At 45.0% G+C, this 60,948-nt stretch overlaps 1 protein-coding gene across 3 annotated transcripts; it reads right to left on the bottom strand.

Annotated features, from left to right (window-relative positions):
- Positions 1-337: 337 nt before the first annotated feature.
- On the bottom strand, positions 338-33,767 carry IL1RL1 (interleukin 1 receptor like 1). Of its 3 annotated transcripts, XM_065580906.1 has the most exons (12): positions 33,536-33,765; positions 32,398-32,495; positions 26,881-26,951; positions 24,379-24,577; positions 23,892-24,066; positions 23,634-23,802; positions 17,791-17,862; positions 16,772-16,904; positions 16,526-16,683; positions 5,772-5,915; positions 3,811-3,969; positions 340-1,125 (listed from the first exon to the last, which is right to left on the bottom strand). In XM_065580906.1, the coding sequence occupies exons 3-12, from the start codon at positions 26,942-26,944 to the stop codon at positions 779-781; spliced, it is 1,620 nt and encodes a 539-aa protein (XP_065436978.1). In that variant the 5' UTR covers positions 26,945-26,951; positions 32,398-32,495; positions 33,536-33,765; the 3' UTR covers positions 340-778. The 3 variants fall into 3 exon arrangements, with proteins under 3 accessions (XP_008165206.2, XP_065436978.1, XP_008165200.2); XM_008166984.4 differs by lacking the exon at positions 32,398-32,495 and having other exon boundaries at positions 338-1,125; positions 17,791-17,859; positions 33,536-33,767; XM_008166978.4 differs by lacking the exon at positions 32,398-32,495 and having other exon boundaries at positions 341-1,125; positions 33,536-33,762.
- Positions 33,768-60,948: the final 27,181 nt, after the last annotated feature.

Below are 60,948 nucleotides of genomic sequence, written 5' to 3'. Positions count from 1 at the left end.
CTGCTGGCGGCGGTGCCTGAAGCAACACACAGCCCCTCCGCCCCCCCTTCCAGCCTCTTCCCAGAGCGGGGCGGGAGCAGGGCAGACAGGCAGGCAGGGAGGGAGCCTGCCCTGCCCCCGGTACGCGCCGGGCCAGGCCCTGCCCCCCGAAGCCCTCCTGCAGCCAAACCCCCTGCCCTGAGCCCCCTGCCGCACCCTACACTCTGACCCCCTGCCATACCCTGCACCCCTCCTGCACCCCGACCCCCTGCCGTACCCTGACCCCTGCCCTGAGCCCCCTGCCACACCCTGCATCCCGACTCCCTGCCCTGAACCCCCTGCCGCACCCCGCACTCCTCTTGCACCCCAATCCACTGCCCTGATCCCCCTGCCGCACCCTGCACCCTGACCCCTTGCTGTACCCCTCACCCCTCCTGCACCCCACACCCCAATTCCCTGCCCTGAGCCCCCACCACACTCCACACCTCTCCTGCACCCCTTGGGGGCAGCGATGGGGTGGGGATTTCGGGGAAGGGGTTGGAATGAGGGCAGGGAAGGGGTGAGAAGAGGCGGGGCAGGGGCGGGGCCTCATGGAAGGGGTGGAGTGGGGGCGGGGCCGAAGGCGGCAGGGGTGGGAGGTGTTAGTAATGCGGCCCTCGGGTCAATGTACTAGTCCTCATGTGGCCCTCATGTTCATTTGAGTTTGAGACCCCTGATCTATATCCTGATATTTACAGAAAGCAAACCAGAGCAGACAATTCAAACAGACAAAGTAACAGTGTTTAAGAAAACTACCTATTTACACTGCATGGTTGAGTTGTGAAGGCTTGTGTCTCAGTGGCATATGGTACCTCACAAGTTTCCAGAATTTAGAGTTGGATGCATGTGGACATTCTTTGTGCTTCTCTTTCCATTTTATGGTACCTTGCTGCTTGATGATGTACCTGAGGGATTCTTGCAAGCCCGCATAGTTCCCAATTGTCTCCATTTCAAGGAGGATCACCTTTATGTTGTTCTGAATGAGGGCACTGTATAAGGCAATCTGATGTTCATAACCAAATTCCTCACACTGAATTAGCTGTGGTGTTAGAATGATTATCAGTCTCCTGCTCTTCTGTATTCTCATTTCTAATGCATTGGCTGCATCTAATAATGTGCAAAAAAAAAAAATCACAAGATTGTGAGATTTCTTTTACAGACTTCTCTCTCCGCTCAATATATATTTTCATTGAAAATAACCTCTGTCTCACTTTAATCTGAATTAGTCTCTCATTATGAACGGAAGCTGAAAAGCATACAATAATCAAGGGTTTTATTTCAAATGTTCTCTTTATTTGAAACCTTCATACACTGAGGATTCTTAACTACTGGTGCCCACTATTTAGAGGGCATTTCTAATTTTGGTGCTTTACATAGTTTTGAAAACCTAAGGTAAAATTCAATGGATAATTGAGAATTATATCAGAGGTTCTCAAACTGATTCTCATGGAGAACTGGCTGGCTATATGCAGTTCTGAACTGCAAAATCAGCTTCTCACATATTTCTTTTCAGGAATGCAGACATATGGTACAGTCAGATTAATAGGATCTCACTCCTTTGCTACTCACTCCTGGGATTCTGGGAATGATACAAGGATGTTGCAGCATTGGATATGTGATCCATATCATACCAGTCATTTCTATACAGAACTCTCCACAATCTATGGGAAATTCTGTTTCAAAACAGATGGAACAATATGATCCAGTTTTATGAAGAAAGAAAAAAAATTGGTAAATGATCCAGTACACACACATAGAGCCATACTTTGCTCCTAATCTGTGTGTGTAATTTCAGTAGAAGTTGTGTACAGAGTTCAAGGACATGGTGTGGGCTTTTGTGAATATTATCAGAATTGGGCTGACAAAATGAACACAGACAAATCCATAGTAGTGCAAGAAGCATGCTGTCTAGTCTACAAACATATGCAAATCCTAAGGAGACATGCAATAGCTGTGTTTTTTATTAACAAAATCACAGCTAAACTACTATAGATCTGAGAGCTGAAATTTCATTTTGGAACATAGGATTTGTCAAACCAGATTTGACCATTGATTCACAAAGTCCAGGATCCTGCTATTATCAGAGATCAATATTTGACATTTCACAGGAAGACAATATTCCCCTATCATCGGCTGGGGTCATCCATGTGTGCCCACAGCTGGCCGAATATGGACCTATTGGTCCAGTCATGACTATACTTCTCTTCAAGTTCTCTTCAATTACTGCACAGAAACCTTTTTTCTGTTAAATAACCCCACTGCTGGTTTACTTATTAACATTAGAGATAACTCAATCCATCATCTTTAAAACAGACCTTTGTCATCTCCTACTTCTCCACACCTACTTCTTCAGCCACTCAATTACCTTTTCTGGGATGCAGTCCTCAGTTTCCTTCCCAACAGTCAACTGGAAATAATGTTCTCCAATCACAGGAGAGGTGTACTCTTCTCCCCCCCGCTCCACATTTGAATCTCTGCCCTCTCTGGGCCTACCTTCTTTCCTGAAGGGTTTTCAAACAGCTCCCCACTGTTCTTTTTCAGGCCCCTTCTTAGAGTTCATCTTTCCATACAGCCTTTTAAAAGGGGCCAGACACCCTGTGGCACTTCCTATGCATTTGACCAATTATGCAACAGTATACTGTACTTGGATAAATAATTTCTTCTCCATACCTACAGAAAATGCCTTATAGAGTGCGATTTTATTGCCCTTATTTTATCAATCATATCTGTCTAAGATTACCAGCCAACAATTATCCAATCCTTGTTTTAAATCTAGTCATGTCATTTGACTTTTCCTATGCAACTGTATTTCAGTGATAGAGAGTGCCAATGATGAAGGGACTGAAATCAACTGGAGTCTTACCTCAAAGTTTTCCAAAGACTTGTGCTTACATCAGTCCTTTATTACATGGCCAATGAGTGTTTGATTAGTGCTTTATAGCCAGATCCTGCTACCCTACTCATGCAAGTTATCCCTCAGGAAACATCAGTGTGCATACAATTATGAGAAAGAGCAGCAGGATTGAATCCTAAACTGTTAGTCTGTGATTTTTCCCTTTTCGGTTTCTTGTAAAGCTGCTCACATTGGATTTAGCTGTGGCTTTGCCACAAGTCCTGAGTCTGCTTGTGAGGCACTGTCCTGTGAACCAGATTGTGCCTTTGGGTATGTCTACACTAGAGCTGGTGGTATAATTTCTGGTTTGGCTGACAAACCCGCACAAGCTGTAATTGAGCTAGAGTGCTAAAAATAGAAGTGTAGCTGCTCTGGCATGAGCACCAGGAGAGGTTAGCCAACACAAGTACAATCCCATCCGAGACCCCCGGTATGCACTCTAGGCAGCTCATCCTGCCACCTGTGCAGCCATGGCTACACTGTTATTTTTAGCACGTTAGCTCAATCAGAACTAGTGTGAGTGTGTCTGCCCAAACTGGAATTATACCTCTAGCTCCAATGTAGACACACCTAAAAGAGTCAAAATCTAGTTCATGGTTCCCCGTTTCTTCAGAAAGGTGGTAAATAATTTGTGCCTCTAATCTGCAGATTACTGTCCCTGGCACACCAGCCAGCAAAAGCTACATCCTGTGGCTCTGCCCATGTGCTCCTCACCCACCTGTGCAGAGGGAGAGTAGCAGCTCCACAGAGGCTACTCTCACACACTGCTGCCCACAATGAGAGTAACCTGCACAAGAGCATAAAGAGACTCCTTACTCCCCAGTGTGGGCTAATAGCTAGGATCACAAACCGCCCCCAAACCACAAGTCGTTCACCGCAAAATGGCTTTTGATCCTTACCTTCCCCAGGCAACATGTCTCGCCCATAAATACACAGTTTATATCCGTGTTTATTTTCTAGAACATCTGGCAAAATCTGGTGAACAAAATATTCCACAAAATTAGCTTCATTAGTGCGATTTTTGGGATAGATAACATATGCATCGTATATCTTCCCATCTGCAAGTTGAAACAAGGGGAAAGCACATTGCTGTTAGTGTGGATGAAAAGTAGTTATTTCAAGAGTTAGAAAAGAAAAAATAATCCTTTGAAATAGATTTAATTAGACCTTTCTGTTAAGCAGAAGCTTGTAAATCAATTTATGGATATTTGTAAACTAAAAAAAATGTGCAGCAATATCGTTGGTGTTTTACCATTATGGATGTCATGATTTAGGCCCTGGTCCTGCAAACATTGATGCACGTGTGGAAATTTACAGCGCAAAAGACTGTCTCCCTAAATTCAACAATCCAGACTAGTCATATAATAAGAATTAAACAAACCAACACATGTCAGCATGAATCCAATATAATTTTCAGCATTTGTTCCTTTGGTGGCATCATAAGCCAGTAACATCCTTTGACATGCTGGGACCAGACAGTACATTTGAAGTCTTTCTGCTTGTGGAAATTACCCCTCACTCCCATGATACCTCATGTATCTGTGTGAAGGTCCTGTTCACGCAAGATATGGTGTCGCAATCACAGCCAAGGCCTACTTCAAATTCTCCATTGTCTCTGTTATGCCAAGGGTGACCAGATGTCCTGATTTTATAGGGACAGTCACGATTTTTGGGTCTTTTTCTTAGATGGGATCCTATTACCCCCCACCCCCTGTCCCGATTTTTCACACTTGCTGTCTGGTCACCCTATGCCCTTCATCTCCTTCAAACATCTCTCCCTTCATCTCCTTCTCCCCTCTAATCTTAGTCATGTTTGGCTTGTTGCCATCTCCTCAATCTGACATCTACTTCCTCTCCTGGACTGGTCTTTCCTCCTTTGACTTCCTCCTAAACAGGGACTCTGTTTCCTCCATTTTCTTTTTTCCATTTTTAAGTCTCCCACCTGTATTTAACTGTAAATGTACTTAATGAACTCTGTATGGTGCTTTGGGATATAAAGGAAGGTGTCATGCAAAAGAAAAGTGAATTGCCTTAAGTAAAATAAAATTAGATAGAAAAGAAGGTGCATGAAATAAATGAAGACTTGCCAGAATTAACTCAGTGCATATTAACAGGTTGGTTTTACACAAATTTTCATTATGTTTTGCCATAGAGCAGCAATGACTATATCCTGAAGTTCTTCACTTACATTACCTGTTAAATAAAAAGTGCCTTCTCAAAGGAACCTTTTAAAAAACAGTTACCTGTCTATTATTTATGTATATATTTTTGCTTTGATTTATAAAAGCTGTTCTTCTATTAACAGGTGCTCATTGTATGCTCTAGGCACACTTACAACAATTAATATTGATAGCCTTATTTATCATATTTGCACTGTCCCTCTAGAGTATTAAACAAGGATTTTCTTTGGGTTGAAATGCTTTTTCTCATACTATACTAATAGTACTTACACAGAGCCCATGAGAACAAAGGGCTTTACACAGGGACTGCAGATGGTTAGGGAGCCTATCTAAATCTAACTGACCTCGAGGTTAGTATTTGTACATCAAAATACACCCCCCCATACTAAATTTAGGAAACAGACTTCATATTTTATAAAGGGCCTGATTCTCTACTGCCTTGCCAATTAGATGGCCTTTCACACTTGTGCAAAGTAAGCATGCAACACTGTGAGATCAGAATGTTACCACTTTACCCTTATGTTGCCTGGGTATAAATGACTTCACACAAGTAATGGAGTGGAGAATCAGGCCCAAAGTACATGGGATGCAATAAACAGTTATGCAATTAAGCTATTTCAGAGCAATTTACCTCTTCCGCTTCCCCCATCCCCCTTATCTTTTGCATAATTCTTACTCACCATCCTGGGTTTTGTAGGGTTTAAATATCCGCTGACACAGCAGGACAATATCAATTCGGAAAAACTGGTAAAGTATGAGCAAGAGGGCTATTATACTTAACAAAACAAGAATCCCTATTGTTGTGTAGGTGCTGTGATTATCTCCTGCCAAGAAAAGAAAAAAGACAGTATTATTAAAGATGCTAGTAGCTGGGCCCTGTCCTCTGCCTCTCACACAGACCCTGGATAGGATGTTAAGGAGTAAAGGGATTAAAAGAACCTCCCCCAGTGAGTGGTATCTGATGCATCCAGAAGACCCCACCTTCAGCTCCATTCCTGGAGGTTATGTCAGGGACTGTGTGGTGGGAGTGTTATAGTCACTGCATTGAGGGGGCTCCCCGCACTGGCCTGCCTCCCATATGCCATTTCAGGGCTGGGTGAGGTTTATAAGCTTTTATCTCCAAGGTATAAAGCAGCTACCACACTAAGAAGGCCCCCAACATTTGCCCTTTCCCATCAGAGGTGAGATCGGGGGTGGGGTGATTGTAGCTGCTTTGCAGAGAGGACCTCACCATCAGCCGCATCCCCGCTCAGGTGACATCAGGGGACATGGGGTGGGGAGTGTGGGATGAGGAGACAGCAGCTGTGCTAAGAGAGATCCTGCCTTAGATTAATGTATTTTTTGCTATATCTCCCCTCAATACAAGCAGAATAACAATGCTGAGCTGCATCTAGCCGGGGTTCTCAAACTTCATTGCACCGCGACCCCCTTCTGACAACAAAAATTACTACACAACCCTGGAGGGGGACTGAAGCCTGAGCCTGCCCGAGCCTCACCGTCCTAGATGCGGAGGGGAACAACGCCAAAGCCCAAGGGCTTCAGCCCCAGGCAAGGGGCCTGTAATCTGAGCCCCACAGGACTGAAGCCCTTGGGTTTGGCTTCAGCCGCGGGCCCCAGCAAGTCTAACGCCAGCCCTGGTGACCCCATTTAAAAGGAATAGGGTTGCCAACCCTCCAGGATTGTCCTGGAGTCTCCAGGAATTAAAGATTAATCTTTAGTTAAAGATAATGTCATGTGATGAAACCTCCAGTAATTCATCCAACCAAAGTTAGCAACCCTAAAAAGCGGTCACAATCCAGTGTGGGGTCCCGACCCACAGTTTGAGAACCACTGATCTATACACTCCATGCATCTGAAGAAGTGAGGTTTTTTTACCCACAAAAGCTTATGCCCAAATAAATCTGTTACTTTAAATTCTATAAACAAAAACTATTTTCTTGCTTTCTCTTTCATGAGCCTATGCTCTTGTGTTACATTTGAAGCTATAGACAAGGCAAATTTAAGTAGAACATCTTAGCCTTCTCCAAGGACATTGAGCTATAACTTAGGCCTTGGCTACACTTACCAGCTAGTTCGACGGCTGGAAATCGAAGTTCTGGGTTCGACTTATTGCGTCTAGTCTGGACGCGATAAGTCGAACCCGGAAGTGCTTGCCGTCGACTGCGGTACTCCAGCTCGGCGAGAGGAGTACCGCGGAGTCGACGGGGGAGCCTGCCTGCCCAGTGTGGACCAAGGTAAGTTCGAACTAAGGTACTTCGACTTCAGCTACGTTATTCACGTAGCTGAAGTTGCGTACCTTAGTTCGAATTAGGGGGGTAGTGTAGACCAAGCCTTAGGATCAAAGGCTTTCCAATCTTAGGCAGCATTCTGATTGCACTGAAAAAGGAGTGCTAGCTCAGTAAAGATTGAAGATTTGGCCCTTGGTATACAAGTTTCCAGCACAGATATATTTCTGCCAAAATAATAATAATAAAACAGACAGAAATTGTTAAACCACCTTCTGGTTCCAAATATTTAAAATAGTTTCCAATGCGATTTATGATCCACCATTTTTCATTATAACAAACATTCACTGGCTAATTTATATCACTGTCAAGTTTTGTTTGTACTTAAATCTAATACCATCCTCATGTAGCAAATTGACCATGTTGTATCTAGCCAGTACTAAGTACCTGATTCTTCAAGAAATTTTGCACAGAGAGAGCACCACAGCAGTCAGTGGGGCTCCATGTGGGCACAGGGATCCATCCACCTTGCGCCATTTGGAGGACTGAGGCTTAGGGATTCACTTTCACCCCACCAGTCTAATGTACATTTTAAAAAATGATGGAAGAAACACTGTCATTTCCCAGGGCACAGTTACAGTTATAGTGAGTTTTGGGGGAGCAAATCTAGCCCCCCGCTTCATGTAGCAGAATTGGCTGTACCTCATCTGCATGTCATGGAGCCCTGGCTCTATGGCAGTGCAAATACAGGAGCCTTATAAAGAGCTGTTGACATCTGTATTTGTGCTGGATACACAAGGATTGTTAAAAAGGTCATAAACTTCCTGTGTTTATGAAGTATATGTATCAGACAGAAATCTCCACATTGGGCTTCCTGGAACTATGGGTTCAATTCTCAACAGGGCTGATTCAGCCTCTTGTCCTTGTGGGAGAGAGAAACTGAGTTACGTGCAATTTCTGGGCAGGGTACTTGTGAAGACCTTGTACAAGACGATTTAGGTGTTTCTCGTTACTGAATTATTACTTTACTTCATCCTGCTAAAAACAGCACATTAATAGGTTTTTGTTGTTGTTGGGCTTTTTTAAGTAACAGCTAAAAGCTGTGGGAACATGGCATTGCTGTCTCTTTACAAAACAACACTAGGAGACAGGAGGTGATAAGAAGACAGATCAGGGGACTGGAGAGGGACAGCATAATGGAAACCAGCCAGAAGATATTTTATAACAGCTTTTGCCTCAAAATTAGAAAGAGATCCAAGTAGCAAAGTTTGGATCCATGTCTGCAATTCACTTCCAAATCTATCTTCCAGAGATAAACCTGAGTGCCAGATTCAGTCCTGAACTTTCCCAAGAATTTGAGAAAAAATGAAGCTGGTGTTCTGGAAGTAGGCCCACTTCCACTCAGCATGATTTTGGTGTCTACAGAAGTAAATATTTTCTATAGCAGAGAGTGCACGGAGGAAAAGATTTTTTTTCCACATTATGAGCCTGTCTGTGAATGAGGATAAGAAGACACCAGATCAAGATGAAGGGAGAAATGGAAGATATCACTGAGGGCTGTCTATGATGGTAAAGCCAGAAATGTCCTGGGTGGAACATCTCAGAATGGGCGTGAGGGACAGAGATGCCAGAGGCAACCAGTCTGTGAAGAGACAGGGCAGAATTAAGAGGTATTCAGGCACCCAATCTGCAAACAGGAAGAGATACTGAGATTGGCCTAACTGTGGAAGAGGAGCAGGAAAAGGGGATTAAGAGATGTGAGGAATAACCTGCCATTGTAGGTGCTCAGAGACCAACACTCCATAAACAGACATATAGACCAGATAAAACATGTCTGTGAATTGACCTCAGAGGACATCAGAGATGGCTTGTCTGGGAATGGGGAGAACATAAGAACGGCCACACTGGGTCAGATCAATCGTCTAGCCCAGTATCCCGTCTTCCGACAGTGGCCAATGCCAGATGCTTCAAAGGGAATGAACAGAACTTTGCAATCACTGAGTGATCCAACCCCTGTCATCCACTCCCAGCTTCTGACAGTCAGATACTGCCAGAGGGAATCCTGAGGATGTGGTGATTGCCCTCTCTGGGACAAAGGAGAGGAAGATAGGAGCATCTGGAGGCAGTGGAGCAGTCTGTTGTTCCTGTGAAAAGGGGTCAGGAGACATCAGGAACGTCTTTTTCATGACCTGGGAGAGGAGGAATCAGAAGATATCAGGGACAAACCGTGAATGTGGAGTATGGGATGAGACTTGGTGTTTGTAGTAGAAGTGTTTGGGCCTGTTGATTCATGAGAAAGGAGTCTGGTGTTTGTGGGGTAAAGGAAGTAGGAGAGAGTGGGATGGAGGAAGGGAGCAATATTCATGTGGGAGAAAGAACAGTGTGAATGGGGTGGATTAGAGATAGTGATGGAAGGGGAAGGCTAGCTTGGGAGGAAGAGTCACTTAGAGGAGTAGTAGTGGTAGAAGATACAGTGTACGCTGGACGAGCCATACCACATAAGTAGAGGCAGATGGTGGTGAAGGCAGGGGGAGGAGGGTAGAGGAGTAGGAGTCAGAGAGGTGGTTGAAGGGACTCGAGATTCCCAGGAGCTCCTCGTTAAAATTCTGGTACTAAAGTGGAAGGACGGTATGGGCAATTTCCCTGCCACTGAAAGAGTTCACCCCCTTCTGGATACTTCCAAATCATCCCAGACAGAGCTGACTGCATGGTTTTATGTCTGTAGTGTTGTTGTAGCTGTGTTGGTCCCAGGATATTAGAGACAAGGTGGGTGGGGTAATATGTTTTACTGGACCAACTTCTGTGTAAGTTCAAAAGATTGTCTCTCGCACCAACAGAAGTTGGTCACCTTGTCTCTCTTACATGATTGTATGGTATTTGTAATACTATTATGTATAGCAGCAGCAGTATGCAAGGATCTTTGGTGACATAAGAGGTGTCTGAAAAGCTGATTTATTGCTTTTGAAGGCACTGGTTTGCACCATGCCACAGGCATTAAACAAACTAAAAAAGAAAAATCTTTGGGACAGACACCCCAGACCCTCCTACAAATTTTCACATACACTTCAAATCTACATACATTGTGTATATTCCAAGGGAAGGAAATGCAAACATTTCCACTGAAATGAACTTAATCTAAGCATAAAGAAGAACAGGAGTACTTGTGGAAGTGGGCTGTAGTCCACGAAAGCTTATGCTCTAATAAATTTGTTAGTCTCTAAGGTGCCACAAGTACTCCTGTTCTTCTTTTTGCGGATACAGACTAACACGGCTGTTACTCTGAAACTTATTCTAGGCATGTTTGCCAAGAGGTGTCAGCTCCTTTCTTGGCAGTGATAATGAGAAAGCACTTCTGTTTTACCTGGGGGGCGGGGGGCAGCTGGAAGAATAGATTTCCCAATCCCTCCCCACTCCTGTTTGTGAGCACAACCCTAATCCCTTTGTCACCCTTCCACTTGCTAATACAAATTAAGGGGGACATTGTATTTAAGGATAGTCTTGTAGTTAAGGCAATTGACTGGGACCCAGGAGATCTGGGCTCAGTTTCAGCTCTGCCACAGACTTCCTGTGTGACTTTGGGCAAGTCACTTAATCCCTCTATACCTCAGTTCTCTTTTTGTAAAATAGCACTTCTTTCCATCTTGTTCTCTGAGGCAGGGACTGTTTCTATGTGTTTGTACAGTGCCTAGCACAATGAGGCTCTAATTCTCCACAGAGTCTCTCAGCACTCCAGTGATACAAATAATAATTATGAAAATGTTGGCAGCACATCACCGGCAGAAGGGGACTGTGCGGATGGGTGGGAAGAGCCACTAACAATGGGGTAGCAGAGGGCACTGGGAGGCCTGTGCAGTGTTGTGGACAGTGGAAGAAAATGGTGAAGGAGGATGATATTGGATTTGTTTAAAAGTCTGCTTGTTTCAGGAAAAAACAACAAGGGAGACATTTTACATGACTTTTATTGCAAGGTTATAATTCATCTGGTATAAGAAATCCCTACTGTATCAATGATTAGATTTAAATGCCAGCTACTGTCATTTCACCATAAATATTGTTGAGCAATATTAGGAAGGGGGGGGCAGCTACAGCAGAGGATAAGCACTCCTGGAGATGGTACCAGCAGTCAAGAATGACAGAAGTAGGGATCTTGGCAATAGCAGCAATAGACAAAGGGGGACAGACATCACACACACTGGCAGCAGCAAAGTGGGCACATTCAAGAGCCTTTCATGAACTATTATTGATGACCTATGGATAAAAACAAAATAGGATTTGTCTACAGCAAGGACCAGATACTTAATGATTACATTGCCCAGAATTCAGAGAGACAAAAATTGTTCTTACACTGAAAGTCAGATACACAGCTAGTCATTGTTTCCTTCATCCAGCTGTATATGAACCACAACAAGAGACATATATTACCATACCTATGGTTAGCAACATTACTGCAGGGGCTGCCCCACTGGCTTTACTTTCCTTTGATTGAAGGTACACACCCACAAGAGGTCAATCCAGTTCATAGCTTAGGAGTGAATTCCTCATTGGCACTAAGCTCACACACAGCAGTATCTCCGAGTAACACTTCCTACCATCTCTGGATGGCTAGGAGATTCCATCCCATCCTGATGGAAGATGGCCTTGCCTCAGTTTCATCACCGTATGTCTTGGCTTCATCACCGTATGTCTTGGACTACCGCAATGCAATATATCTGAGCATGAAGCCATCAGCCCTTTGGAAACGCCAGTGACACTGAAGTACATCTCCTAAGCAACATGGGATATTTGGGCATATCAAACCTGCTTCCCATAGATTATCAAGTCAAGGCCAAGGTCCGATCTCCAAGGCACTCAATGACCTGCGCTTAGCATATCTAAGGGTGTGTCTACACTGCACTCTTCTTCTGGTGGGGTGTAGTGTACATACACGCATAGTCCCCAGAGCACAGGTATAAATAGCAGTGTAGATGGTGAGGCACAGCTTAGGTGAATAAAGACAGACCTGAAGGGTGTGGTTACGTACCTGAATGCATACTCTACACAGCTCTCTACTTATTCAACCCATGTCTCCCCAGCTACACTGCTATTTTTAGCTGTGTAGTGCCCACTGCCTCCCCACTTCTGGAGCCTTTCTCCAACCCAGGAAAATTCTCCAGCAGTGGGTATGGAGTCCAGCAGTGGGGAAAGGCTCCAGCAGTTCCATGCCATGAGGAAAGACTCCAGGCAGCAGGAAAAGTCTCTGACATTCAGGGCCGGCTCCAGGCACCAGCCGACCAAGCACGTGCTTGGGGCAGCACCTTGGGCCGGGGCAGCGCTCAGGTTTTTATTAATTTATTTATTGGGCGGGGGCTGGCGCGGCGCGGCGCTGAGGGGTGGGGGCTGGCGCTCGGAGGAGGGGCGGGGGCTGGCGCGGTGCGGTGCTGGGGGGTGGGGGCTGGCACTCGGGGGAGGGGCGGGGGTTGGCGCGGCGCGGCGCTGGGGGGGCGGGGGCTGGCGCTCGGAGGAGGGGTGGGGGTTGGCGCGGTGCTGGGGGGGCGGAGGCTGGCGCTCGGAGGAGGGGCGGGGGTTGGCGCGGTGCTGGGGGGGCGGGGGCTGGCGCTCGGAGGAGGGGCGTGGCTTGGCGCGGCGTGGCGCTGGGGGGGCGGGGGCTGGCGCTCGGAGGAGGGGCGGGGGTTGGCGCGGCGCTGGGGGGGCGGGGGCTGGCAGGGCGCTGGGGGGGGCGGGGGCTGGCGCTCGGAGGAGGGGCGGGGGTTGGCGTGGCACAGCACTGTGGGGGCGGGGGCTGGCACTCAGAGGAGGGGCGGGGGCTGGCGCGGCGCCGGGGGGGCTGGCGCTTGAAGGAGGGGCGGGGGGTTGGCGCAGCGTGTCGCTGGGGGGGGCGGGGGCTGGCGCTCGGAGGAGGGGCGGGGGTTGGCGCGGCGCGGCGCTGGGGGGAGCGGGGGGCTGGCGCTCGGAGGAGGGGCGGGGGTTGGCGCGGTGCGGCGCTGGGGAGGCGGGGGCTGGCACTCGGAGGAGGGGCGGGGGCTGGTGCGGCGTGGCGCTGGGGGGGGCGGGGGCTGGCGCTCGGAGGAGGGGCAGGCGTTGGCGCAGTGCTCGGAGGGGGCGTGGCTTCGGGCGGCGTGGCGTTCTGGGGGGCGGGGATTCAGGCGGCGTGGTGCTGGGGGGGGCGGGGATTTCGGCGGCACTGGGGGGGGGCGTAGGGTGACCAGACGTCCCGATTTTATCGGGACTGTCCCGATATTTGCTTCTTTGTCCCGCGTCCCGACCGATGTTTGGTCGGGACGCGGGACAAAGAAGAAATTTTCCCTTCCGCTCCGGCTCCGCCCCCTTCTCCCCCCATTGGCTCCCTCCTCAAATCCCCGCCCTGGCCCCGCCTCTTCCCCAGCATTCCTCCTCCCTCCCAGGCTTGCAGCATGGCGGTGCAAGCCTGGAGGGAGGGACTGGCGGCGGCGGTGCCTGGATCCTGGAGCTGGTAAGTCAGCTCCAGCACCCGGGCACCGGGCAGGCAAAGGGGGCCTGGCAAGGGAGGGAGACGGCGGGCTCAGCTGAGAGCCCCCCCGCCGCGCCAGAGGGCTTCTTCCCGCGGGCTGCCTCACCCGGGGCCGGGAGTGCAGCCTGGAGGGGGCAGGCGGTGGGTCCGGGCGGGGGCAGCGCGGTGGGTCCGGGCGGGGGCAGCGCGGAGCGGGCGGGGGGTGGGTGGGTGGCGCGGGCTGAATCCCCGCTGCTGCTGGGGAGCCCCGCGCCTCTCCGTCCCGCTCACGGCCGCGGCTCCTTCCTGGCCGGACGCGCCCCCCCCCCCCGGCTTGCCCCGCGCACATGCGGCGCACATCCAGCTGCTCCTTCCCGGCGGGAGGGAGACTAGGCGCGGGGGACGCGCGCCGCATGTGCCCGGGGCAGCGGGGGGGGCGCGTCGCGTCGGGAGGGAGCCACAGCCGCGAGCGGGAGGGAGAGGCGCGGGGCTCCCTGGCAGCAGCGGGGATTCGGCCCCTGCCACCCACCCGGCTCCTGCCCGCTCCGCGCTGCCCCGCATATGTCCGTGGCGGGCCAGGGGGTGGGAGGCTCCGCGGGGAGGGCAGCGCGCGGGGCCTGCTAATGCCCCAGGCCCCTTAAATTTTTTGGCCCCGCCCCCTTTTTGGCTCCGCCCCCGTCCCGATATTTTACGCTTGTAATCTGGTCACCCTAGGGGGGCGTCACTCTTCTTTTTTGCGTGGGGCGGCAAAAAAGTTAGAGCCGGCCCTGCTGACATTGCCCCGCTGCCGGAGCCTTTGCTCCACCACAGGGAAAAATCCCTGGCAGCAGGGAAAGGCTCTGGTGGGGGGAGGTGCCTCACCGCAGTGAAAAGCTCTTGTAGTGCAGAGTTGGTAAAGGCTTTTCCCACTACCTCCCCTCTACCAGAGCCTTTCACTGACATATGTAGCTACACACCAGAGTGTGGACATGGTGTACTTTTCAATGCGATGTATAGCTACGCACACTCTACGTGTTGCCGCCAGTGATGTGCAATGTAGATGTAGCCTAAAAGACCACCTAAAGCTCTGGAATGGAGACCATAATTAAAAGCTTTGCTCCTCAGGCACAATGGAACTTTCTATTATAAAAGTCAAGCTCACCTGTTTAGGACATAGAACTTTCTTGGGGGTTGGTCTGGGACTGTGGAACAAACTCCCCCAGGAGCTAAGGACCATTCCAAACCTCACTACCTTCTGCTCCAAGTGCATGGTGCACTGCTTCAACCTGCCTTCTCTCACATACACATTTAGCAGCATGTACACGAAAATAACAACAACCCCCAAAGTAGCACCCTACAAAAGCAAACCACTGCACACACAATTCTCCGTTGGGGAGAGAATGCAAGTCACATGGCTTAATTCACTTCTGGAAGGTGTGCAGTTACTAGGGTGATGAGGGTGACATAAGAACCTGACTAGAATAGAAGAGAGGGAAAGGGCAGTCCTTTGTCTCTACAAGAACTGGCAACTCAACCTTCAACTTTTTTTTTTTTTTTTTTAGAGATTTTGTGTTTCCTGACTTTGTCTTGCACTAGCAGCAATCGTTTCTTTTCAAAAAGCGATAGAAAGAGTATTTGAATATTGCTGATAACAGAAACGGAGACTTGTATCAGAGCTATGCCACACACTGATCTATGACTCAGATCTTGATCCTGGGGTCCTTCTGTGGTGAACAGCAGGCTGCACAGGGCTGTTGTGCTCAGCACATGGGCAAGTGGTTGCTTTGCATAGATTCAAGGGAGGTTAATCTTGCCACAAGGAAAGAGTGATTTGGCAGCGACATTCTCATGATGCAGAATTGGATCCCCTGCATGTAGGGTGACCAGACAGCAAGTGTGAAAAATCAGGACAGGGGGTGGGGGGGGAATAGGAGCCTATATAAGAAAAAGACCCAAAATCGGGATTGTCCCTATAAAACCGGGACATCTGGTCACCCTAGCTGCATGTCATTTTGAATCTCTCATTTACACTATACATGCAACACTCCACACTTACACTGAGCAGAATCCTGTCCCTCAGAGCAGTGGTTCTCAACCAGGGGTCCAGGGCCCTCCGGGGGGCCGCAAGCAGGTTTCAGGGGGTCCACCACAGTGTTAGACTCTGGGGACAGTGTTAGACTCACTAGGGTCCAGGGCAGAAAGCCAAAACCCCACTGCATGGGGCTGAAGCCCAGGGCCCTGAGCCCTGCCACCCGGGGCTGAAGCAAAGCCTGAGCAAAGTAGCTTTGTAGGAGGCCCTGTGGCATGGGGCCCCAGGCAATTGGCCTGCTCGTTACCCCCTAATGCCGGCCCTTGCTTTTATATGCAGAAAACCGGTTAGTATGACACAACTGGGCCTTGAGAGTTTTTATAGCATGTGTGTGTGTGGGGGGGGGGGGGGGTGTCAGAAAGAAAAAAGTTGAGAACCCCTGCCTCAGAGCACTAAACTCTGAGGGTGAAATCCTGACCCTAGCAAAGTCAATGGGAATTTTGCCAGGATTTTATCCTAAAGCTTCAAGACCAGATCTCCACAAATCCACCAACAAAACTCTCCATATTATAGTGTGTGTATATATAGTTGTATACTATATATATGTTGTATAGTTTGACAATATGGGGTGGCAGTGGGAGGGATGGTACTTTTTAATTTTACTTTTGCCAGCTGAAACAAACAACCACATGTTTCTGATTCTTCAAACTGTATAAAAATTGAAAGGTACCTTACCCTTACAAGGCACTTTCAGCTGTAATGTCACCGTGACCATTACATGATCTATTTCATTTAGTGCTGTACATGTGAAATTCGACAGAAGATCCTCTTCCTTTACTTCCTCAATAGTTAAAATGGACTCTCCATAATATCCCCGATCTCGTCTCATAAAACTAGTAGAGAAAGTTTTTACTGTTAGTTGTTAATGGATAGGCACAGCTTGCAAAATATGAAAACTATTTCACATGGTGCTGTGCTTACAATTGATGGTCTTCATGAAATCTTGAAGTATTAAGATATTCAGCTTTGATTCCATTAACCTCCCATGTAACAACGGCTATATTTTGCTTCCCAATCCCCAGAAAGGCTCCACAGCTAATGTTCACAGGAGAACCTAAACAAAAGTCAATGGGATTTTGTAAATAATCCTTGACACAAGCAAAATTCCAAAATAAGAGTTGTACTGACTTGCACCAAAATAATGGAAGATGTGAATTAAAACTGATTTAATTATATCTGTGAAAGTTTGTGTTGGCAAGGCCTAAAATAAGGTTAACAAATCTTATACTTCATGGCATAAACTGGTAATGTGCAAGGGAGAGAGAGGAATTCTAACATTCCTGAAAATAGGGAATGATAGATTCATTATAGCAAAGAGTTTAGAATATTGTATTTCTTTAAGTAAATTAAGTGCTTGCAAAAGGTCTATCTGATGTCCTGGAAAGGTTGACAGAACCCACCTAGAACTAAAGGTCCATCCCCTTAATCAAGGGAGCAGCCACAGGAACTGGGATCAACTAAATACAGGGGACAAATAGTAATGGGGGGGGGAGCAGGAATAGGAGTGTAGATCATAGGTTTAAAACAAGGGAACCAAATGGGGACACTGAGCAGAAAACCCAGACAGAACCCACTGCTCTGCACAAAAGGTGCTAAACTGACAACCCAGGAGAATGAAATCCTTTAGCACAGAAGGCAATACAATGTATCCTCACACTCTGCCCAATGCAGCCAAACTATGATTAGGAAGCAATATGTCTAGTGGTGAGAGGAGAGCTTAGTTTACGTGATCTTTCCTTGGCCTCTCTCCTGAGAATGGCCCCAAGAGTGTTAATTAATGCCCAAACAACCCACTAAATGAAAATAACTTTCTGTCACTATGGAAGTCTAGTAACCTCAAGGTGAAGAATTCTATCACTAATTCTGTTATCAATCCCGAGTTAGGCAACCCACTGCGGAACGTAATTTAAAAATTATTAAGACAAGAAGTTGATACATACCAAACTCCACTTGTATTACAGCATTGTCTGTTGGATATTGAATTTGGGAATGCATAGGTGAAGAAACGTCTTCTGAAATTAAGGCAAAAGGAAAGCAAGTATCAGACAGGTTTACCACATTCTTGTTATAGTTTGCCGTGCTAACCTTTTAGCACTGCAGAGGCAGAAATGCAAGCTAACACCAGAACATCAGTGGTCCATATATTTACTAGAATTATCTGACTTTGCTCCCATGACAACATACTTTAGAAAATCTGCATATTTGTATTACATGCAAAGGTTGTTTATTAATTTTTGTTGCATTTTTACATCAATATTCATAAATAAGGGGAAAGAAGAAAGAGTCTCTTTCTAAAGCATCAGAGAGTCCTGTGGCACCTTTAAGACCAACAGAAGTATTGGGAGCATAAGCTTTCGTGGGTAAGAACCTCACTTCAGTCTTGCATCTGAAGAAGTGAGGTTCTTACCCACGACAGCTTATGCTCCCAATACTTCTGTTAGTCTTAAAGATGCCACAGGACCCTCTGTTGCTTTTTACAGATTCAGACTAACACGGCTACCCCTCCGATACTTTCTGAAGCATGTTGCTTTAGCTACTTGGTGAAGAAGAAAAATTAGTTATGCACCATCATGTTTTCTCACCTGTTTACATCGCTCGTTAGTAACATTTAAATCTTTTTAAAAGACTGGATGGGGAATTCCCTCAGGCAGTTGAGCAAGGGACTATTGTCCATCACTTCAGCTTGGTAGACTCCTTTTCCTTGACCTTTTAGCAGTGATGGCACTTTTCCTTTGGGGTAAGTGGCAATTCAGATCTCCAGTAATAATGCTACTGACATATTTATAGGTCCACATTTTCCAGTGTGCAGGCACAACCTGTGCACAGCTGCAAACCCCTGACTCCAGCTTTCACAGAGTCAGAGTTTAAGGCCAAAGATCATCTAGTCTGACCTGCTATATATCACCGGCCATCAACGCCACCCAGCCACCCCTACACCAAGCCCAACAACCAGAATTAGATCAGCACACTAAGGCCTCAAGCAGTGGAGTAGCTACAATGATGCAATGCATGTGTTGCAGTCGTGCTAGGGCCCTCAAGGTTATGGGGGCCCAACCAGCAGAGGCCCCTATACCTTAGGCACCATTGTAGTTATGCCATAGTCTACACATAGGCAGACTAGGCAGCTACCTACCAGCTAGTGGGGGCTCTGAGGAGTAGTAAGCAGCCCCCAGCTGGGTCACTAGAGAAGCATTCCCACCTCCTCCCCCTGGGATCCCCATCCCCAGTATGGGTAAGCTGCGGCTGCAGCCAGGGCTCAGATGCTGAGCAGCTTGGAGCTAATCCTGGTGGCACCGCGAGCACTGCTGAAGCTTCACATTGCACCCAGTCCACACCTGCTGCTCAGTGCCCATCCCCCATAGGGCCTGCTGCCCAGGCAGAGGCCACAGTGGTGGCTACTTCAACAATGAGGAGCTCAATGGGAAGGTATGGGAGAGCGGACTGGAGGTTGCTGGGGGCCAGGCAGCGGGTGCAGGCTGGGATGGGATGGGGGTGTGGAGGTTCCCACTGCGGCTGAGCTGAGCGGCTCCAGGGCAAGGGTTTCGGGGGACCCCTGCCCTAGGGGGTGGAGGCTGGGGAAGAGGTTTCAGGGGGGAGATGAGGAACGAGCCCTGATCAGAATTAATCAGTTTTCACTGTTAGAATGTGTGTTTCTCCTAACCAGGCTAGATTCACTGGTGCACTCCAGCTCCTGTGCAACATTTTGACAATGGAAAACCATCGTCAAACTGGTTTGACCAGCCAGCTAAACTGGGTTTCTGGAGTGGCCCTAAAGTAGCTGAAGCATACCAGTAAATCTTGCTCCATCTGGGATAGGATCAAACCCTATCTGATTAGTGAGTGTATCTTAGAAGTACGTAGAAGATGTTACAGATATTGGTGGGAGCTGACTTTTTATCTAGGTCAGGTAACACTTCTATTGTATGGAAGCAGCTAGACCTTAAGAGCCTGACTTAGACAGTAATGGAAAATGGAGTAGGGATCATGAATTTTGAAAAGTGCTGAAGAGGCAGTTATTTTAATACTAGGTTTTGGTTTTCTAACTGAATGGCAGCATAGATCCTGGTGTTTGGTTTCTGGGACACAGAGACCACAAAATTTCCTGAGTGGTCTGTAAATTGGTGATAACTCTTGTTTGCATTTGATGCCCAGCTATCTGATTGGCGAATGCAAAGCAAATGCTATTAGTGTGCAAATTGCCACGTGTTTCCTTGGCAAAAGTGTGGGTTCAGGATTTGGGGCTTAATTTCCCATTGCATTCCTCCCCTTTAACAGCAGTATAACAATTCCATTCCTTTAGTTCCAGTAGAGCTGCACCAACTTGAATCTGGAGTAACACAATATTGACTCAAGCTCTTGGGCTTTTTGACTAACTAGATGCCTGCTTTGGGTGTGATTTGTGAGTTTAAATTTTGGCATATCAAAACTGAGTTATGTGTGGTTTATGTTGATACAATATGTGTATTTATTACTAATGTGGGAAGTCTCAGAATTGTTCTTGCACAGATCTCTGTAGCGGGTTGGACACCCCCCTCCTGCCCGGAGGGGTTAGAACAGCCCAGGAGTGGGCTGCAGCTAGGAAAAGAGAGGCTGATTGGGAAAGCAGACACAGCAGTAGCCAGTGTAATCAGAGCCCAATCATAGCGGTGGGCCAAAAGAGCACACACTCTCTATCTAACCTCTTGAGAGAGAAGGACCTGGCTGTCTGGAAAGCTGAGGAGAGTACCTGAGGTAGAGCAGTGCTGGGGAAGGGCAAAGGGAGCTGGGGAGCTCCAGCCTAGCGAAGCCCCAGGCTGTAGGTCTAGTTAGGGACCCACAAAGGGTACTAGCAGGGTACCTGAGGTTGAGCAGTGCTGGGAAAGGGCAGAGGGAGCTGGGGAGCTCCAGCCTAATAAAACCCCAGGCTGTAGGCCTTGTTAAGGGCCTATAACCGGGTACTGGGGTTGGAGAGGTGCAGCCCAAAGTAGACAGAGGCAGCAAGTCCAAATCCCCCTTGCCGATGATGAGTGGCCTTTACAGACTGCAGTCTGCCTCAGTGAGCGGGGGCTAGCTGATGACTTGCAGTAGCCACTGAGGCGAGGTGGGCATAGAGGGTTGGGGGTTCCCCTGGGAGGGGAAACCCAGCAAGGGGGTACTGCTGGGGGCAGAACCCCCAGGAAAAGGGGCACCGGGGTCCGGGAGGGACATGGGGGCCAGTGACAGGTGAGACACTGGTCTACAGAGGGCGCTCTGGGCTGGAAGAGCTCATTCCCAGGATGACCAGCAGGAGGCGCTGTGCCAGTGAGTCTTCACCTCGCTACACGCTCCCATTAGCCTCTATTTACTGGTAAAATGTTAGGTTTAAAATATGGATTCTGTATCTTATGGTGACATCACACACAAGAACTACCAACATGAGATCATCTCTGCAGGGCTCCTGCACTATAAAATTTTAGCACTGTACTGCCAGTAAGAATTTTGTACAAATGTGTAAATAATGTGTAGATAACTTGCAAAAATGTGTAGACATAGCCTGCATATTGGATTTGTGTATTTATGGATAAGATGGATATGTTTTCATTTTCCATGAGGGTAAAAGTAAGCAAAATTTTAGATTTCAGAATTAGGAAGGGGTCCCTACTCTATTCTTGCACCAGGACCATCTGGGGCCTTGCTACGCCCTAAAGGATTGTGGGTATGTAGTGAATGTATATGGAATGGTCCCTCAGAATAGGTGCTAACTACTTATACTAAATAATCTGTTCCACCTTGCATTTTGCTGAAGCTGGGAGTACCTTTCCCAGACCTGAAGAAGAGCTCTTTGTGGCTCAAGAGCTTGTCTCTCTCACCAACAGAAGTTGGTCCAATACAATATATTACCTTATCTACCTCGACTCTCTAAATCGGCAATGTTGGCACGCGGCTCGCCAGGGTAGGCACCCTGGCGGGCCAGGCCAGATTTATTTACCTGCTGACGCGGCAGGTTTGGCCGAACGCGGCCCCCACTGGCCACGGTTCGCCGTTCCGGGCCAATGGGGGCGGCGAGAAGCCCCGGCCAGCACATCGCTCGCCCGCGCCACTTCTCGCCGCCCTCATTGGCCCGGAACGGCGAACCACGGCCAGTGGGGGCCGCGATCGGCCGAACCTGCTGCGTCAGCAGGTAAATAAAACTGGCCCGGCCCGCCAGGGTGCTTACCCTGGTGAGCCGCGTGCCAACGTTGCCGACCCCTGCTCTAAATGATTGTGTGTCATAATCAGAAAATACGAAGAACTGAGGTGCACCGGTGCCAGAAACCCCTGCAGTGGCAGGGAATTAGTTAAGTGAGATATGCCCAAATGATCATAGCAAGTGAACCAGGCCTGGTGCTGGAGAAGCAATATGCCAATTTGTGCTGCCACGCTGACCTGGGGGAAAATTCTTGTCAGACCCTATATATGACAATCAACTCCACCAGAGAGGTCCTTTGGGGCATCTGCTTGTCCCAAGTCAGGATAAAGGAGGAGGGTTGGGCGTGGGGCTAGCAACTCCACCCCGTAAAAAAATCAACCTGCTACAGAAACGCCAACAATAGAGATAACAGAGACCTTTAGTCTGGAAAAAGAAGGTTCTTCAAGTCGAAGACGCATGACACTGGGTGGTGAAAGCTGTGAGGAAGCCACTAAGCCAATTACCCTTCTTGCAACCAGGAGGATTACCATTGGTACATGGAACATGAGGACCATGTATGAGTCAAGAAAGACGGTGCAGGTCGCAGCAGAGATGAGGAAACACCTGGCGACTCGACCTTCAGGCTGATAGCATAAAAATGGGCTATACCTGGAACCAGCTAGAGCAAATGGCCCAGGATAAAGGACTCTGGAGATCTGTGATTGGTGGCCCATACCCCGACTGGGGTGACGAGCATGAGTGAGTGAGAGTGATATGACAATCAGTTAGACCTTGAGTATGTGAGCAAGACCCACCAGCCAAGCACCAGAGAGAGGAGAGAATGCTTGGTACCATCTCAGAGCCCTATCCTCCCTCTCCAGTGTCCCAGCCTCAGCTGTGGACATCTCTTATGCTTCAGAGGAAGAAGACACCCCCCCCCACCATGCTACATTCCAATGAGGATCAAAAGCAAAACAAATTCAAAACTTCAAATGTTGTTGCAAAATGGAATTGTTGTCCAGTCAGCTCTGTCCTTGACCATGATCATAATGATGGACCCCCTTGATAAGACAACAATCAAAAGTGTACCCCAAATTCCACTCCTGTCTCATGAGAGGCCCCCACACTTTCAAAATAATGAAGACTCATGCATCTACTAAACTCAAAACGTTTCCCTCCGTGCATATTCATCACCTCAATCTTGTCTGAGTTGTCTGTTATATACTCACCAAACAGCAAAAGGGACAGAATGGAACATTGTGGCACTCCACTGAGGGAACCAAGCAAGCAAGTTCTCGCCTCCAGAAATGAGCACAACCAGAATAGCCCCAAGAACAGCAACGTTGTCATCACATCCAACAGCCAGTGTTATCAGAGGCTGCTGCTGGGAGATTTAATGTGGTCAGAAAGCACAATTCAGGGCCAAGGCAGTGTTGGAAGGCAGAGAGATTATTATGAGATGGAGCCCAACCTGGCTCTGTATCTCAACTTTCTCCATCCACAAAAGTCTGTTGTAAGCAGCTGGTCAAAAGCTTCATCATCAAGGAGCAACGAATTAGTAGATAACCTTCTTCTCTCTAATTATACACATAATTCACTTTGTAGCAAGGCAGGTAGTGATCCTCATCTTATTAAGCAGCAATATGAACAGCTTACCTTTAACTATAAAGATTCTTGTCGCCGATACATTATATATATTTCCACTGTGAATACAGGTAAAATGGCAAGTATAATGTCCTTCGTCAGTTTTTTGTGGACGTTTAATAAAAAGATACTTCCCTCCCATTGAATATTTTTCACGTGGTCCTTGGAGAGGTTTGCAGTCCTGAAAAATAAGACACTTTCGTCATTTGGCTGTACGTAACTTAGAATAATAATCTGATTTTCATTGATGTGGTTAGTGGTTTTATTTACCTTATACCACTTGACAATAGTAGCCTTCTCATAATTGTCAATCGTAGGGCAAACAATTCTTCCAGAAGTTAACGTTCCGGTGTCATTTGGATAACGTATCTGACTTGGGAAACAAATACCTTGTTTGTGTAGATACACCATCACACTCACAGTGGACTGTTTTGTATAATTAGAACTTTAAAAAAAATAAAATAAAAACAGATCAGACACAGAGGGCTGTGGAATATTTCTAAGGATTAGCTAGAAATAACCTACAATTTCTACGGAATGTTATTTTTGCTTTATACATATGCACATGATACTATATTTCTCTTGCAGTTAAATGTTGGGGAAATGACCACATAAAAATAGCAATTGGTGTATATAAAAGATTCAGGGATTCAGATGGATACCATGAAAGTAAATGAGATTATACAGATTGGGATTATAACTATCCATCTATGCTTATTATAGCCTTAAAACTTGCATTTTTCAATGTTCTGCTTACTAGTGTGTAACACAAGTGTAGTTTCCCGAGTCCTCTTTTGATGTTGGCAGAAACCAAAGAAATCGCCCAGAGGAATGTATCCGTCCACCCTCTTCTGCAGGAATGAGCTGGTTAGTTTGTGTGTGATACCATTTGACCGTCCTATTTTGACAGTCTTGGGGACACTTTACAACCAAAGCCTCGTCTTCCATTGCATGAACTGGAAAAGAAGAAAATAAAAGATTCCCAATGCTGGCTGGAGAAAAACTACATGGCAAAACTGTGGGTAAAATCCTGGCCCCATTAAAGTCAATAGGAGTTTAGACATTGACTTCAAAGGGGCCAGAATTTCACCCTGTGAGTATCTGACATTTTACATATTTAATAGGAAAATGCAATAAAATTTCAGAAGGAGCAGTGCTGTATGATCATTAATGCATTATATCTTGGGACACTCATCACGGGACAGTATGATGAGGTATAATTTAAACCATGTCTACACACAAAACTGTACCTGTTTAACTAAAGGTAGAATTTTAAACCAAGTTAGGTAAACTGGTGCAACTTGGGGACGGGGGCGCTCCAATATCAGTTGATACCTGGCTTTTGTCAGTTGTACCAAGTGGAAACTAAACTGTTATAAACCAGGTTTAAGGTGATGTAAGAGTAACCACACTCATAGACTCATAAACTTCAAGGTCAGAAGGGACCATTATGATCATCTAGTCTGACCTCCTGCACAACGCAGGCCACAGAATCTCACCCACCCACTCCTGTAACAAACCCCTAACCTATGCCTGAGTTATTGAAGTCCTCAAATCATGGTTTAAAGACCTCAAGGTGCAGAGAATCCTCCACCAAGTGACCCGTGCCCCATGCTGCAGAGGAAGGTGAAAAACCTCCAGGGCCTCTGCCAATCTGCCCTGGAGGAAAATTCCTTCCCGACCCCAAATATGGCGATCAGCTAAACCCTGAACATGTGGTCAAGACTCACCAGCCAGCACCCAGGAAAGAATTCTCTGTAGTAACTCAGATCCCACCCCATTTACACAGGGTGTTGCATCAGTTTAACTAAATCAGTATTAAGTTGAATTAATGAAATTTTCAGGTGTGGACTAGCTTTTAGTACATAAGTGCAAATCCAAAGTGACATACTCTTCTCATTAACACATGAGCATACAGCATTGCCGTTGCTACAAATGCTTCACTTCAAGTTCAGATTGCATTTGTGAGTGCAACATGTTTCCTGTGAGCTAGAAAAAGGAATTTAGGCTGGATTTGGTATGAAACTAAATTACCAGAGCACATTATAGTGGACAATAGGATTGCTTTATGGTTTTAGTTAATTGATTAGCAGCTCCATGAAGTAACAAACACACAAGGAAACTGATTCTTACTCTCATATTTAAATTATGGAACACTAGCAACAGAAGACTTTCTGGAGTCAGCACAGGGGTTAATTTAGCACCATTCAATTTTTAATTCCTTCTACATTTTTCTTATTATGAATGATGTAATAAGTTATTTATAGAACTATGTGAGACAGAGAGAAGTCCAGAATTATATCAGGATCAAATAGTCAAAAGTATGGTCAGGAATGGTTCACCAGAAAATTAAGTGAAATTGAAAATTTTCGTGGCAATATATTGGTTTCAGGTTAAAATCCCTGCTCTGCCTGATTCAGAGCAGGAACTTAACCTGGGTTTCCCACATCCCAGGTGAGTGCCCTAACCACCAAGTTCTACATTCACACTCTCACTCTTTGGCCCAAGGAATATTTAATTATTTACACAAACTGGAACATCTCTAAGAGGAGCTCTGTTTTTCACAAATAATTTTTGAGACGGCTCAGTTTTGTTCCAATGTGGAATGAAGCCACTTGTGAAACTTCAACATTTTTCACAAAATGGAATTCCAGTTCAGCAAAGCACTTAAGCATATGCTTGACTTCAGTGAAACTTAACCATGTGCTTAGGTGATTTTGTTGAACTGGGGTCCAGAATACCAGTTATCCATTCATAAAGCACCTTTATCTTCCACCTGCATAGCTACCACAAGCAGATGAAGGAAGCTTAGGCCTGGCACTTTACAGCGTTGCATCTTTCTCGCTCAGGGCTGTGGGAAAAAAAAACACTCTGAGCGCAGCAAGTTTCAGCGCTGTAAAGTGGCAGTGTAGACAGTGCCCCAGCACTGGGAGCCACGCTCCCAGCACTGGTAGCTACTCTCCTCGTGAGGGTGGGTATTTTATAGCTCTGGGAGAGCTCTCTCTGAGCACTGGTGCCACAACTACACAGCCACGTTAAAGTGCAGCTAGTGAAGACATACCCTTAGTTTAATATCTCAGAGACGGGCAGTGGTTGATGTATTTCAATAACCTTAGGCAATACTATCTGGGACTAATTATAAACTGTGTTTGGTGGCTTAAGCAAAAGCAGCTAGTTTTAAGTAAAGTGTCCATTACTTGGTGACATTCAAGCTATTTCTGTAGAACAGACAGTCACATATTTGTAGCATGAGACTTACATGATTCTGATGTCACGGAAACTGAGAGGAAAGTAGATAGCAGGATCAACTGCAAAAGGCCCATCACGATTCTAAATCAAGAAATAAAAAGAAAGAGTGGGATTTTGCAGAGTGCTCTCTTCCTGCATCCACAGTACTATCGCTGGAGTACAGATAAAGATACACATCAATTAAGAGATAACAGTACAGGGGGATGATAAACTGAGTCATACAGGCTGCTGACTGTATAGTATGCTAGTTCTGCAGCTTGATTTATAGCATTTGCCTCATAAGCTAATATGAGAGTTAGATTATGTTGGCACTGCCATTACAGTGTTAGTTGCTCACAGCAGCGTTCCTAGCCTCTGTTTGCCAGAAGCTGGGAGTGAACGACAGGGGATGGATCACTTGATGATTACCTGTTCTGTTCATTCCCTCTGAAGCACCTGGAATTGGCCACTGTCAGAAGACAGGATGATGGGATAGATGGACCTTTGGTCTGACCCAGTATGGCCGTTCTTATGTTTATGAAAAAATTATTCTTTTTTGTGATATTTCCCAAGATTGGTCTCTGCTAAAAGGTGAATTTGTTCCAAAATGTTGAGCAAAAGCTGTTTAACAGTTCTTGGCTTATCCAAGCATGAAAAATATCTCTGTATTCTAATGAAGGCCAAGATTGCACCCAACCCCATGCACTGATGCATAACAGCGAGTAAGGCACAAGGACCCTCCAATTCTTGTGCTCCTCATGCAGGGTGGTGTCAGCCTCAGCCCTTGCAATCACCTAAGCACAAGAACTGTGCAGGATTAGTGCCATTAATGGCATTAAGGAATCCAAAGAGGAGGTGAAGACATGGCCCAAACAGATGTGCAAGGAAGGGAGTGCACACTGTACCCTCTTAATGGGTGTAGCAGCAGACATACTCCCATTACATACAGTACCAGAAAGTTCCAGAGACTTCACAATGCCTGCTAGAATTCAGCATGGCTCAGCACTTCCCAACAAAATACTTTATTAGGGGGGAAATGGTGTAATTGGTATACATTTGTGGAGATTTGCAAATATAGCCTTATCCTAGCTCAATACAGACAAGGAGGGCATGGATCAGCATTTACGTCGCACTCCCCGTCAGTGCCTGGCTCAGTGCCTGGAAGCTGATGAGCCAACCAGTGGACCAAATTCGGTGATGAATCAGTATGCCACCAGAGGCAACATGCTACCAGAGGCATATGCATTATGCATATGCTAGGAAGAAGAATCCAGACAACAGCTCAGAAGAGAGAATAAGTACAATCCAACTAAACTAAGCAGCCATAACAGCTTACCGTACCATTAGAGCTGGTCAAAATTCAGCATTTCTGTTTTGTAAGAAAATTTGACATTTCAAAACATTTTTGAAATTTCCTACGAAACGAATATGCCAAAAAAAAAAAACCAACAACTCTGTTTGGGAAAATTTAAAAACTTCATTTCAAAATAAAATTTTGTCTGTCTGTTGCTGTTCTCCAGGGAGAGGCGGACAGGACACAGCGATGCTGTAAGAGCTTGGGCCAGGTATGAAAAAATCATCAGTATCATACCTAGAAACTACTCATTTAAAAACCCCAGATAAGTAAGTAGATCAGGAAATGTCTATGGCTAGTGGATGCCTTTGTGCTAACCCCAGGTACTTTTTGTTTTGCTCATAACCTTTAAGCTAGACCTCAAGAAAACTATTCTTGGTGCTTAATCCTCGTAGATGCTTTTTTAAAACCTAGCAATAGCCTGAGTTCCCAGATGTATTTTCTTTCTTTTTTTATTAATAAAATTTACCTTTTTTAAGAACAGAATTGGATTTTTGTGTCTTAAGAGGTTTGTGCACATGTTGTTTAATTAGCTGGTGGCAACAGCTGATTTTTTTTTCCTTTCTCAGCTCTTCCCTGGAGGGGGGGGTGAAAGTGCTTGAGGATACCCCACAGGAAGGAATTCCCAGGTGAGCCTTCCTGGTCTCTGAAAGGGGTTCTGCACTTAGGTGGTGGCAGCATCTACCCATCCAAGGTCAGAGAAAAGCTGTAACCTTGGGAGTTTAATACAAGCCTGGAGTGGCAAGTATTAATTTTTAAAGTCCTTGCGAGCCCCCCACCTTCTGCACTTGCAGTGCCAGAGTGAGGAATCAGCCTTGACTGCGTCAAATATCTTCAAACTCAGCTACTGCATTTTTTTCTTCATCTAGTGCTATGCTCATGCCAAGCCTGAAGTGTAAATCAAAGTTGGTTTTGATTTTTCAGAGCACTTCGAAAAGCACCATTTTTATATTTAGCTATCTTGCTAGATTTTTTTCCCCCTTGTTCCAAATTTAGTAAGCTCAATAGCAGCCAGGGGATTTTTCTCAGACTTTTTAAATGTGATAACGAAAATCAATTCTGAAATGAGAGCAAATATTAGAGTTTCCATTTATACGATACTTTTTAGGGAGATTCGGAAGTGACAGAAAATATAAGATTTTAGAACTAATGCATCATCTCAGTCTTAACTTTACAGCGTCACTGCCATCACGCTGTAATAAAAACAAATAATTTGTGGAAAATTTTTAGAGACCATTTAAATTAGTGGTTTTCAACTTTTTTCATTTGTGGACCCCTAAAAAACTTCAAATAGAGGTGTGGGCCCCTTTGGAAATTTTAGACATAGTCTGTGGACCCCCAGTAGTCAGCGGACCACAGGTTGAAAACCACTGATTTAGATCATTAACTGAACATTTTCAGCCAATTTTAATTAGATTCAAAAGAGGAAAGCAATCTCTTCTCAGGCAATTTTAGGCAAATTTCATAGATTTTTCAAAATCTGCTTTTTCTACACAGTAAATATCAAAACACTTCTCTTTGTTCCTCATATTTTGTTTGTTTGTTTGTTTTAAATCTTGTTTTTAAAGGTCTCAGGTTGACAGCTGGATAATTCGGGGGACTGGTAAGGGAATGTAGAGCTTTCCACCTCCAGCTTACCTCAAGTCTGAATCCAACTGGGGGCCCTGATCCTGAAAACATTTATGCATGTAAGTAGTGCCATTGACTTCATTCCACAACTGAGGTCCAGTTTGGTAATAATTTAAAACCGTTGCCATTTGTGGGTTCTTCCTAAATAGGGAAACATAGCCCCATATTCTCCAGGGAAAGAAGAGATACAAATATTATACCCATTAGTCATTATAGCCCAGATTTTTAAACCTATTTAGGCATTGCTGCACTCATTGTTGCAATGCCTAACTGATTTAGGGACCTAAATTTCACTTTCAAAGGGGTATGTCAGACTACTGAGTGCCTAAATCCCTTTTTCAAATGAGTTAGGTTTTGTGACATTGAGCACAGTAGCACCTCAATCGTTTTTAAAATCTGGACCTATTTGTTCATCATTTGAGACTAAGAGTCAGATAGGTGAAAAAACACCCTCTGATCTAGTAATGAAATGGAAGGCTATCGAGAATATTGGAAATTACATAGGCATGAAGCAGTTCAGAACAACTTTCCTTCTCCTCCAAATCCGGAAATGTTTTCTTCCAAGTGAGTTTTTGTGAAACTGCTGGTGCTGTGTCCATAACACATTTATCCCAATGAAAATGACAATTGTTTTACTACTTATTTTAAAGATATTTTGTTAAGCAAGTGTAAACCTAAACAAGATGACAAAAAATAAAGGTAGCAATCTGCTTTCTAAGAACTGTACATATTACCTAGATTAAGAAATTGTCCAAACTCAAACTCTCTTTCCAATTTCAGAGGGGGGCGAGAGAGACACACACACATACACACACACAAGAGGGTGATGTGCGTGTGCGCGAGCGACAAGAGGGTGATATGGCAGCAGGTAGAGGGTAGGGTTTGAAGATTAATGGAAAATCATGAGCACCCACAACTCTCAATTTTTGAGAGGTAGCATTGGCCATTTACTAAAAGATCTAAGCTTTCATCTTTAGAGAATGATGTTTATATCCCTTAACATACATTCTTCCTTATATAAATTAGGGAAGATTTGCCTTGCAAAAATACTGCATAATACTGTAACAGAAAAGGATTAACTAGGACCTGGTCTACACTTCAAAGTTTTGCTTCCATAACTATGTTGGGTAGGAGTGTGGAAAAAAAACACTCACCCCAGCCAATATAGCTATACCAGCAAAACTCCCGGTGGAGATGCAGTTATACTGATAGAATAGTGCTTTGTAGGCATAGCTAATGTCATTTGGGCAGGTGGTAAAGCTTTGACAGCAAAAGATCTTATTTTGCCAGCATATACTGCATCTACACTAGGGTGTTTTGCTGACATTACTGTACTGGCAAAGACTCTGTAGTGCAGACAAGTCCATAGGCTTGATGCACTTCCTTGTTCACATTAAGAGTTTAACTTCAAAGCCTGCTTCACACTACTTGAATACCAGCATTTTCCAAATAAAAGATAACCAAGCTAGAGTCAACAGGACTGAGAGGGGAGAGAATGCACAACTAGCAGTTGCCCTAATTTGTGCACTGGCCAGGACTTGGAACTGGCAAACCACCTACGGCAGGGGTCCCATGGAACCAGATGTGAAAACTAGATTGCAAAGGAGGCTCCTTGTTCCAAGGGTATTTCCTGGAGGGGCTTTTAGGTTTGTGATCAATTTGCACCAGCAGAGTGGGTGCAAAAATAGTCGCATTGCAAGGGCAAATTCTCCCCAAATAATTTTAGCCACTGTGTTGCTTTTCACTGTGCCGTATCACTGCATTCTTAAAACTCATTGTATGTGCCTTGGCATCAGTTTTCAGGGGGCTCCTGATTCACATACAGCACACGTTGAGTTATAATTAGAGAAGTATGTTTTTCAAACACACTTTTTTCAGGAATTAAAAAAAAAAACTTGATTCTGCTTCCATTTTCCATTGAAGTCAATGGCAAATCTACAAATGACCTCAATAAAAGCTGGATCAGATTAGCACTGTCTAGACACACCAATGGACCTGGCAATATGGACTCTGTTCTCCAATACCTTATACCTTGAGCTATCATTTACGCTCATGCAAAGTGTAAGAACAAAGCAGATGTAAAATGCTACCATTTTCATTTAGCAGCATGTTACATCCACTGGGCACAAGTGTTTGCACAAGGTGTAAGGTGCGAAGAGTCAGGCCCATGGTTCCAGAACGGCAAGAATGGGCAAATGACTCCTATATCTTGGCTGAGGGACAGAGGCAGCCTGACTTTGGACCCTCAAACATTTGTGGAATCTCTTAAAATAGTGTGATGTAGGATTCAGGCTATGTGGCAGTATTGTATATTTACAGGGGAATATGATTTTCCCCACACACACACTTTTGCAGATATATTTGGAACATACAATATGTTTAAAGTAAAAACTACCTAACAGTTCCCTGGAACACCACTTGCGCAATAGATTTATTTCCATAATATCCTTCCAAAAACATCACTTTTCTAGATAAAATAGCTTTTCCTGTCATTCTTTAACAGCTTTGCTGCAACTTTCCTTTGACCCTGATAATAAGTTCCATGGTCTGAGGGAAGAGATATACCTTTGTGGGCTCAGTTCTCCAAACCTTTACCATGTGAAGGAGACTTTGTATATCCAATGTCTGAACATACAGGAATGCCTCCACTGTAGCATAGTTCTCTGAAAAGACATGTTAAGTGTCAGACCCTGTAAGATGCCAAGTGGCCTCAGCTGCCTTTGATTTCAAAGACAGTGAGAGTGCTCAGGATCTTGTTGTTGTGTTACTTTGGTAGACAACTACTCTTTTATAGTTTTGCCTCCCCAAATACAGCTGTGTTAACAAACACAATTGTCAGCTGTTTTCCAGACTTGCATATTGGCAATACATACGGATATTACTTATAATATTGTTTACAAATATGACTAAACATAAAATGCATACACTTCATACTAGCAAAAACTGACAATTAATATTATAGGAATTTACTCATTCACAATGTTTTGACTCTTTGAATAAAATACCAGATGATACCCATAATATGAAGAAATCTTAGAAGCCTTCATAATGAGCACCCATTCATCTTTCCGATGTTATTTTCACAACTTTATCAATACACAAAGCTTTCACTCTGACAGAAAATGATGCTTTAAAATAATGAGCATAGCGTTGGATTTAGAGCTAGGAATAGCTCTCAAGGGAATCAGTACCTTCCACGTTAGTCAAAACTGTAACCGTATAGTTCAGCAAGCCCAACATTAAAATATAACAGTGTTGGCACAAATGCCGTACATATTGTAGTAATGCAGTGTTTTGAAACAGGCAGGTACATCAATGTGGAAAATGCAGTGCTGCAAAAACCAGTTGCACACAAGAAGCATCTATCACATCTTTGAATTGTAAATAAATGTTCAGCTTAGGAAACTGAGAGACAAATGTTAGTTTCAAACTGTACCTCATTTCAAGGGAGGTCATTCATTTGAATTCCAAAGTTACCTGTACTCCACACAAACTTGGAGTCCCTCCCTTTTCTTTCACTCAACATTGCTTACATCAGAAATAAAGAATCATGTAAATGAGATTATACAATTATTCATGCCAAAGGAATGGATCCCACAGAATGTTCAGTTTCCTACACGAATTATTTTTTGTGTGATCTTTATTTTGGTTCTCCATCACACACTGAATTACATTTAAATTATAATATAGAAATTGAACCTACCAATTGGACAATTCAGAATGGAGAGAATCAGCTGAGTCTGTGTGTCTTGTCCTCTGCATTGATTCCTCTATTACAGCACATGCCAGAGATTAGTAGAACCTTTATAAACTTGCTTCTGCAATTCATGCCTGTAGGAACAAGATATGTAACCTCATTTCAAGGCACCTCCCACTGCATAGGGCTTATCAGGTGATAGACACAGAAATTGCTTTGGTAACCAGTGCCTATCAGATGTGGTCGCTGCTAACTAGAAATAAATATACTTCTTAAACAACACTGCATTGATTATTAATGTGCAACTATGTGCAACACTTAAATCAACTTTTTAAAGCCTTTGGATTAAAATGTAATAAGCCTGCTGGCTAATTCCAGTGCACCCTTTCCCACAAACATCTGGCAGAAAAGGACAGAGCTGCACTTGGACAATAAAAAGAATTGTATGATTCACTTTGATTAACAACCAAAAAGAAGTGACATATAAAGAACACTGGGGACCAAAAATGTGAACTGAAAGAGGGTGGAGGGAGCACAGAAGAGGAACTTGAGAATGGCTGGCCAGGCAGCAAGGCCAAAGAAATGACGAGAGAAAGAGCTGGAGTAGCGGGAGCAGCTTTTTTAGTGAGGGAAGCAGCCAAGAGGTAGCCTACAGCAAAGATGAGAAAGGAGAGCAGCTGTGCAGCCATATGGTTGGGCTAGAAGATGCCGAAGGGAGCCCCTGAGCAGTTTCTGCTGCAGGAAAGAGCAGTCTAGAAGGTAGCCAGAGGAGCTGGACCAACAATAACTGAGAGAGAGCAGGGAACAAGGTTTGTGGGAGCAGCTGGAGAATGGAAGTGGGATGGTGTTATACTAGGTTACCCACAAGAGCAGAAACTGCCAAGGAGAAGATGCAGGCCACCAAAGCAGTGAAACAGCAATGAGACAATGCTGAGAGCCTCTGCATGAGTGTTGAGCAGCTTCCAAAATACCAGAACCACACCCAGGGCTGTCAGACCAAAGCCCCAGGACTATCTCCCTCTCAGAGAGGGGCAAAGTTGAAGGCGCATCTTGGGTACGAGATCTTACAAACCCTGAGGGAAAAGATACTTTCCTACTGGACTGCCCTCTAAAGAACTTATTCAGGAATTATGCTGTACTTTCTTTCTCACTACCAAACAAACAATCCAACAACACAGGACGTGTATACACCAGAAAGTTATGACATTGCAACCACTGCGGAAGTAACACACCATATGTACACTGCCATTATTACACCTGTTACCACCACTGCTGGCATTGTTGCTCTGGCTCTGAACAAGGCTAACCATCACACCGTCCACCCTGGCTCTCTGCGTCATTGCACTGCCACTACAGACAGTAAGTGCTGGGGTAACAGCTACAACTGAACAATTAATCCTTCTAATCCAATCCCACAACGCTTCAGCCCAACCCTTCAGTGATGGCTTTAAAAGCTCAGATCACTGTCTCTATCACTTGTCAAGCCACTCACTGACTGACTACAGGCAGCCCCAAGAGCAGCCAAAACAGTGGTCTGCTGGACTCATCTCCACCTGCCTCCCTCCCATCATGAAACCATTCCATGCAGGCCCAAGCACAGCCAACATAGGACTTGGTTGGTCCCTGCTCTGCCAGGCAGCCTTTGAACTAATTCCATAAAGGCCTGAGAGCATTCTAGGTGGTATATAGCTGGGTTCAGCTCTACCCAGTCTCTTCTACATACAGCCTGACTCCATAAGCAACAAGACAATCCAAAATACAGTTTTATTAAAACTTTGCAGAAACATGGAAAAAAAATCTCATAGAGCTTTATGCTGATGTTAGATCTGTCAGCTGCCTTCAGTACCATTGATTATGAAGTATTATTGTGTCACTTAAGCACTGTGACAAGAGGGAATTGGCCTGCATATGGGTGGTTTCATTCCTTTCTTTCTGAACACACTCAAAAGATAGCCTTGGACAGTTGTTCATTAGCCCAGAAGGCAGCCACATGTGGAGCTCCATAAGCTTCCATCTTGTTTGCTTTTCTGATCAATGTGTGTACATGAGAGAGGCCACTCATATAGTTAGTGAGGAAGTGTGACTGTGATGCTTTCTGTGTTCCGATCACCTTCATCGCTGTATCTCTATTTCATCCCATCCAGTCACTGTTGTTGAATGCTTTACCCAGGGTCTGAGACTCTTGGGAACTAGTGAGTTGAGGCTCAATGCAGATAAAACCTAGGTGATGCTAGTAGACTGGAGGCAGGTGTGTTGTGATAATTGGGCCTACAAATTGGTCCTACGTAAAACATACATGAAAGTTCATAAGATGTCACAAGAACCTATAAAAACAAATGTTGATGGGAAAAGGTATGAAAGGGAGCAGAAAGACCGAATTAGTCCAACCAAAAAGGCGTACTGAAGTAACTCAAGGACCGTGTAGAGCTCATGCTTGGTAAACAAGAAAAGTGTGGAACCAGAAATCAATGACCCAAAATTGGTGAGTGAGAAAGTTAGCCTAATTGGTGGGCAAAATAAAGACAGGATGTGCTATTCCTTTGGGGAAGAACATTGGCTACTAGAACAAGCTTCACCATCATAGCAGATGACTCCACCACCTCTACTGGCTGAATCCCAAACACCGCGTGGAATGTAAGACTGTCCCACTACCCCTCCCATGTGTCCTTTTCTTGCCCCACCTTATTTCTTCTCTTTCCTGTCTCTCTCCTTTTTCCCTTCTATCTAATAAGAGTCTGGCTTAGCTGGCCAAGAATACATATTTTTCAACACTGCTGCAAGCCAGTGACCAGAAACAGGCAACTAAAAGCAAAGCCCTTAACAGCCTGATGCTGGTACAAATGTACCAGACCTCACAGTGGCTGATAAGACCATGTGCTATGCCCGTGTTTCTCCAGCAGTGAGACTGCAACTCAGGGCAGGTCTACACTACAGCCAGGATCAACGCTCTGAGATTGATCCACCGGTGGTCGATTTAGCAGGTCTAGTGAAAACCCGCCAAATTGACAGCAGATTGCTCTCCAGTCGATCACTGTACTCAACCCACGACAAGAAGAGTAAGGTAAGTTGATGGGAGAGTTTCTCCCGTTGACCCCCCGTGGTGTAGACCCCACGGTAACTCGACCTAAGGTACATTGAATCCAGCTACATTATTCATGTACCTGGAGTTGCGTAGCTTACCACGGTAGTGTAGACATAGCCTCAGAGTCAACACCAGAGACAAAAGCTACATTTCTGTCTTTGCTGTTCATTTCTCTCCCCCTTTGTGTGTGTCTGTCTCGTTTTGTCTTCTAGGAAACAGGATCAGACTTTAACAGTACCAGTGACTGCTGCAGCCAATCTTTACTCACTTATCTTTACCATGCTATCTACGAGCTGGTCAAATGGGGCGTGTCCTTCTATAACACCCCCCAAAAGGGAAAGGGAACGAGGGATGTTGTTAAAATGAAAGCCTTATTTAATACTTTACATTTAAAATGTTGTAACTGTTTTTCCTTCTTTTCTGTATCTTTAATAGAAGATTTAAAAGGACGTTTAATGGTGTGTTTGCCATGGCATTAAGCAGTTTGCAGTCTGTGTATGCCAAACCCCAAAACTTGTATAAAACTGTTTAATGTTGAACAGTGACTAGGTTACATTAATACCTTTGGCCCATATACTCCATCTTACAGCATGTGTGCCTCCCTTTTTCCTACAAGAGTCCACAGCTGGGGAATATTGTTGGATCGCCAGCTGCTAGTAAATGTTCCTACTCCAGCAATGACCAGGAACATTTCTGTCCATCTCCCTCTGGCTAAGAGAGTACAGCCATTTCTTTCTACTCTCATCCATGCTTTGTCACCGCAAAGCTAGGCTACTGCAATGCACTCTGCATGGGCCTACACCAGTTGTGATGAATTTGCTAAGCAGGTAACTACTATTCCCTCGTCAATGCCTTCTCTGCTGACCTATGACCCTCCAGAGCAGATGTATAGGCACATCCCCCTACCTGGAGCCAATAAGGCATGGTGCAGAAATGATTGCAAAAACCCTGACCTTGGAAGTGACCTTGCTGTGGGAGAAAGCAAGGGCTGCACGGTGAGCTGGCAGCAGAGCAGAGAAGCTGACTGCATGGGAAGCTGCTTTGAGGAGTTACATGGCAAGCAGGAGGCCAAGCAGGGGCACAGACTGCAGCAGGAGACAGAAAGCCACAAGTGTAGCCTGGCTGCGATGGCTGACACTCACAGCCAAATTCAGAACTGTGCAGAACTTGTTGGAAGCAACAGGGACTGGGCAGGGGTCCTGCAGTCACAAGTCAGAGCAAACAGTGAGCAGCTAGCTCAGGCTCCTAAAGGCCTGGAGCCTGAAGAAGGCTATTGCAAACTGCCCTACACACTGGGAATTAGTCTGAGAAGTGGTCAGCGTGCTCTGACCAAGTGTTAGGCCCAAGAGAAGGGACTACTGTCTGGGGACTATTGCGAAGCACAACTGTACACAGACAGAGACTAGAGGTCTTTTAGACTAGCTTCCATTGGCTATCACTGTCGCTGACATGTTACTAGGGACTTTACAAGTGCTGATGCACCTCAGCACTGGGCAGATGTATCAGTTACATCAATGATCAGAAACTGAAGCTCATGGCTTACTTATCAAGCAGGTCATCTTGCTGGGAGAACGTGACATCTGTGCTTCATTATCTGCACTGCCTGTTGATTTCTCGGTAGTTTAGGGCATTGGTGGCCTATACAACATTAAATTACTTAGAACCTGTCTTGCCATACTACCACGGTGATGGGGGCCTCAGCGCTGGAACATATTATCCACCTTGAACTGCAGTAGCCTGAACTTGTTGACCTACAAGGCCTAGTTCACGGTCTATTAACTTGGGCCTTATGGAGAGGTATGTGCTAAAGGTTTGCATTTGTGGATGAAGTTGGGTATTGCTTAGGCTTATTTTCCTCATTAGCTAGCTATTTTTTAGTTTGGAGGGAAAATAAACAGTTGGATTGGTTTATTATAGGATTGTATTTTTCACGTATGCCTAGAGACTAGGACTGGTGATTGTTTTTTAGATACAAGTCAAAATAACCTGGGGGAATCGCACATGTCAGAGCTTGTAAGGACTAGGCTCCTTGCACACAGCAGGGCCTCCTTCCTTTCCACCCCCCAACCTCCTTGTGTGCCCCCTCCCAACTCCTCTATTACAGGGACTCCCTACAACTCTCCCATTTCCTCCCTTCTGCCTGCAGCTCTGTACCTCCCATTCCCCTTTTCTCTCCATGCCAGGGTCTCTTTGTGCCCCCCTCCCACATCCCTTTTCCCTTATACTAGGATTCCCCATGGTTCTCCTCATGCCAGTGTGCACCCCATTCCCACTTCCCTCCATGCTCTCCATTCCCTTCTTCTCCCCATGGCATGGGCTCTATATGTTCCCCATTCCCTTTTTTCCTCCCATTTCTCCCTTCTCCCCATACCAGGGTCCCCAATCTCTCTCTTTTTGCCAGGGGCTATATGTGTACCCCTTCATCCCCGTTTGCCCTTCTCCCATATTCTCCACACCCCATTTCTCCAAACACACCATTATTGTTTGTCAGGGCGATAAATCATTCAGGGTGTCAACATGTTAAATTCTACTGAGCGGACGAGCAGAGAAGAGATGGGACACTGTTATGCTGGAAGGTGTTTGAGTAGTAGGCTATTGCAGAAGAGCTTGCAGCCATGGCTTGGCTAAACAGATGACAAGGCCTCCATATGTCCCCCATTTTCCCCGCTTTAGGTTTTCCAGTTTCCCCCCAGTAATAGAGTTCTGCCCATTGATGCCTAGAACATTCCCTGACATTTTGGAATTGATCAGAGGTGACATTTAAAAGTAATTGCATTACAGACAGAGAAATGCCATCAAGTTGAGTGCACGGCCTCACCAGCTGGGTCAATGTAAATTAGCTGTCTTATAACAATTGAACAACAATTAGCTTTTATTATTTCTGAACTACTGCACTCTAGAGCTGCAGCGGGCTTACTAGTGACAGACTACAAGGTTAGCTCAGCCAGCTCCCTGACATCTTTTATAGAACAACCAGGGCCGGCTCTAGGCACCAGCCCTCCAAGCATGTGCTTGGAGTGGCACTTTCTAAGAAGCAGCACTCCGCCGCCCCCCCCCTTTTTTTTTTCGCTTGGGGCGGCAAAAAGCCACTGGCCCTGTCAGCGCGCGAGCCGGGATCCGCACCCCTTGCACAGCCCGGCAGCGCCCTGCACAGCCCACTCGGGGGGGAAACGCCGCGCCACCCTGGGGAGACTTGGAGCGGCAGCAGGACTCCTCCTCCCCCCTGCATCCCGGGCCCCGCTTCCCTCCCTCCCCGGCTCCTCACACACTCCTGGGGCCCCTCTCACCACCGCAGCCTGGGCTCGGCTCCAGGGCCCGGGCTGCAGCGGCAAGAGGGGCTCCCGGAGTGTGTGAGGAGCGGGGAGGGAAGGAAGCGGGGTCCCCTGGAGCTGAGCCCGGGCTGCGGCAGAAAGGGGCTCCTGGAGTGTGTGAGGAGGTGAGTGGCCGGCTGGGCTTGTCGGTGCTGAGCAGGTAGCACCACAGCCGGAGATCCTCGCCTTCCCACCCACCGGGTCTGGGCCAGGGCGCAGTAAGGCTGAAGAGCAGCAGGTCCGGGGGCTCTCCAGGTCCTGGGCTGCCAGCACGTCAGGGGTGAAGGCGGTGAGCACAAACTGATCCACCTCGGCCACCAGCACCGCCACGAATCCCAGGGAGGGGGCCGTGTTCTCGGCGCCGCCCTGCAGCCACACCGCCACCTGGAAGTACTCCTGCTCCGTGCCACCCAGCAGCTCCACCCACATGGGGACAGTCGCGGCTGGACCAGGGCTCGGCTGCCGTGTGCTGGTAGTGGATCCCACATTTGGGGGTGGGGAGCCCAGTGCTGGGGTGGCAGGGGGCGTGGGGGGGGGGCACTGGTGGGCTGGGGAGATCCAAAAAATTTTTTGCTTGGGGCAGCAAAAAACCTAGAGCCTGCCTTGAGAACAACCCTGTAGTTACATGTGTAACCCTTCTGCCCATCTGAGTTGGCAGCAACAAGGGCCGGGTTCTGTATCTAGGGATTCCATTTCAATAACGCAATGCAAAACCGGCTCGAGCCGCCACCCAGTGACCTGGGACAATTACATACCACCTCCTGGGCGCCTCTAAGAGGCAATACTTCCCCTCTTGCAAGCACGGAGTCTGAGTATAGCAGAAAATGTTTAATAACATGAGGTAAACGACATCAGCATTAAATTGGAAAAACACCACAAACAGGATTCATAACACAAACAGGAGCAAAAGACCCACCCCAGCAAATTGGGCTGTGTCCTTTCCCTTTGGTTCTTGAATCCAGCAACCCAAAAATCACCAAGAGTCCCCAAAGTCCAACACCCCAAAAGTTTCTTGAGACCAGCAACCCAAGAATCCCAAAAGTCCAGCAACCCAAAGTCCCAAAAGTCCAACAACCCAAAAGTCTCTGCCCCTGGTCAGTGTAGCCCCAGAGTTCAAAAGTTTATCTGCAGGGTTTTACCCCCCCTCTCCCAGCCTGGGTGGAAAGGGGGGGAGCAAAGGGGACACACAGGGTGTTAAGTGGCACCTTACGTGATCCGAGGCCGACTGCCTGCCTCTCCGTGGGGTTCCGCTGCAGCCTTCACCACAAGCCGCTCCACTCCACCAGCTGCCCCGTGAGCCGCTCCTGCCACCCCACAAACGGCTCCACTCTATCAGCCACTCCGCTCCACTCCACTCTGCTCCTCCAGTCACCCCGCAAACTGCTCAGCTCCGCTCGCCGTTCCGTGGGCCACTCCAACTGTCCCACAAACTGCGGCGCTCCACCATCCGTCCCGCAAATTGCTCCACTCACCATTCCGTGGACCGCAAACTGCTCCGCTCTGCCAACCGCTTAGCAATATAGCTTCAGGCTCCCCCTCTGGTTAACACAGCACTCAGTGATCTCAGCTCTTAGTAACTTTAGCTCTTTCAGCTTGTAGTAGGAGAGCCCCGGTGCTGGTGCACCATTGGTCCAAAGAGAATTCTGAATAGCAGAGTCTGTAAATAGACTCTCAATAGAATCAAAATTAGTTCTGCTATTCAACAGTGGAGAAAGGAGATGGTGCAATTGGTGTTTCAGGCTATCAAAGGGGGTCCATACCATCAGGTACAAATATCTGTCCCCATCCACTCTCAGTTCAGTGGGTTTTGGAACCCATGTTCCTTGTGTAGCGAGTGCTACTTAGGTGATGGTGAGACCCTCTGTCATAAAACAGTTTCATTGTCCTTGATTCACATAATCAGGGTAACAACACTTTATTCCTCCTTCCCCAATAACAGAGAAACTGGGGATCCCACCCCATCCAAAGTAACCACTATCAGTTGCTGTTGTCTCATGCCAGGCGGGTGGGTGTGCCTATGCAAACAAGATCAGCCCCTGGAGTTCTTTTCCACACTTGCCATAATTTACCACCAGATGTCAGGGTAGAGCTCATCCTGACTCTGCTTACACATGTTTAACATTAGCGGCATAAAACTGACAAACAAATGTGAACCTGCAAACTCCTGCTTGGGGATAATTCCTTAGGGATAGGGTCTGTCATCTCGAACGCAATAAACATTGCAGAAAGGAAATCAAAAAGTCAGCAACAAAACTCTGGCTGGTTCCTTGTTCACAAAAGCCTTGTCTTGCTGCTCCAGGGCTGCCTCCAGAGGGGAGGCTGCAAGGCCATAGGTCTGCTGTAAAGCCACAGGCCCACAGCTGGTGGATGCAGGACAGTCAAAATGAAAATGAGAGCAGCTACTCTGTCCAGAAGAAACTGGGCCAGCCTGTCACTGCCATCCCAACAGGTTAGACAGCAAGGAGGAGTGGAGGGAGGTGAGAGTTAGGACCAGGATGGAGTATCTGTCCTTCCATCCCCCCATAAGGTGTTCTATTATGTTGGCTGATGCCAGATTTGGATTGAATGGGTCCCCATGAAAAAGAGGTGGAGGTGAGACTGAATTCCTAGAGCAGAGAGACCACACATGGAACCTGCACAATGCACGTCCACAGGAGAGAGTCTGAACAAGCCACTGAATAAGCACACAAGTACTCACCTCCCTGGCAAACTGAAGGTAGGAGACCAAGACCACAGAAAGGAGGCTGCTGACTGAAACCTCTAAAAAAATTAAATCAGAGACCATCAAATCTGAAAGGCTTTTTTCTATGTGCAACAGTTTGGACTTCTTTCTGTGAGCCCAATCCTCCAGTGACACCAAAGCCTCCTCGCAGAGTGCCTTGGAGATTGTTCTTGTATCCTACCATGAAGTTCTCCCTCAGTTTCCTGTTCTCTTCTTACTAGGAATTATTAATTCAAGTACCTCTTGGGCTGTTTATGCTATTTATATCTGACCCTCTCACCATGAATTAGTTAATCAAGGCTTTTCAGACATTGTTTACTTAAAGAAATTCTATAAATAAATAAAGCAAACATTTAAGTGCCACAGATGGGATATATTAAAGATAAAGTTCCTATTAAATGACAGGACTAGCATAAGCTTGAATTTCCAGGAACTCGTTCCTGACAAAGCATAATGACTTGTTACTAAGGAGTCTTAGCAGTTCCTTGATGTAGATTAATTACTGGAAATGAATTTGTTGCTGATCTATGTGTATTAAGGGGCAGACGCTGATCTGTAAATTTCCTTTGGCCTGGATTTCTCTTCCTCCACCCTTCAGGGGGTTTTAGTAGCAAAACTGAAGAAAATATGGAAGAATGGTATTATTCCCTGCATTTTATTCAGATATAAAGAAAATGCCCGAATGTTAACCTATTTAACAAAAATCACCAATTATGCATCTAGAAATACTTCGGCCTCTAGAATTAAGCTTGGATTCTTCACAAAGTAGGTTCATTAAAATGTCTAGTGACCCTTTTGTTTTGAAGAAAATAACACTTCTACCTTTGCTATATTCACATGGTGGGTTAGAAATTGAGTTTGCAGCAGAATTGCTTACGTTGGAAATAGGGCAACATAGTGGCATTTACTATATACAGGTATATTCTGAGTTTGGTCAGCCACAAGGAATTTGGGGGACGTTCTGCAGTCAACCAATACAATCACTAAAAGGAGTGTCTCAAAGTCACCTCCTTTAGCCTAAATGGTGCCAAGGAACAAAGACCCTGAGTCTTGGGTCCCACCAAGCTGTGTGCTATGTAAGACCCAGGAACAAGGAGGCAGAGTTGGCTGTTTTATTTGGGGATTTTTTTGTGTTTCTTTTTTTAATTTAAGTCCTAATCCTTTTTTCAGTGACTATTTTTATTCTCCTGCTTGTACGTGGTGACTGGATTGCCCTGCTAACAACAGAAAGATCATACTTCCCCACACTGATGAGCTGGAGGAGGCCTATCAACGCTTGTGATTTGCTCCCACAAAGGAGAACCTCGGGGGCTTGAGGGAAGGGGTGGGGTGGGGTGGGGGTGGGGCCTGGGGCCGAGCAGGGGTGGGAAGAGGCAGGGCAGGGGTAGGGGCTTGGGGAATGGGGGCAGGCTGAGGGCGGAGCGTGGGGTTGAGCACCCCCAGCGCCCAGAGAAAGACAGCGCCTGTGTGACCACCCTTCCTCCATCCTGCACCTGCCTCACTAGGAGCACAAGGAATGCACAATGTAGTCAAGCTGCTGCTGCACTAAGCGAGTCTTACAATCACTGCATACCCAGGCCTCCTCTCAGTGGTGCCTACCTGCACCACCCCAGCCTGGAGCTTAAAGAGCCAAAGTACTGAGAGGGAGCTTGGATCCCTGTTTTCCTCCTTGCCTCCCATCACCCAGCTAGGCAAGATTTGCTTCTCTTCCTGATGCCAGCCCCCCAGGGAAATCTGCCAATAATCAGGGGTTCACCTGCTCACCTAAAGAGCCAAAGGAGATCCATGTCCCAACTGACCACTCAACCCATCCCATTACACACCTGCCCAACTACCCCACAGTTGTAAGAACGGCCATACTGGGACAGACAATGGCCCATCTACAGTAGCCTGTCTTCCAACAGTGGCCAGTGCGAGATGCCTCAGAGGGAACGAACAGATCAGGGCAATTATCAAGTGATCCATCCCCTGTGGTACAGTCCCCAGCTTCTGGCAGTCAGAGGTTAGGGACACACAGACACCTGCCTGCTGCCATCTTGCCAACTCCAGGGATTGAAACAAGGATCTCCAGAGCTTAAAAACCCATGAATTTCTACAGTGTGAGCTAAGGTTCTAGGCTTGAGGGCTGGGGGCTGTAACAGATGCACATCCTCTGCAGATCAGGAACAGAGAGGACACATAACACACATTGACCATTGGGTTACAAAGCATTGCTGGGTTAGGAGAGAAAGAATACAGAATGAATGAGTACAGAAATTTGAGGGGGATAAGAATATGAAACTGATGGATTTGAGAGATGTGGGAATGAATGTGGAATTGATGAATTTTTGGAGGGAAGCATACAGAATCAATGGGGTTTGCGGTAGGGAGAGTGTTTACCCAGGGAGCTTCACAGACATTTTAGGCACCCTCAATAGAATGTTAGTAACATATCGCTGCTTCACCTTCTAGTCCTGGACTTCTAGATTTCTCTTTCTAGCAATGTTAAAATCTTGTGGTTTCTTCTCTAACTGAAGTGTGGGTGACTGTAAATTATCCATCTACCACTCTTTTGCAAATCCAGGCCCAACTTGTGGAGTAAAATTCTGCATCATAGCTGTGTGACTTAATAGCATTGATCAGGTTGTTATCCATTCAAAATAGCTTTGTTTATTCTGTTTTGTAACGGCGTGTACTTAGTGCAGTACAAGGGTAACAGGAAAGCCATTCACCTTACCTGTGATCAACTGACCACTCAAAGCCAAGCCAATCACTTTGCACCGAAGACGAGGTTGGCACCTAACTTGGTAATTTGTTTGTCAGAGCCAGAGCATTAGTTAAAGTCCCTGCTCTATTTGTGTCCCAGCAACAGATGCTATAAGAAAAATATTTATGCAGGATCCTCAGTGGAAGTTGCTGGGGCAACGTAAGGGGTTTGCAACATCCATAGAAAAGAGGAAGATTATCTGAACTACTGCAGCATAAAAATAGAAATTTCTATCATCACAAAACTAGGTGACCAATGTATTTGCTGTCTTCCTCACTTTGACCCTGAACCACATACAATTCCTTATATTGAAAGCCATAAAAGGTAATAGCATTGGTGGCAGAATAAGGTGGAAAGGCTGGATAACATATACTCTAATCATCCTAAAATACTCAAAAGTGAGTTATGAATTGGGGTGACTACATACTCAGGTGCTCAACCTCCAACACATGCTGATTTTAAGAGAATGGAATCTTGGTTCTTTCTGAAAATCAGGCTCCTTTAAGGTGTCTCAAATCAGTCACCCAAAAATTGATGCCCCAAAATCCTGTGCCACTTTTGAATATCTTTCCCTAAAGTTCTCTGGAGAGTATTTTTTTGGTATAACCTAGGAATAGTTGTAGAATGCTATATCCTGAGAAACATTCCAAACCAAATACCAGTCTAGTTAGTGTTATCCTTCACAATGTAGTAGTTGCTCATAGGAATTGCATAATTTCCACAGAATCCTACAGAGACTCTACTGACATAATCCAGTTACATAACCAGCAACGTCCCCCAAGATCAAAAGGTAAGAAAATAATCAACCAGAAATTTCAAAACCAAAATATATCCAATATAGCAGAGCAATGTGTACTGTAGTACCCATCTTAACACCATTCCCATCTTAACTCCCTTTCAAGACTGACATACAAGATGGACACACTATACAAGATTCAGGCCTGGGGTGGGAGACCTCCTGTATTTCAGGTTAGATACAAACAGCACAGCAATATCTCCCCCTCACCAATTCCCCTTTGGTTCAGGCTGTACCAAATATCAAGCGGGAGGCAACTGGGCCAAAACTGTCCCAGTAGTGTCATCTAGCCTCTAGTCCCCACAAACTCTACAGTACATTATACTACACGCACTTTCAGAACCTCTCTGGAATAGGACACAAAAACAAAAACAGCCATTCCCCTTATTTCTCATAATCTCCAGGAAAAAGCGATGGAACATCTCAGGTCAGCCAGTTATTTCTGCTCTCCAGCACTCTCCAATTTCCAAGTCTCTGACAGGCTGTATTTTGGCTTTCCCCAGCCTCTGCCCTAGCCTCTGCTAGCTACAAGGGGCCATTGGGGGGAGGGGGATGTTGGCTAGGAGAGGAGGAGAGTTGAATTGCAAATTATCAGAGAGCCAGGATGACATCCTGGCCCCACTGAAGTCAATGCCAAAACACCCATTGACTTCAGTGGGACCAAGATTTCACTCCCTGTAGCTTGCACTTCCAGTATGGAGGCAGCTGCACCCCTTGATGAGCATCATGTGTACATCCTAATGGCGGACATCTGTCTGACGAATCTGGGGAAGTCCATCAGACTGATTCATCTCTGAAGGCTTAACAAGACTGGATGACTTTCTAACAGACATGCTCTGGCCCACACAGAAATCATAGGCCTTGATTTGTGTTATGCAGGAGGTCAGACTAAAGGATCATAATGGTTCTTTCTGGTCTTAAAATCTGAGTCTATGCTCTGTGCGTGGGGATGGGGAAGGTATTTAATTTATAAGCTCTCTGGGACAGGCACCATCTTTTTGTTATATATCACTGCTCTACAGCCAAAATGCTTCTGAAATAAATGTAGTCAAACTTTACTAATTCTGGGTCACTGAGAATGAAAATGATGCTTAAAATTGTTGATTGGCTCTAGTTTTCAAGATATGCTATTGGGTGAGTATATACGACCCTTGACTTGGGAATGGCGGAGGATAAGTGAGTTATAAAGGGAAGGGATCTCAATTTAAACCAGAAATGACTAAAATACATCTTTGACTGGATCTATGAATAAATCTATGACTGGGTTTGGACAGTACTTGCTTTTTAGGCAAAACAATGAATGATGCAATCTGAAGTTGGTATTGCATCATACATGATATGAATTGCATCATGTTATTCCTAGAAGTCATTGATGATGCAATCATAACAAAGCCTCCATCACTCTGCTGAACAAATTGTCCTATATCAGCTCTAGAAATTATACAGTGTCGTGCTCTCTTATTTGTCAGTATTTGATTTTGCAAAGGGACACATTTCTGTTTAGCCAAAGTGAGCAGAGATGCCTCGTACTTGTGTGAACAGTGCAGATAACTTCTGCTATGTTTGTGGTGAAGTGACTTTTGCATCACAAAAGCGCAGTATAACCACTATTGTTAAGAAAGTCTATCACCTTTCTTTTGGCTGCAAAATTGGAGATCAGGACAAGAGGTGGGCCCCAGACATATGCTGCAACACTTGTGCAACAAATCTTCGCCGGTGGTTGAACAGGAAAAGGAAATCTATGCCTTTTGCAGTGCCAATGATTTGGAGAGAGCCAACAGATCATACCAGCAATTGTTACTTCTGCATGATGCCTCCAGTTCATTACAACAATTTGTAACACACCCAACTGCCTGCTAACCTTTAACTGACCCCTACATTTTAAATGGTCTCCTACAGCACTTGTGAACGTTTAACAATCTGTCCACCTCGTATTTAGCTTAGACACTCTGGTTAGCTAACCTTACCTTCTCCAGCCCTGAAGAATAGCTCTGCGAAGCTCAAAAGCTTGTCCCTTCCACCACCAGAAGTTGGTCCAATAAAAGATATTACCTCACCCACCTTGTCTTCTTCTTAAGTTATTTTTATTAGTTTTGATTTTCAAACACTCAGCCTTAACTCCAGTCTTCCACTTCTTCACGTACAACTAACACGTTACAGACTTTACACCTGTCTCTCTAGGAAACATCTTAATCCAGGTTGTAGTTTTGAGAGGGTCTGTGAGGAATTGGGTCCATGCTGCACCATAGCTGGTTGTATGTTGGAGTTTGTTGTTGAGCTCTGTTGAGATCCATCTGGATGTTAAAGTTGCCTTAATTGGTAATTGTTTGTTAATTTTAGTGTTGGCACTGAAAAGAAACACACTTGTGCAACCTGAACTCTTGGGTAACCATGTTTTTTTCTGTGAGTGGGAATAACATTTTAAATACCATTTTTCTGTTGAAAAAAATCTGAGTTCAGCATCTTGGGGAGGAAATAGTGGTTCTTACAGTAAGAGGGGAGTGGGAGTGGGAAAGGGATATGGCAAAACTAGTAAGACATTTAAAGGTCACATTTATAAAGATCAATGATCATTTCTTAATAGTTTCTTGTGAACATAAGGCTTTTCTCTAACTCTTAAAAGTTATTTATTCAGTCTCAGATTTCATGCATTTTACCTGCCTTTGCTAGTGGTATTATATCCAAAGTCTGCTTTAATCTGTTGTAATCCACAATTTGATCTGCCATTATTCTCACTTTCCCTTGAACTATTGGTTCAAATAATATGAGGAATTTGGAGTGTAAGCTCTGTGTGGTTTCATGACTACAAAGCAAACTTGAACCAAATACTGTTGGTTCCCAGAATAGCTGATATTACATAATCTACCAAACAACTTAATTTTTCCTATTAGTTTTTAACTTTGCTGTCTTTGGCTTCTAAGAACCGTAAGAAATATCAAAGAGTAGAACATGTGTTCGTGGTCCTCTCCCCCATCCCTTTGACACTGCTCAAGAAACCAAAACACACAACTATTATTAGCTGCCACTGTTACTTAACACTTTCTGTGATTGCAGGTAAAGCACTGGGCACTGCAATGGAAGCACTCATATATAGAGTTTCAGGCTTTACCAGGAGTTTGCTTCCCTATTCCCATAATACCCCACTAATCTGAAAGAGCATATATGGCTTGCACCCATGAAGTCATCAGTGGATGCTGCCAGGAGTGTGACTGTAGACTGAGGCACTGAACAAAGGCACTGAAAGCACAGCTGCTGCTGGCATCCTGAAGCCACCTGGGCCTGTATGCCACCAGCCTGTTTACTGCATTGGTGCCTACCAAAGTTATCATGGACTGATATGGGAAAGTGTCCTACCACAGAGGAAGAAATAAGGCTGCCATCCCTAGAAACTTTCAGAGTACTTCCATGCGCATTTCATTCAGATCTCTCAGGAGGATTTAAGGGACACCTTTGTGTATATAAAAAACTACTTGACACGGACCCCGTCCCTAACTCTACAGGGGAATAAAAACCAGATAACAATTCTACCTCTTCGTTGTACCGCTACCTCTTATAGTACAAGTAAATTAATGAAAAGTCTATGGCTTTTGTTAAATTGGGGGCACCATCAGTACATCATTGAAATGGGAAATGCATTTACACACTTATCTGAAGTTCCTTCCCCTGCATTGGGCTTGCTCATGCTCAACTGCTGGGACTGACTGGACAGTGGTGGAATCTCAGACAGTTCCTGGCTCATGGCATTGCTGTATTCCCCTGCAATTGCATGTCTGCCATCCACCTCTTCTTCCTCCTACTTGCTGTTCATGGCAGGAGTCTCTCTTGAGCACCTTGGAGGTATCCATAGTGCTCTGTGGAGTGGTGTCAGGGTCTCCAGCAAATATGGCTTGCAGCTCTTTGTAAAAGCAGCAGGTCTGTGGCTCGGCACTGGACTGACTGTTGCCCTCCCTGGCCTTCTCATATGCCTGCCAAAGTTTCTTCATTTCCACATGGCATTGCTACTGATCCTTGTCATACCCCTTCTCCTGCATATCTTGTGCAATCTGCTCACAGATCTCCACATTTCTACAGATCGTCTATAGCTGTGCCTGCACAGCCTCTTCTCCTCACAGAGATCTAATATCACCTGTCTACTCCAGGCTGGAGCAGTCTGGAGTGTGTAGTTAATATGATCATCTGAGCAGTTGCTCACAACAACAGAGAGCTGCTATGTGTGCTCACCAAGATGGATAACCAGGAAAAGGCATTTCAGAATTTCACAGGGTTTTCAGAGGGAGCTTCCAATCTCCGTGACCCCTGAGCAGCGGAGTTCACAATTGTGACCAGAATGATCAGCATCGGGCATTGTTGAACAGCTGCTGGAGAACTGGTGGGGTTGACATTGGTAACACAGTGTCTACACTTGCACTGCATTGACCTCAGTTCATCGGCCATAGTGCAACATCATTCGGGAAGGTGGTGTTACTGCTGTGATTGATGGGTTGCCCCCTTTAAGATGCCACCTGATGTGCTGAGATACCGCTCAGCCTGCCTTTTCTGCCAGCCTGGGTACCCTTTTTACCTGTCTTACTGAGCCAGGCTATTAAGACTCCTCCAGCACACACATAGGCAGGGCCACACCCAACTGCAGAACGACACAGACACTGAGATCAGCTCTGGGAAGACTCAACTTAAGGGACTTGCCCCAGCACTCACGTGTCCACCTCCCTCGGAGGGCATACCCAAAGTTATATTATGAAATCCGCCTCCTCCCTCAATGTGGAGGAAGGCATGCATGTGACCGGGGTCCCAGTGGGGGCCAGCTGAGGTCACTCAATTAGGGTGAACTGCAAAGATAATGGGGCAGACAAACCCCAAAAGCAGGTGGATAATTCAATACTTAGATTTACCAAGCCAGCATAAAACAGCTTCTTAATTACCTCACTGGTTATTCAGAAGTCAATAACATAGTTCCCCTAAGTACCCAGCCTCAGGCTTCCATTCAGGTATCCAAGTCAAATATGATGAAGATTTCTGTAAATCTTATTTCATCATATAAAAGAAAAGGTTCTACCAATCCCAAAGGATTGGACACATTATCTCCCAAATTAATGAATATTCCAGATCTTACCCAAATAGACGCATACAGCCAATTTTTATTAACTAACTGGAATTTATTAAAAAACAAGAGAGAGAGAGAGTATGGTTAAAAGATCAATATACATACAGACATGAGTTCAATTCTTGAGGTTCAGATACATAGCAGAGATGGTGAGCTTTGTAGTTTCAAAGCGTTCTTTCAGACATAGTTCATAAGTTATAGTCCAATGTCCAATATCATATTCAGGGCGGACCAGTCAGCACTGGGTTCCCGATCTAGTGGTTTAAGCTTCCCCTGATGAAGCATCAAGCAGATCTGAGATGAACAGGATCAGGACCCAAGGATCTTTTATACAATTTCATGTCTTCTTTGACAAGTTGGAGTCCCTCAGGGAACAAAAGGTAATTAGGATGACTTTGAAGGAGGTCCATCATTGGTACTTAGCCATCGAATTAACATAAGGCAATTTGCTTGTTCCTCCATGATTCACAGATTTGTTATACATTTCAAAGAGAGATGAATGCAGAGATATCCCATGCTTACAATTCATTTAAATGCTAGGATGTTCTTTTGATCGATTAATTATCAGAATACAGCATAGACGGGAACTGTTGATTACACTGTTGACCACTACCCATATATATATGTAAATACACAAAAACACAAACATTATCTCCCCACATGTCTTTAAGGGTTGAATGTGAGTCATTTATTTTGCAGGATGTTTAACCTTTTCTGGCCATACGTCACAGCAGATCCAAAGCAGATTACTAAACAAATATATGGAGATATACCTATCTCATAGAACTGGAAGGGACCCCAAAAGGTCATCCAGTCCAGCCCCCTGCCTTCACTAGCAGGACCAAGTACTGATTTTTGCCCCAGATCCCTAAGTGGCCCCCTCAAGGATTGAACTCAGAACCCTGAGTTTAGGAGGCCAATGCTCAAACCACTGAGCTATCCCTCCCACCTGAAAACAACACACACAAACTAAGCTTGTTTCACTAAAGAAATTGGTTACAAATAGTAATTTATCACCCTAGATAGTGTTGCAGGCAGATTACAGAACATCTTGAAAAGCAGCTGCACTAGTCTGCAACTTGAGACCTCAGGTATGGTTACTCACGAGCCAGATGCCCTTCCAGCTTGGGTTCACCCCTTCTCCCCCGAGTTCAGTTCTTGCTTCCAGGTGTTTTTCAGTGTCTCTTTGGGTGGGGATGCAGAGGATAACCATGATGATGTCACTCCCCTGCCTTATGTAGCTCTTGTATATGGCAGGAACCCTTTGTCTCCCAGTGGAAAAACACTGGCATTCCAAAAGTGGGGGAGGGATATCCAGTACCAGGTGACTCGGACCCATGTCTCTACAGGGCTGTGGCAGCCATTACTTGTAGGCCATCTTGAGCGTCCACAGGAAGACTAAGTTCTTTTAGAGTCCATTGTCTTTGCTAATGGGCCATTAGCACTGTCTGTCTCTCTCATTGTTGTACCTGAAGGGCTAGTTGGGGGTGACACCCCAAAGTAACCCATTTAAAATACAGATACATAGTCAATATCCCTAACTTCAGATACAGAAATGATACAGGTATACAAATTGGATAATCACATTCAGTAAATCATAACCTTTCTAGTGATATCTTACATAAGCCATCTTGCATAAAGTACATCTCAGTTATGTCATATCCATATCATAAGCATATTCTCATAAAGAATATGGAGTATGATGTCACAACTGCATTGCCATAATGGGACACTTACATCAATTGCAGACAAAGTTAAGTGTAGACATATGCACAACTAGGCAGTGGCACTAGAACATTTTTAATAGTGGGGGAGCTGAAAGCCAGCCCTCTTACCCCTGTCCACCCCTCCAATCCCCAGAGCTGAAGCTGGGAGCAGAGCCCTGGGCGTGAGGTGGCCTCAGAACCTTGAGTGTGGAGTGGCAGCCAGGACCCCAGGGGTGCTGAAGCACCCTCCATACCCCTAGTTCACACACCTATGCAATTAGGTCAATGCAAGGCAGTTTACATTGACCTAACGCTGTAGTATGGACCAGGCCTTGGTCTAGTTGATATGGTAATAAGAACATCGGCGCTCTGTCTACATTAGTGCTCCAACTGTTGGAGTGGTACCAGTACTGGTGTAATGGTGGGAGAGTTTAAGAAAAAGTTCAGTGTAGACACAGTTCTAGTGAGTGGGCCAAGCCAAAAGGAAAACCAGGGAACTAGGTAGAAAAAGGCGTAACAAAGAAAAAACAAAAGGAGAAAAGGAAAAGTAGAACAGAGACAGAAAATCTTGGGATAAGAGAGAGATGGTGGCAAGTAGGCCAGGGCATTGTGAAGCAGGGAATGGAGAGGGTGATAACTTTCTCTGTCCTGCACCAGTGGAGTAAGGGTTTTATAAGCTTACATTGCTGCAACCATTACTTCTTCCAGGTGTACTCACTATTAAACCTGCACTCTGGGTTCTATTAGCAGCATGAATCTGGCCAGCTTTTCTGTTTGAGTAGTTTATGGACATCGTTCGCATTTTAGACAGCATAGTGGTTAGAAAGTTAGATATGACAGTTTATTCTGCCATGGATACATATAGGATTATCAACAAGAGGGATCAAGTCTCTCATTGAGAGTCAGGGGCAGAGGGATTTACCTCTCTTAGATCTGAGGAAATTGATACTAGTACCAAAACAGATGGTAGGAGGAAGCATAATTTAAACTAATTACTACACCTCTACCCCACCTCCCTGTCCTCGGGAGCCAAAAAAAATCTTACCGCGTTATAGGTGAAACCGCATTATATCGAACTTGCTTTGATCTGCTGGAGTGCGCAGCCCCGCCCCCCTGGAGCGCTGCTTTACCACGTTATATCTGAATTCATGTTATATCGGGTCACGTTATATCGAGGTAGAGGTATATATCTGAGTGCATCTCTAGGGCATCTATCAGTACAATATCTAGTTGCCAAATATAAACTTTAAAAATTGTATTACACAGAGTCCATAAAAACCCTACTCTGAACCACTCCTTATTTCAACCATAGTTTTTTAAATGGCTAGGTCTTCCACCAAATGTGCTGAGATACCATGGCAATGGGAGAGGCATGAGAACCTAAATACACCAGAAGGAAGTTCCACAGTTGCAGTTCCTTCGTCATGCTATTCTCCACCACTTTTAGCATTCCTACTGAGGCCACTTGATGCAAGTCTCAGATGGAGACCACAATTTTCAAGATGGGTATCCATATTAAAGCCGTATTTAGGCACCTAAGTAAGTGGCCTAATTGTCAGACATTTAAGCCATTCAGGTGTCTTAATATGGATTTAAGTGCCTAGTTTTTGGCATCCAAGATTGCAAGTTTGGTGGTGGTTTTCAAGAGAGCTTAGGATCTAGCCCAGCTGATGTCTTAAAAAAAGGGTTCGGTAGGACCAGGACTATTTCCAGTCTTCAGTATATTAAAGGGAGGGATCTCATAAGGGTAGTTCTGGAATCAATGATGCACCATCTCTCTAGCACGAACTAGTTTATTCAAATGAAATTAATGTGGATAACTAAAAGTTCTTATAAATGAAAGCATCTAGGGCCATGGGCCTGTTCGTTTGTTTTGTATTATTATTATTTTTACTCAGAGCTTATCCTCTCTGCTGATTTAACAGATTCAGCACAAATTTTTCTACCAAGATAACTTTTTGCTGAAGTCAAACCTCAGGTGGCATATCTGACCTTTGGATAACCATAGATTTCACCAAATTCACAGAATTGACATTCTACTGACTATAATAAAACCCTTTAAGATAATCTAATCTCTCTCTGCAGCACTGATACAAACTTTTTTCTGCACCTTCCTGTGCCATAAGATGAAAAATGCAGTTTTAAAGTAGTTACATGTAAAATAGTAACTTCCATCAAAGGAAATATGTATTAAAAATATCTATTATGCTGCATACTCTTTTTAAAGAGCTAAAGGGAAGGTGTGATAAATGAAGTGGGGGGGGTTAGCTCCCTTTGATGGACACCCAGCCAGCTGTAAAATCCCTCTTGGTAGCTGTTCTCTACTTGCTTTACCTGTAAAGGGTTAAAAATTCCCCCAGGTAAAGAAAAAAAAGTGGCACCTGACCAAAAGAGCCAATGGGAAGGTAGAACTTTTTAAAATTGGGAAAGAAACTTTCCCTTTGTCTGTTGTTCTCCAGAGAAGGAGACACGGAGCAGCAATGCTATAAGCAGGAATGCTGTGTAAGGCTTGAACCAGGTATCAAAAGTCATCTTCCATATGTAGAAGAAATCATTGGACAGGGCATGTTTAAATAGATGCAATTAAGTTTATTTGTTTATTTTTTAAGGCTTGTGGACTCCTCTGTGCTAACCCCAGATGGTTGTGTTTGCTTGTAACCTTTAAGCTAACCCCCAAGAAAGCTATTTTGGGTGCTTAATTTTTGCAATTGCTCTTTTAAAATCTAGCAAAAGCCTAAGTTTCAGATGTATTTTCTTCCTTTTTTGTTTTTAATAAAGATTACCTTTAAGAACAGGATTGGATTTTTGGTGTCCTAAGAGGTTTGTGCATGTTTGATTGGCTGGTAGCAACAGCTAATTTCCTTTGTTTTCTTTCTCAGCTCTTCCCTGGAGGGGGGTGAAAGGGCTTGAGGGTACCCTACAGAGAGGAATTCCCAAGTGCACCTTCCTGGTTCAAAGATGTGTGTTTGTTTTTTTTGTATTTGGGTGGTGGCAGCGTTTACCAAGCCAAGGTCAGAGAAAAGCTGAAACCTTGGGAGTTTAATACAAGCCTGGAGTGGCAAGTATTAATTTTTAAAATCTTTGCGGGCCCCAACTTCTGCACTCAATGACAGAGTGGGGATTCAGCCTTAACAGAAGGTCAGAATACAAATCTACACAGTGTATTTTTTTTAGTCATCCAACATATTCTGTTCAGTTTTGATTATCTTTTCACTGGAAAAATAATCTGAAACTTGAGAGGATGTGACATAGAGCAACAAGAATGCATTCTAAGAAAAACTGAAAAAGGGCAGGATTTACCCTTTTCTTTAAATATTTTATTTAGTTTTCAGTTCTGGGTGCAAGCAAGCCAAAAAGAGCAAAAGAAAAAGTAGAACAACAACAAAAACAGTCAAACAGGAGAATTAGGAAATGAGACAGAAAAAGGAAAGACTGTGATACATCTTCCACAGCATCTCACAGCAGGCCATGGAAGGAAATCACAAGGGATGGCTCCAACTAAGCAATGATTGGAAATCATTGACATACAGTCTCAACCTTGAGTATGTTTTTCAGAATAAAGCAATGCCAAAACTGTGGGCACATCTCTGGCAGGCAGGCCTCAGAGAAGGCACCATTTATTCCTGCAATAAATTATACAAATACATTCACCCTCTCCGAGCTTGTGGGGGGGGAAGGGGGGAAGGGATGGTACGCCAAAAAAAATGTGGATTGCATGCTTCAACATTCCACGCTAATCTCCCTTTTCAATTATGTTCCCTTTTATCAATCAGCAACCCACCTGCACTCCCTTCTGTCCTCTTCCCACGCCACTCCTAGCTAGCTACAGGAAATGTTGGTAACCACATCGACCAGAAAATGTTTTATTTTTCTTTTCTAATCTAATGCAAGTTCCTGATGCTGTGACCCACGCCTTTGACTTTGCACAGGTGGATGAACTGAGAAGCTAAAGTTGCCTCCTAACACCAAATGACTCTATGTTATCTATCATTTCATACTTGTGCAGGGGCTTTGGCACCCCCTGGAAGTCTCCTCAAAGCCCTGCAGCATTCATTCCAGTGCAGTCTGCCGGGAGAAAGCCATGCTGAGCTAGCCAATGACCTGGGGATTCAGGGGTTAATTGTCAGCCACAATTCAGAGGTTCTGCCATCAGAGAGCTAATTAAATGCAGCTGAGCCTATTTAGGCTCAATCCCTTAAAAAAGGTGTTGCTCTTGGAGGAAAGATCATGTTGAACCAGAGCAGGTTGCTCGGGGAAAGAGAGAAGCTATACTACACAGTTAGTGAGCTTCATAAAAAAATACAACTAGTAAAGCTGCCTGGAAGGAAATGCAGGTAGAGATTTGGCAAACTCCAGTAGATCTTAACTTCTGCTGGAGACCCTTATGCAGAGACAGGCAGCAGGTTTCAAACTTGAGCCTCTCATGAACTGCTCTCTCATTGTGCCACTCTGGCTCTGACCCATATCTGGGCTGCCTGGGATCTATGCTCAGTGGCTTGCAAGAAAACCATTTAAGGGATTGGTCAGGTGGTGGTAGCTCCTCCATTAAATAAGCAACCACCAGCCAAGACAGCGTGTTGGCAGATTGTGGTGCTGTTTTCTCTATTGTTGTTTTAGTGTCCTAAAGGAAGAATGGTCTTGTGGGCATTGGACTAGGACGCAGGATATCTGGGTATAATTCATAGCTCTGCCACAGACTGTGTGTGACCTTGGGCACATCACTCAATCTGTCTCATTAACTCCATTTTAGTGAGGAGGAACTATGTCCCTACTTCCCATGTACTTAAGGCTTCACCCAGACACCAGTGCTGGTATCACAATGAGCAGCTGGTGCCTCACTCACATGAGAAAGCAGTGATGCTGTTATAGGGGCAGTCTATGTGCTACTGGAGGGGCAGGCTTAAACACCAAACCAAATCCTCAGTCTACTTTAAAATAATAGGTAAGGAAAGATTCACTGCAATAACTCCCCGTCAGGCAGACAAGTCAAACATGAGGTACAGGGATACAGGGAGGGAAGTTACTTGTACAAGTGGCTCTACAGATGAATTGTCTGTATTCATATCAGCCAGGAGGAATAATAAAGGTGTAAAGAAGATACAGTAATAATAATACTTTACAAAAAGGTATTCTTGAACTAGAGATGACATTTTTGCAATAGAGGACTCTGAACTTGGTTTAGAGGTAAAAACAGCTCATTGTAGGCCTCCCTTCTAAACCTCCTGCTCTAGGTCACCAAAAGTGGCCAAAGAGGTGGACTTAATGACCTACAAGCTCTTCCTTGAAAGCTACACTGCCATTCAGAGGGATAGCTCAGTGGTTTGAGCATTGGCCTGCTAAACCCAGCATTGTGAATTCAATCCTTGAGGGGGCCACTTAGGGATCTAGGGCAAAAATCAGTACTTTCACTAGCAGGGGGCTGGACTTGATGACCTTTCAAGGTCCCTTCCAGTTCTAGGAGACAGGATTTATTTATTTATAGTCCGTTTCTAATCTCTACCATTACCATCAAAATAGCACTTAGTTTCTGTTTGGTAGCATCCATAATAACGGAACATTAGTCTCCAGGGCTTTCTATAGGATCACTCATATTGATTTTGAGTAGAGTTACAATCATTGTATAGTCTGTCCATATGACAGGAGAATAATCTCTGTTTCCTGTAGATTTATCAATATCCTTTCTGAATCTCTTGGACAAACAAAATGTATCTAAACAACTAATGGATGAGAATTGCAGATCTCTTGCAAAGAGAAGCCAGAGGAGAGGAACAAAAACTTTGAAAAGCTCTAAAAGCTCTGTCATAACTGAATTTTTTTTTCTTTTCAAAAAGAAAAATTGGTGGTAGGGATGGATTTGGGGAGCAAAGGGGAGGTTATTAAAGAAAATGTAGACAATGATATTGAAAGTTGTTATATTCAGGGGTCAGCAACCTTTCAGAAGTGGTGTGATGAGTCTTCATTTATTCACTCTAGTTTAAGTTTTTGCATGCCAGTAATACATTTGAATGTTTTTAGAAGGTCTCTTTCTATAAATCTATAATACATAACTAAACTATTGTATGTAAAGTAAATGAAGTTTTTAAAATGTTTAAGAAGCTTCATTTAAAATTAAATTAAAATGCAGAGACCCCCCCGGACCGGTGGCCAGGACCCAGGCAGTGTGAGTGCCACTGAAAATCAGCTCACGTGCCACCTTTGGCACATGTGCCATAGGTTGCCTACCCCTGTTATATTGAACTTGGGGCCTCAGGAGCTAAGCTGGACATTGTAGTTCTCATGGTATCTACATAGCCAGCTACCAATATTTCTAATGATTAAATCCCCTATCACAGACAATGTCTCTTAACCATATTAATCTCCTGGAGTGACAACCTTGGGGCATACGAATGATTACCTTCCCTCAACTCTATCAGAAGATGGATCCTATCTAAGGGTGTTTGTCCTTCCATTTCACCCTAGTCCTCTCCTCACAAGAGACCAGTTTTCTCAGTTGGAAAATTAGGGCAGTCAGTTCTGATTTAGACCCTCATTCCTCTATGCTTATGCAATCTCTATAAATAATTCCTTCTCCCTTTGCTTCTTCCATCCATCAAAGGTTATACTTGGGCTCTCAGGGCCCCCTGTACACAAAAACTGGGTAACCACCACCCTGATTAATCAGTCTGTAATCTCTTACCTCCAGTAAGATTAGGGCTTTTATTTTGTGAAAGGTCCATTGTGATCATCTAGTCTGACCTGCTGCATAACACAGGCCACAGAACTTCCCTGAACTAATTTCTGCTTGAAATAGAGCATATCTTTTAGAAAAACATCCAATCTTGGTATAAAAATTGCCAGGGACAGAATCCACCACAACCCTTGGCAATTTGCTCCAATGGTTAAATAACCTTCACGGTTAAAATTGTATGCCTTATTTCCAATTTGAATTTATCTAGCTTCAATTTTCTGCCATTGGATCTTGTTAGATCATTAGCTACTAGACTGAAAAAAAAAATCTATCATCAAATATTTCTACCTCATGTAGGTACTTACAGACGTCCCAACTGCTCAGTTACATTCATTCAAACATCACACAAGACAATCACAGCAGGTCTTACTAGGACTCACTTTGCATATTCAAATTTAAAAGATTTCAGAGAGATTAGTTTAGGATGTTTTGTTTTATTATCTTCAAAGACACTACTTAAGAGTTTAGTTTTATGAACTTCAAATAACTAAATCAGTGATTTGATTCATTTTGTGCCTCAAAGAACCCCAGCTGTAATACATGGGTAAAGTGAGAAAAAGGTGGATTCTAGTGCATCTGAAGTGAGGTGTCCTGTTTATTATTGTGGGAGAAAATAGTAACAAAAGGTTAGGTCTTAACTAAACACCAAACATATAAAGTCAGTCCAACCTAGCCTGGCTTTACAGGGACAGGAGAGGTGCTGCAAATAATCTAATGAATTTCAGCTGCAGCCTACAAAAATGTCTCACTACTTCCACAGAAAGCCAGAATAGTCAATAGAAGATGGATGGGCTAGATCCTGAACTGGTGTAAATGGTATAGCTTCACTTTCAGCCAATTTATAGCAGCTCGGGATCTCACCACACATGTATTGCATTGAACATCGTCCCAGATAGAACACACACACACACTTTTAGGGCTTGGTTACAGTGCCAATATTTTATTAAATAAGAACCACAGAATAATGCTAACATTACAGTTTTCTTCCAGAAAAAAAGCTGAACTTGCTAGAAATGCTTTTCAGCTTATGAATACCCACTGTTAGTGGAGGAAAGTGCTTTTGTACACTTCTTTCCTGTGGAGGATGTGGCTAATCTCATTATGTAACAAGTTTTACCAAGAACTCTGTATCATTACACTCCTATTCACCGGAGCGCTGCACTGTGTAGCTTTGAAGGCTCTGACAGCTATCGAGCTAGACTAGCATCTCACTTCTAGCCATGCATGG

The sequence above is a fragment of the Chrysemys picta genome, chromosome 1 (assembly GCF_011386835.1).
Source record: "Chrysemys picta bellii isolate R12L10 chromosome 1, ASM1138683v2, whole genome shotgun sequence".
Classification (NCBI taxonomy): domain Eukaryota; kingdom Metazoa; phylum Chordata; order Testudines; family Emydidae; genus Chrysemys; species Chrysemys picta.
Note: the sequence above shows the minus strand (reverse complement) of the source record. Positions and strands in the feature narration are given on the sequence as shown.

Coding starts and splice junctions, on each gene's coding strand:
- IL1RL1 (XM_065580906.1), bottom strand. CDS start 26,944: ATGGGCCTTTTGCAGTTGATCCTGCTATCTACTTTCCTCTCAGTTTCC. Junction 24,578..26,880: donor TTCCGTGACATCAGAATCAT/GTAAGTCTCATG, acceptor CTTCTTTTCCAG/TTCATGCAATGGAAGACGAG. Junction 3,970..5,771: donor ACCCTACAAAACCCAGGATG/GTGAGTAAGAAT, acceptor TTCAACTTGCAG/ATGGGAAGATATACGATGCA.